This window comes from Bufo gargarizans, chromosome 3 (assembly GCF_014858855.1).
Source record: "Bufo gargarizans isolate SCDJY-AF-19 chromosome 3, ASM1485885v1, whole genome shotgun sequence".
Classification (NCBI taxonomy): domain Eukaryota; kingdom Metazoa; phylum Chordata; class Amphibia; order Anura; family Bufonidae; genus Bufo; species Bufo gargarizans.
Genome location: NC_058082.1, coordinates 237,700,946 through 237,773,034, shown reverse-complemented (window position 1 = coordinate 237,773,034; position 72,089 = coordinate 237,700,946). Strand labels below are relative to the sequence as shown.

General features: G+C 44.6%; 1 protein-coding gene across 1 annotated transcript; it reads left to right on the top strand.

Annotated features, from left to right (window-relative positions):
- The first annotated feature begins 50,886 nt into the window (after positions 1-50,886).
- On the top strand, positions 50,887-71,761 carry TASL (TLR adaptor interacting with endolysosomal SLC15A4). The gene is made up of 2 exons (XM_044287167.1): positions 50,887-50,991; positions 69,539-71,761. Exon 2 carries the CDS (start codon positions 69,541-69,543, stop codon positions 70,396-70,398), a length of 858 nt encoding a protein of 285 aa, XP_044143102.1. The 5' UTR covers positions 50,887-50,991; positions 69,539-69,540; the 3' UTR covers positions 70,399-71,761.
- Positions 71,762-72,089: the final 328 nt, after the last annotated feature.

The following is a 72,089-nucleotide window of genomic DNA, read 5'->3' as shown; positions in this document are numbered from 1 at the left end:
AAAGGGGTTAATTCACACAAAAAAAGTTAATAATTTTAAAAAATTAACCCTATAAGGACCCTGCCATATTTGACCTTAAGGACCGGCCCATTTTTTGCAAATCTGACGTGTCACTTTATGTGGTGATAACTTTAAAATGCTTTTACTTATCCAGGCAATTCTGAGATAGTTTTCTCGTCACATATTGCACTTCATGACAGTGGTAAAATTAAGTTAAAAAAAAATCATTTTTATTTATAAAAAATACCAAATTTACCCGAAATTTTTAAAAATTAGCTAAATTTCCAAATTTCAATTTCTCTACTTTTATAATAGTAAAACCTCAAAAAATAGTATTACTTTACATTCCCCATATGTCTACTTCATGTTTGGATCACTTTGTGAATGCCATTTTATTTTTGGGGGACTTTAGAAGCAAATCTTGACATTTTTTAGAAAATTTCCAAAACTCATTTTTTAAGGACCAGTTCAGGTCTGAAGTAACTTTGTGAGGCTTACATAGAAACCACAAAAAAATGACCCCATTTTAGAAATTACACCCCTTAAGGTATTCAAACTGATTTTACAAACTGTGTTAACCCTTTAGGTGTTCCACAAGAACTAATGGAAAATGGAGATAAAATTTCAGAATTTCACTTTTTGGCAGATTTTCCATTTTAATCAATTTTTCTGTGCGCTAACAAAGCAAGGGTTAACAGCCAAACAAAACTCAATATTTATTGCCCTGATTCTGTAGTTTACAGAAACACCCCATATGTGGTCGTAACCTGCTTTATGGGCACACGGCAGGGTGCAGAAGGAAAGGAACGCCGTCGCCATATGGTTTTTGGAAGGCAGACAGGTTTTTTGACACCATGTCCCATTTGAAGCCCCCCTGATGCACCCCTAGGGTAGAAACTCCAAAAGAAGTGACCCCATTTTAGAAACTACACCCTCAATGTATTCAAAACTGATTTTACAAACTTTGTTAACACTTTAGATGTTCCACAAGAATTCATGGAAAATGGAGATGAAATTTCAGAATTTCAGTTTTCAATTTCTCTACTTTTATAATAGATAGTAATACCTCCAAAAATAGTATTACTTTACATTCCCCATATGTCTACTTCATGTTTGAATCATTTTTTCCGCTAACAAAGCAAGGGTTAACAGCCAAACAAAACTCAATATTTATTGCCCTGATTCTGTAGTTTACAGAAACACCCCATCTGTGGTCGTAACCTGCTGTATGGGCACGCGGCAGGGCACAGAAGGAAAGAACTTCATATGGCTTTTGGAAGGCAGCTTTTGCTGGACTGGTTTTTTACACCATGTCCCATTTGAAGCCCCCCTGATGCACCCCTAGAGTAGAAACTCCAAAAAAGTTACCCCATTTTGGAAACTAAAGGATAAGGTGGCAGTTTTGTTGGTACTATATTGCACTTTTTGTGAGGCAAGGTAACAAAAAATAGCCGTTTTTGCATCGTTTTTTTTTGTCATTTACAACATTCACCTGACGGGGTAGATCATGTGGTATTTTTTATAGAGAAGGTTGTTACGGATGCGACAATACCAAATATGAAAACTTTTTTGTTTGTTTCAGTTTTACATAATAAAGCATTAAAAAAAAAAGATTTTTGTAGTGTCTCCACATTCTGAAAGCCGTATTTTTTTTTTATGTATGTTTTGGGCGAGTGTCTTATGTAGGGGCTCATTTTTTTCGGTGAAGGATGACGATTTGATTGGTACTATTTTAGGGTGCGTATGACTTTTTGATCGCTTGGTATTACACTTTTTGTGATTTAAGGTGACCAAAAATTTAAGATTACTCTTACCGGTAATCACTTTTCCATGAGCCCATGACAGCACCCTTGAGGAGACCGCCTCCATCCAGGACAGAAAACAGCAACTTTCTTGGAGAGCTCTTAAGGAGGGGCCCTGCCCCTATCCCACAAGTTAATTGGGAGAACTTTTCCTAGAATACATCTAACACAAACTCTTTTTTTTTCATAGGCTAAAAGGTAGGGCGGGTGCTGTCATGGGCTCATGGAAAAGTAATTACCGGTAAGTGTAATCTTAAATTTCCCTTACGCTCATGACAGCACCCTTGAGAGACGACTAGAATAGTAATAGCTTGGGGGGGGGGGGGCTACAGCCTGCAGGACTTTCCTGCCAAGAGATAACCAATCCTTAGTCTAAATCTAATCTGTAGTGATGAAAAAAAAGTACATGGAGACTTCCAGGTAGCAGCCCTACAAATTTGTTCTAGAGATGAATTAGCCCTCTCTGCCCAAGAGGTAGAAATTGATCTGGTTGAGTGAGCACTAAATCCCAAAGGAGGAGTTTCCACCGCTGAGGAATAGGCTAAGGTAATAGCACCCACTATCCATCTAGATAGTGTTATAGAAGAAGCTCTGAGACCTCTGTTTCTACCCCCAAATTGTACAAAAAGTCTAGAGGATTTTCTCCATTGACTAGTGACTTTCAAGTATTCAGACAGGCATCTTTTCACGTCTAGACAATGGAGCCTATTCTGTTTCTCATTCTTTGGGGACTGACACAAGGATGGAAGAACAATGTCCTGGGTTCTATGAAACAGGGAGACCACTTTAGGTAGAAAGGAATGATCTGGTTTAATGAGCACTCTATCCTCCAAGATGTTAGTATAAGGAGGAGAGGCTGAAAATGCGGAATTCTCCCCCACGCGCCTGGCAGAGGTAATTGCCACTAGAAACACGGTTTTAAAATAAGTTGGGGATTGACCCCCTTACCCCATCAGCAGTACCGGTCTGGCGTCATGACCCTCCTGGATGTCAGCGGGCTTACTACTCTCATTCTCCATTATAGCAGACAGGGATAGAGCGTCTTCTTTAAGAGATCCATCGATGCTTGTAGGCTGGCTGGGATCCTTCTGACCGCACGGTGAAGGGTTTTAAATACCCTAGGTCGGGTCCCTGTCCGTGCTCCCATGCTGCCTCAGTAGGAGAAGTCCCTCTCCCACTTCCGGAACGCCCACAGCGTGTGTTCCAAATACCGGAAGTTGTGCGGCGCAACTTCCAATTCACACACAGGTCACGTGGCACAAAACTCCCCCCCCCCCCCCCGCCCCTCTGTAAGTTGTCCAGGCAGGGAGGCAGGCAGAGAAAGGCCCCGGACTTCCTGAACACCGCCAGGAAGATCCAACATGTCAGCATCACCTCACTGTAATGCTGGGACTGCCCAGGAACACCGGCCCGATGATGTATCCAGGACCCCAGACTTTGCAGGTGGAGACTTACGCCGCACCAGATAACCCCTATTAAAAACGTTTTCAGGGGCTCCTGCAGCCTAAATCTGTCTCTCCACAAAATATTGTCCTATCCATAGGACAGGAAACAGGAACTGGTGGTATAGGGGCAGGGCCCCTCCTTAAGAGCTCTCCACGAAAGTTCCTGTCCTGGATGGAGGCGGTCTCTCAAGGGTGTTGTCATGGGCGTAAGGGAAATGGCTTTTTTGACACTTTTATTTTTTTTACGGTGTTCATCTGGGTTAGGTAATGTGATATTTTCATACAGCAGGTTCTTACGGATGCGGCGATACCTAATGTGTATACTTTTTTTTATTACTTAAGTTTTACACAATAACAGCATTTTTTAAACCAAAAAGTTATGTTTTAGTGTCTCCATAGTCTGAGAGACATATTTTTTTTCTAGGCGATTATCTTAGGTAGGATATAATTTTTGCAGGATGAGATGACCGTTTGATTGGTACTATTTTGGGGTGCATATGACTTTTTGATCACTTGCTATTACACTTAATGTGATGTAAGGTGACAAAAAATGGCTTTTCTGACACCTTTTTTATTTTTTACGGTGTTCACCTGAGGGGTTAGGTCATGTGATATTTTTATACAGCAGGTTCTTACGGACAAGGCGATACCTAATATACTTTTTTTTTTTTTACTTAAGATTTACACAATAACAGCATTTTTTAAACCAATATTTTAGTGTCTCTATATTCTGAGAGCCATAGTTTTTTATTTTTTGGGCTATTGTCTTAGGTAGGGGCTCATTTTTTGCAGGATGAGGTGACTGTTAGATTGGTAATATTTTGGGGGGCATACGCCTTTTTGATCGCTTGGTGTTGCACTTTTTTTTGGACGGTGTTCACCTAAAGGGGTTAGGTTATGTGATATTTTTATAGAGACAGTCTATATGGACACAGCAATAACTAATATGTCTATTTTTTACAAAAAAAATGTTACTTTATTTTGGGAAAAGGACGCATATATTTTTTTTTTACTTGAAACTATTTGTAATGAACCCCGTTAGTAGTAGCGTCTGGTTTGTCTGGTTTACCCGAACAGAGAAGCACGCAGTGAGTATAGCCCTCCGTTCAGTGCTGGTTCGGTAGATTAATAAAACAGATAAATAAACGGGAGGTGGAATGGATATACAAAATGGGAACGTTACAACCAAGAGGCCTTAATGCTGAATTTGATTTAAAACCTTGTCTTACCTGAAGCGATGAAGTGTTCTCAGTTGATCTAGAACCTGTGAGTGTGGTGTTGTATTGAGCTAGGACCTTCTAAGGTTGTGGAATTGAATTGGCTGGACAACATCATGTGATATGGGGGAGTTGCCGTTTTTATGAATGGAGGAGGGCGGGCTAAGGTTAATTTGACCTGTGACTGGCCAGGAGATATGTGATGTGGGGGAGTTGCCGTCTCTATGAATGGAGGAGGGTGGGTTAAGGATAATGTGGTCTGTGATTGGTTAGGAGACTTATTAGAGTAAAGAGGAAGTAGGATGATTGAAACTGATAGCAAAGGAGTAGTCATAGATCGCTACAGGAGGTTATATACCAATGTATGATAGATCTATTTGAAATGTCCCTGTTTTATGTATTTTCTATTTTATGTATTTTACAGTGTTTTATTGGACATGTATTTGTGTGATTTAATGTCTTGATTATTTAAATGTTTAATTGATTGGATCATGTGTGAGTGGGTAGGCGGGTGCAAACCAACCTGACCCGTTATAAGACCGCCCTGGAGTGGGTGGGATGAATACCCCTGACGAAGCTCGACTGAGCGAAACCCGGGTCGGGTGATTGATCCATTGTATACTGCCTGTATATACTTGTACATTGTGAGTATAATAAAACCATTTTCTACTCCAATCTGTATGACGGTACTTCACTATTGGATGCAATTTTGGTGTTCCATAGAAGCTTGGAAAGGAGAGGAGAGGCTTTGACTGGCCTGTTTGCTTCCCCATGTCCGTGATTATCTTGCTGGCTTCGATTGTGGATCTCCTGTGACTTCTGAGGCAGCGCTGTCCAACCAAAAGAAACGCTCCCCCTTTGTCTGCCTGGAGATAATTAGTCCAGACACTGTATAACTTAACCGCCTCCGGACCGCCTAATGAAGATCCGCGGTCCGGAGGCGGCAGCTGCAGGCAGAGTGACGCATATACGCGTAATCTCGCGAGACGAGAGATGACGCGCTCAGCCGGCCCGCACATGCGCATCGCGGGCCGGCATTTCTTCCAGGGGGTCGCGTCATCAGCTTGCCAGCCAATGATCGTGATAGTAAATATGATGTGTTATATGGCTTCCCTGCTCCTCTGCTGGTCCTTTTGGTCGGTTGGATCCAGCAGAGGAGCAGGCTTCACAGTGAGTAGCACCAACAGTACACTTTAGCCCCAGATCACCCCCTGCACCCCAATTAACCCTTTGATCGCCCCTGTCAATCACTAGTGAAAGGAAAAAAGTGATCAGTGTAAACTGTCACTTTTTTTTCCCACTGGTATTGACCGTTAGGTTTTAGGATAGTTTAGGCCCCTTGGTTAAGTAGTTTAGCGATCGGTTAGCGCCCAGCCCACCGCACCGCAGTCACTGATTCGCTGATTAGCGTATCGCTAATCAGCATTTGTACTTTTATAGTATCTGTAAGTGATCAAAACTGATCACAGTCAGATCTATAATAGTATTAGTGTCACCTTAGTTCGCCCTCCACCCAAAACGCAGTGTTTGCCCGATCAGGCCTGATCGGTCGGCCACACGTGCGTTCACCCACGCCCGCCCCTCCGCAGTGACAAAAATTTTTTTTTTTTTGATCACTGCACATTCACTTTACACGCGCTGCAACGATAAAAAAATCTGTTTTGATATTTTTTTATCAACCGCAGCGGCCTCCGGTACTTCGCTAGCCTCCCATTTGTAAGACAGGCTTACTTTTTTTCTTGGGTGGTCTCAGGGAATAACCCCTAAATTTAGTTGCCCAAATGTCAAACAGGGGGTATTCTTCTGAAGAGGCCTACAGGCTTCTGACCCAGTCGGATGAGGAATGGGAACCCTCATCTGACGAATCTAGCGGGTCAGAATATGAACCTGTAGAAAGCAGTGTCAGTCTGACTCAAAGTTCGGACGAGGAGGTTGAGGTCCCTGATAGCACCAGGCGTACCCGGCCCCGTGTCGCTAGACCACAGGTTGCGCAGGATCCGCTTTAAGGGCAGCAGAGTGGGGCTGGCGCTGTCGGATTACATGGTGAGGCATACACCAGCAGCGCAGCCCTCCCTGGACCTAGTACCAGCACTGCCGTACAACATGGTGAAGTGGCGAGCACCAGAAGGGCAGTTGAAGCTGGTACGGTGGCACGTGCAGTAGTTACCCCGTCGCAGCCACCGCACAGACAGGCCTGTAGACCCCTTAGAATCCCTGAGGTGCTGGCAAATCCTGATTGGCAGTCCCCAACTTCAGCCGCACCTGTAGTTCCCCCTTTCACCGCCCAGTCTGGAGTTCGGGTTGAGACAGCTCAGATCGGTTCGGCCCTGGGATTTTTTGAGCTGTTCTTGACTGCGGATCTCTTGGACATAGTCGTGGCAGAAACAAATCGGTATGCCACACAATTTATAACCGCCAACCCGGGAAGCTATTATGCCCAGCCTTTCCGGTGGAAACCAGTCCAAGTTTCTGAAATTAAAACTTTTCTGGGCCTTCTCCTCAACATGGGTCTAACCAAAAAGCATGAATTGCGGTCATATTGGTCCACGAACCCAATTCATCACATGCCCATGTTCTCTGCTGCCATGTCCAGGGCACAATTTGAGGCCATCCTGTGTTTCCTGCACTTTAGCGACAACACCACCTCCCGTCCCAGAGGCCACCCAGCTTTTGACCGGCTCCACAAAATTCGGCCCCTCATAGACCACTTCAACCTGAAATTTGCAGATTTGTATACCCCAGAGCAAAACATCTGCGTAGACGAGTCCCTAATACATTTTACCGGGCGCCTTGGCTTCAAACAATACATCCCAAGCAAGCGCGCCCGGTATGGGGTCAAATTGTATAAGCTCTGTGAAAGGGCCACAGGCTATACCCACAAATTTCGGATCTATGAGGGAAAAGATCAGACCCTGGAGCCGGTCGGTTGCCCTGACTACCTGGGGAGCAGTGGGAAGACAGTCTGGGACTTGGTGTCGCCCTTATTCTTCAAGGGGTACCATCTTTATGTGGACTTTTTCTACACAAGTGTGGCCCTCTTCAGGCATTTGTTTCTAGAACAGATTGGCTGCTGTGGCACCACGCGAACTAGTCGCGCAGGCTTCCCCCAACGGCTCGTTACCACCCGTCTTGCAAGGGGGGAGAGGGCTGCCTTGTGTAACGAAGAACTGCTTGTGGTGAAATGGAGAGACAAGCGTGACGTTTACATGCTCTCCTCCATTCACGCAGACACGACAATCCAAATTGAGCGAGCAACCCGCATCATTGAAAAGCTCCTCTCAGTCCACGACTATAACCTTCACATGGGAGGGGTGGACTTCAATGACCAGATGTTGGCTCCGTATTTAGTTTCCCGACGCACCAGACGCTGGTATAAGAAGGTGTCTGTATATTTGATTCAATTGGCTCTGTATAATAGTTTTGTTCTCTACAGTAAGGCTGGGAGAACTGGATCCTTCCTCAAATTTCAGGAAGAGATCATCGAGAACCTCCTGTACCCAGGAGGTTCCGTGGCCCCATCCACCAGTGTAGTTAGCCGTCTACACGAGCGACATTTCCCCAATGTCGTTGTCGGTACATCAACCCAACCGTCACCCCGAAAAAGATGTTGTGTCTGTAGCAGGAGTGGAATAAGGCGTGACACCCGCTATTTCTGTCCTGACTGCCCTGACCACTCTGCCCTATGCTTAGGGGAGTGTTTCCGGAAGTACCACACACAGGTACACCTAGCATAGGGATCACATCTCACCAGGACAGGCACACAGGGCTATCAGGGCCCATTCACACAGAGCTGCTGCAAACCTCTCCTTTCACCTGGGACAAAGTGCATAACGCACTTCGCCACATCTTTGGGCGATTTGCGCTTTGCACATTGTCCCATGGGGAAGGAGAGGTTTGTCCTATAAAGGTAAAAAATAAAATAAAATCACCAGTAAGCAAAAAGGTTAATGTTCAGTTCAAAAAGTTAAAATTTATATGTTCTATTCAAAAGTTAATAAAATTATTGCTTGGCGGCCTGTTTTTTTTCTTTTTTCTTTTGTTTTTTGTACCTTCCAGGTGGACCAACCGATCGACTAGCTGCAGCACTGATGTGCATTCTGACAGAAGCATTGCGCGAGATTTCTCCTCTGCAGTAAAAGATACGTTTGCCGAGGCATATGAGCTGAGGAGGAGGCGGTGTTCCTATGCTTTGGCAAACACTTTGTATATATAAATTTTTTTTAAAAAAATCCCGGCAATGATTTATTCATCCACATCGATTGATGTGAATGGAGAAATCTGGTTTGCCAGGGCATATGAGCTAAGTGGGTATGGATGTTGGGCGGAGCTCCTATGTCCTGGCAGATGCCTTTCCCCTCCTTTTTTTTTTTTTGTCAGAGATTTTTTCATCCACATTGATCGATGCGAATGAAGAAATCTGTGCCGTTCATTTTTTTCTTTCAGCCCAGAGGCTGAACGGAAAAAAAAAATCTCATTACCTGTATGCTCAATATAAGGAGAATAGCAGAAACTCCTAATGCTGGCCATACATGTAATGATTGCGGAGACCCTCAAATGCCAGGGCAGTACAAACACCCCACAAATGACCCCATTTTGGAAAGAAGACACTCCAAGGTATTCGCTGAGGGGCATATTGAGTCCATGAAAGATTGAAATTTTTGTCCCAAGTTAGCGGAAAGTGAGACTTTGTGAGAAAAAAATAAAATAAATAAATAATCTATTTCCGCTAACTTATGCCAAAAAAAAAAAATTTCTATGAACTCGCCAGGCCCCTCATTGAATACCTTGGGGTGTCTTCTTTCCAAAGTGGGGTCACATGTGGGGTATTTATACTGCCCTGGCTTTTTAGGGGCCCTAAAGCGTGAGAAGAAGTCTGGGATCCAAATGTCTAAAAATGCCCTCCTAAAAGGAATTTGGGCACCTTTGCGCATCTAGGCTGCAAAAAAGTTGGGGAATGTGTTTTGGGGTGTCATTTTACATATACCCATGCTGGGTGAGATAAATATCTTGGTCAAATGCCAACTTTGTATAAAAAAAATGGGAAAAGTTGTCTTTTGCCAAGATATTTCTCTCACCCAGCATGGGTATATGTAAAATGACACCCCAAAACACATTCCCCAACTTCTCCTGAGTACGGCGATACCAGATGTGTGACACTTTATTGCAGCCTAGGTGGGCAAAGGGGCACACATTCCAAAGAGCACCTTTCGGATTTCACCGGTCATTTTTTACAGATTTTGATTGCAAACTACTTCTCACGCATATGGGCCCCTAAAATGCCAGGGCAGTATAACTACCCCACAAGTGACCCCATTTTCGAAAGAAGACACCCCAAGGTATTTTGTGATGGGCAGAGTGAGTTCATGGAAGTTTTTATTTTTTGTCACAAGTTAGTGGAATATGAGACTTTGTAAGAAAAAAAAAAAAATCATAATTTTCCGCTAACTTGTGACAAAAAATAAAAAGTTCTATGAACTCACTATGCCCATCAGTGAATACCTTAGGGTGTCTACTTTACGAAATGGGGTCATTTGTGGGGGTTTTCTACTGTCTGAGCATTGTAGAACCTCAGGAAACATGACAGGTGCTCAGAAAGTCAGAGCTGCTTCAAAAAGCGGAAATTCACATTTTTGTACCATAGTTTGTAAACGCTATAACTTTTACCCAAACCATTTTTTTTGCCCAAACATTTTTTTTTTATCAAAGACATGTAGAACAATAAATTAAGCGAAAAATTTATATATGGATGTCGTTTTTTTTTTTTTGCAAAATTTTACAACTGAAAGTGAAAAATGTAATTTTTTTTGCAAAAAATCTTTAAATTTCGATTAATAACAAAAAAGTAAAAATGTCAGCAGCAATGAAATACCACCAAATGAAAGCTCTATTAGTGAGAAGAAAAGGAGGTAAAATTCATTTGGGTGGTAAGTTGCATGATCGAGCAATAAACAGTGAAAGTAGTGTAGTGCAGAAGTGTAAAAAGTGGCCTGGTCATTAAGGGGGTTTCAGCTAGGGAAGTTGAAGTGGTTAATTATCTCCAGACACTAAACCCACGAAAAGTACCCAATAGACAAATTACATGGTACAATTACAGGCCACACAATACACAATAACTTTTTTTTACTTTATTTTTTGTCCCACTCTGGGACTTCAACTTTTGGGGGTCTGATCCCTTTTACAATGCTTTACAATACTTCTGTATTGTAACGCATTGGCTGTAAGTGTATTACTGAATGTAATACACTTACAGCTTCCTGCCTGTGAGATCCAGGGGGCTGAATCTCACAGCCTGTCACGGAAGGCAGCTAAGATGCCTAAGGGTCTATTCACACGTCCGTTTTTTCTTTCCTGATCTGTTCCGTTTTTTGCTGAACAGATCTGGACCAGATCTGGACCCATTCATTTTCAATGGGTCCTGAAAAAAAACGGACAGCACAATGTCTGATTTTTTTTCAGGACCCATTGAAAATGAATGGGTCCAGATCTGGTCCAGATCTGTTCAGCAAAAAACGGAACAGATCAGGAAAGAAAAAACGGACGTGTGAATAGACCCTTAGGAAGGCATCGGGCTGCCTTCCCTGCTATTGGGTCCCAGTCACAGCAGTGCGGGGACCCGATGGCTGCTTCCTTCCTGCACGGACATCGCACGTGCCGCGGTCAGCGCTGATCGCGGCACATCAAGGGTTAATGCCGAAATCACGGATGCCGATGCATGCACCAGGGGTCCAGCTATCAGTGACTGCCGGACCCCTGCCGCTGATCAGGCGGGCGCATCTCCTGCATACGCCCTATCACCGCGCCGTACATGTACGGCACTGGTCCTTAAGCCGTGGACATTCTTAAGGGGTTAATAAAAAATGTTTTTAAAAGATATAGCAATAGTTACTAGTATTAGCAATAGTAATTAGACTGCGTACACACCCATACAAACATCCCACCTCTTTTTCGTTCATAAAAAATAAAATAAAAATATATATTTATTAGTTTTACCAATAGTATAGTGGAATTTGTATGTGTAAAATATACAAACATACACACATTTGTTTATTTAAAAAATCTAGGTATTTGTTTTAGCTATATTTTGTATAGCAGGTTTTTTTTTTCTACGTAAAATATAAAAACGCACACAAAAATTTAAATAAATAAACGAAAACCCTTAAAATGTCCAAATTTCCCCAAGATGAATACTTTAGGCGAATAGCATAAAGAAAAGTCACTTTGAAGGGGCTTGTAGCGTTTTAGCGCTGTACAAAATTTTTCTGGCAGTACGGTGCTATAGCAATAGAACAATAGGCCGCCAAAATGCGCTACAGTCTTTTGATGTCTTGCGGCGGGCCCAGCCAGTAGATAAATTACATAAATAGTGCTTATTTTCAGGGTACAAGCGTACAGGAATGGTTTTAGATTTTTTTTTGTCTTGAAACCTTTTGTAATAGAAAAACAAAATTATAAGAAAGGAAAAATGTTTTTTTTTCATAATTTTCACAGTTTTTCCTTAAATATATATATTTTTTATATTATATCCATCATCTAATGGCACAAAAGAAAGGTCAAAGGTGTCCTGAGAAAAATATCAAATACATGTAGGATGGCTCAGAAATTAATCAGTTATTTGCAGTTAGATAGATATAGCATTGCTACAACTGAAAAACTGCCCTGGTAAAGAAGGGGGATAAACACTCGGTATAGAAATGGTTAGGCATGCTTAACCCCTTCAGGACCCTGCCATTTTTCACCTTAAGAACCGGTCCATTTTTTGCAAATCTGACATGTCACTTTATGTGGTAATAACTTTAAAACGCCTTTACTTATCCAGGCCATTCTGAGATTTTCTCGTCACATATTGTACTTTATGACAGTGGTAAATTTGAGTCAAAATATTTCATTTTTAGTCATAAAAAAATACCCAATTAGCAATTTCTCTTTCTCTGCTTTTAAAACAGATAGTGATACCTCCTAAAATAGTTATTACTTTACATTTCTCATATGTCTGCTCCATGTTTGGATCATTTTCTTTTTTTGGGACGTTAGAAGGCTTAGGCCCCTTTCACACGAGCGAGTTTTCCGCGTGGGTGCAATGTGTGACGTAAACGTATAGCACCCGCACTGAATCCTGACCCATTCATTGCAATGGGTCTGTGTACATGAGCATTTTTTTCACGCAGTTCTGGCCCCATGGAAGTGAATGGGGCTTCATTGAAAAACGCATCGCATCCGCAAGCAAGTGCATTTTTCACAGATGGTTGCTAAGAGATGTTGTTTGTAAACCTTCAGTTTTTTATCACGCGCATCAAAACGCATTGCACCCGCGCAGAAAAAACTGAACGAAACTGACTGAACTTGCTTGCAAAATGGTGCGAGTTTCACTGAATGCATCTGGAGCCAATCTGTCACGCTCGTGTGAAAGGGGCCTTAGCATGACGGATTGGCTCCGGATGCATTCAGTGAAACTCGCATTATTTTGCAAGCAAGTTCAGGCCCCTTTCACACGAGCGAGTTTTCCACACGGGTGCAATGCGTGAGATGAACGTATTGCACCCGCACGGAATCCGGACCCATTCACTTCAGTGGGGCTGTGCAGATGAGCAGTGATTTTCACGCCTCACTTGTGTATTGTGTGAAAATTGCAGCATGTTGTTTATTGGGCTGTGTGAAAATCGCAAGCATCTGTCAGCAAGTGCGGATGCAGTGAGATTTTCACGCATGGTTGCTAGGAGATGATAGGGATCAGGGCCGGCCTTTGGGGTGTGCGGGCTGTGCGGCCGCACAGGGCGCCATAGCAACAGGGGCGCCGGGCGGCCGACAGCCCGCAATGTAATATGGGCAGGCGAGGCGGCACTTATGTTTTCTCCCCCCCCCCCCTCCTCCTATATTCAGCAGGGGGCGCCCGGCGCCCGTTGCGGTTTAAAAAAAAAAAAGTTACTTATATAAGTTGGGGGCGGCTGGCGGCGCCCCTCATTCTGCGCCGCCTGAGTGGCTGAGGCTGAGCGCTTGCCGCTCTAAAGAATCCTGCGCCTGTTAATGTAGCGTGGCCGAGCTCTGTTAGGTCCGCGGTACAGGAGCTTTTGTTTCCTGTACCCGGCCGGACTGACAGGAAGTGCTCACTTAGTGTGCACTTCCTTTCAGTCCGGCCGGGTACAGGAAACAAATGCTCCTGTACCGCGGACCTAACAGAGCTCGGCCACGCTACACTAGAGGTGGAGGTGGGAGTAGAAAGAGAGTGACAAGGGGGGAGGGGGGAGGAAAGAAAGAGAGTGACAAGGGGGGAGGAAAGAAAGAGAGTGACAAGGGGGGAGGGGGGAGGAAAGAAAGAGAGTGACATGGGGGGGGGAAAGAAAGAGAGTGACATGGGGGGGGGAAATAATGAGAGTGATGGGGGGGGAAATAATGAGAGTGATGGGGGGGGGGAAATAATAATGAGTGATGGGGGGGGGGAATAATGAGTGATGGGGGGGGGGGGAATAATGAGTGATGGGGGGGGGGGAATAATGAGTGATGGGGGGGGGGGAATAATGAGTGATGGGGGGGGGGATAATGAGTGATGGGGGGGGAATAATGAGTGATGGGGGGGGGGAATAATGAGTGATGGGGGGGGGGAATAATGAGTGATGGGGGGGGGGGATAATGAGTGATGGGGGGGGGGAATAATGAGTGATGGGGGGGGGAATAATGAGTGATGGGGGGGGAATAATGAGTGATGGGGGGGGGGAATAATGAGTGATGGGGGGGGGAATAATGAGTGATGGGGGGGGGGAATAATGAGTGATGGGGGGGGAATAATGAGTGATGGGGGGGGGAATAATGAGTGATGGGGGGGGGAATAATGAGTGATGGGGGGGGGAATAATGAGTGATGGGGGGGGGGAATAATGAGTGATGGGGGGGGAATAATGAGTGATGGGGGGGGGAATAATGAGTGATGGGGGGGGGGGAATAATGAGTGATGGGGGGGGGGAATAATGAGTGATGGGGGGGGGGATAATGAGTGATGGGGGGGGGAATAATGAGTGATGGGGGGGGGGATAATGAGTGATGGGGGGGGAATAATGAGTGATGGGGGGGGGAATAATGAGTGATGGGGGGGGGAATAATGAGTGATGGGGGGGGGAATAATGAGTGATGGGGGGGGGAATAATGAGTGATGGGGGGGGGGAATAATGAGTGATGGGGGGGGGAATAATGAGTGATGGGGGGGGAATAATGAGTGATGGGGGGGGGAATAATGAGTGATGGGGGGGGGAAATAATGAGTGATGGGGGGGGAATAATGAGTGATGGGGGGGGGGAAATAATGAGTGATGGGGGGGGAAATAATGAGTGATGGGGGGGGGAAATAATGAGAGTGATGGGGGGGGAATAATGAGAGTGATGGGGGGGGGAATAATGAGAGTGATGGGGGGGGAAATAATGAGAGTGATGGGGGGGGAATAATGAGCGTGACAAGGGAGGGCGGGTGGAATAATGAGAGTGACAAGGGAGAGGGGGGATAATGAGAGTGACAAGGGAAGGGGGGGGGGAAAGAGTGACAAGAGAGGGAGGGGGGGGGGGGGAAGAGAGTGACAATGGAGTCCCCAGAGCCAGACTGCAGCCAGAGTCCAGATCATCTAATTGTCCTGGCGGTAAGTAGACAATGCAATATGTTTATTATTTAATTGTTTAGTTATTAATACTACATTGGAAACGAATTTTCTCAGCTGGACACCGGCCGACACTGCGCATGCGCTGGGAGCCTCACCAGCGGTTAGGGTAGGGAAAAAGCACTGGCCCGTACGTAATTTTTCCCTTCCCTAACCGCTGGTGAGGCTCCCGATGCATGCGCAGTGTCGGCCGGTGTTCAGCTGAGAACATCCATCCGATCACTGCGCCTGCGCATTGGCCCATAGTTTTTCCCTACCCTAACCGCCGGCGAGGCTCCTGGCGCATGCGCACTCTGCTGTGAAATTTCCCTAACCTGTCGTTGTGCGCCTGCGCGGCACACCTCCTCACGTCATGTCCGGTGCGACCGGAAGTGACGAGGGTAGGGAAATCTCACGAACTAGGGAAGTATAACATTACACCGGCCTTTGGGGTGTGAGGGCTGGTAACTACTTGGTTGGATAGTCAGCCAGCCTATGCCATGATGCCAGCAACAAGCAGTGTTTTTTTTTTTTTTGGGGGGGGGGGGGGCGCCACAAGGTTATCTCGCACAGGGCGCCTGAACACCTAAGGCCGGCCCTGATAGGGATGAGCAACCCCGGACCCCATTAAAGTCTATTCACTGTATTATTTTCCCTTATAACATTGTTATAAGGGAATATAGTAGCATTATTAATACAGAATGTTTAGTAAAATATGCCTTGTGGGGTTAAAAAATTAAAAAAATTAACTCACCTCAACCACTTGATCATGCAGCCGGCATCGTCTTCTTTCTTCTTCCTGCAGGTCCTGAAAGAAGACGATGCCGACTGCGCGATCAAGTGGATGAAGTGAGTTATGCTTTATTATTTTTTAACCCTCAATTCACATTATACTAAGCATTCTGTATTAAAGAATGCTATTATTGTCCATTATAACCATGTTATAATGGAAAATAATATCTACAGAACACCAAACCCCAACTTCAGTGAAGAAGTCCGTGTACCACATTCAGTTTTTTCTCACGCACGTGCAAAACGCATTGCACTCGCGCGGAAATAACTGAACATCGGAACACAATCGCAGACAAAACTGACTGCAATTGCGTGCCTACTCGCGCGGGTTTCCCGCAATGTACCCTAAATGCATCCGGCCTTCATCCGCGATGCCCGTGTGAAGAAGGCCTCAGTCAGTTTTGTCTGCGATTGTGTTCAATTGTTCAGTTTTTTTCCGCGGGTGCAATGCGTTTTTCACGCGCGTGATAAAAAACAGAAGGTTTACAACATGTTTTAGCAACCATCAGTGAAAAACGCACTGTATCCGCACTTGCTTCCGGATGCAATGCATTTTCACGCAGACCCATTCACGCAGAATATAGAACATGCTGTGTTTTTCACGCAACGCAGACCTGCGTGAAAAAAAAATGCTCATGTACACAGACCCATTGAAATGAATGGGTTAGGATTAAGTGCTGGTGTTATGCGTTTACATCACGCATTGCACCCGTGCGGAAAACTCGCTTGTGTGAAAGAGGCCTTAGAAGTTTAGAAGCAAATCTTGAAATTTTTAAGAAAATTTCCAAAACCCAATTTTTAAGGACCAGTTCAGGTCTGAAGTCACTTTTTGGGGCTAACATAATAGAAACCACCTATAAATGGCCCCATTTTAGAAACTACACCCCTCAAGGTATTCAAAACTGATTTTACAAACTTTGTTAACCCTTTAGGTGTTCCACAAGAATTAAAGGAATATGTAGATGACATTTCAGAATTTCACTTTTTGGGCAGATTTTCCATTTTAATCCATATTTTCAGTAACAAAGCAAGGGTTAACAGCCAAACAAAACTCAATATCTATTACCCTGAGGGCGCGGCCATCCGCTCCACAAAAAAATAGAACATGTTAAATCTTTTTGCGGTGCGGAGGCACGGCCAGAAACACCACGAAAGCACTCCGTAGTGCTTCCGTGAGGTTCCGATCCATGCTTCCGTTCCGCACTGCATCTCTGGGTTTGCGGACCCATTCAAGTGAATGGGTCCACATCCGTGATGTGGGGTGCACATGGCCAGTGCCCCGTGTATTGCGGAACCGCTGTATGCATGAGCCATGATTCTGTAGTTTACAGAAACACCCCATATGCGGTTGTAAACTGATGTAAGGGCACACAGCAGGGCGCAGAAAGAAATGAACGCCATATGGTTTTTGAATGGCAGATTTCAATGGGATAATTTTAAGTTGTCATGTCATGTCACATTTGAAGACCCCATGATGCACCCCTAGAGTAGAAGCTCAAAAAAAGTGACCCCATTTTGGAAACTACGTGATAAGGTGGCAGTTTTGTTGGTACTATTTTAGGGTACATATGATTTTTGGTTGCCGGCGTCTCCTTCTCCCAATCTGTTAAGGCTGTAGCGCTGGCCAATCGTAGCGCTCAGCTCATAGCCTGAGAGTTTCTTTTTTCTCTCAGGCTATTAGCTGAGCGCTGCGATTGGCCAGCACTCCAGCCTGGGAGAAGGAGACGCCGGCAGGCTCCACCCAGTTGAGCCGAACATATGAAGATACCGGAGCATATACCGGGAGAACGCAGCGGCGCCCAGGGATAATAGTAAGTGCAGGGAGACCCCTGGGCGCCGCTCTCCAGGTCTGTATGTTTAGTTTATATTTTATATTCTAGTGAAAGGTCCTCTTTAAGTGACATGTACGGCGCGGGTCCTTCTGCTGGCAGCAGATAATGCTTTCTAATTGCGATCTGCCACCAATAAAACACTAGACAGTATGGGCGCAAGCGATGGCATAGCAATCGCTCCTCCCCATGCTGCGGAGGAGATCGCTGCATGTAATAGCTAGCAAGCGATTGCCAGGAGGGCTTTAGTCCTTTTATTTTAATCGTTGACTTGTTTGCTGCTGTATAATATGATTTTGTTTGTACATGAAGCCTCTGATTGTAAATTACTGCAGAATATGTCTGTGCTAAATAAATAAAGATTAATAATATTTATCAGGATGATGGTGCATGCTGCCGTGGAGCAAAGGTTGTTAAAGGGGTTGTGCTAGGGGATAACTAGCTGATCGGTGGGGGTTTGATTGCTGCGACCCCCCACCAATCCTAAGAATGGGAATCATGTTTCCCAATCTGAATGGAGGGCAGGTCTAGCATGTGCACTTTACATTCCATTTGTTCTCTATAGGACTGCTGGAGATTGCTGTACTTGATAATTTGCAGCAGTCCCATAGAGAATCAATGGCGTTGAAGCATACTTTTTCAACCTGCTGCTCCAATCAGATGGAGTAGAGTAATCATGGGAGTCCCAGCAGTTTGATCCCATACATCAGCTAGTTATATCCTATGCTGTGGATAGAGGATAGCTTTTAGTTTAAAAGTAAGCTTGGAGTGGTTGCTTCAGAAGGTGTCTGTGGCGAGTCTTCTTGGAGCTAATGGTGTGTTTTTCTTATTTTGACGCTGGGATTTCGGGGTTTGGAAAAATTCAAACGGGGTGATTTTCGGAATATCCGGGAGGGAGTCCAAATCTTGGATGAGATCCCAATTTTCAATTTCCAAGGGTGAAATCTCCAGATGGTCATAGACTTGATCCAGATCTGCATGTGACCTGATGGTGAAACGGCGGCCATTGTGAAAGAAAGAGGGGCCAAATGGAAAAGTCCAGTGGTAAGGCACATTGTGGGATCTGAGCCAATCTGTTAAGGGTTTATTCACTTTGCGCTTTTTCAGGGTCGCAGGTGCAAAATCTTGATAAATGTTGATCTTATTGTTCGCAAAAAGCACTTCGGTTGTGTCGCCTGCTTTAGACAGTATTGCCTCCTTTTCTTGAAAGTTGAGAAAATGACAGATAATGTATCTAGGGGGTTCTGACGGTTTGGGCCGAGGACGGAGGGCTTGGTGGGCTCTTTCTATAATGACAGGCAGGGGGCGACCCGGGCCTAAGAGGTCCTCACATAAATTCTTTATTACCTCTGGTATTTCGGAAGCTGGGACCGTCTCCGGAATTCCACGGAACCTTAAATTGTTTCTCCGTCCGCGGTTCTCCTGATCTTCCAGAGCCGTATGGATGGCATTCAACTAAGTTTGGCATTTTTGCAGGTTGGAGGATGTAGCGTGCTGGAAGTCGACGATGGCCGATTGAGTCGACTCCCAGGCCTCTACTCTGGTCCTTACATGCCGGATGTCCTGGCAGAGGGAGGAAAGTTCATTGAGAACCGGTTCCATGGCTTTTGTTAGAGCCATCTTTACGAATTTTCGGGATATCGGGAGGCTTTGTTTGCTTCCTGCCTCTTCTGCTTCACTGTCTCTCTCCCATGCTTACGATTCGTCTTCTCCAGCGTAGCTTGGAGCCACGGGCGCCATCTTTGATGCTTTAGCCATGCCTGCAGCCGTGGCTTTTTTGATAAATTTATCCATCTCCCCACTTCCGTGGGGTAACTTGTGTTGATGGGAGGAATCTCCGAGTTTGGTATTCCCGATTTTGACCATTTTGGCCAGGTTAGCTAGCGTTAGCTGAGGTAGAGATGAACTTGTGGATCGGAGCTCAGAGACACACAGCCATTCAGTTCAGGCGCTGGCTCCACCCCGATAGAGGACAGCTTTTAAATGTGGCACAACACCTATAAATTGGTTTCCTGGGATTTTAATATTGATGGCCTAACCTCAGGATAAGTCTGATCGTCAGGGGTCATACACCCTGCACCCCCAGTGATCATCTTTTTCTGAATAACTACAGCTTTGCTCCCGTTCACTTCAATAGGAGCAGTGCTGCAGTAACCAGATCTATCCACTACACAATGGACAGAACCCTATTATAGTTCTGGCATCAACTTCCAGCACCAGAACTACTCAAGCTGATCAGCAGGGCTTGGACCAATCCTGGAAAACCCCCTTAAAGCTTTTCTTTAAGGGCAATATCACTCATGACATGGCCAGCAAACAATCCAGATCAATCTGAAAATGTTTGGTGGAAAGAAAAAAAAATGTCTGTGACAAGACTTCATCCTGCGAAAATGTCCTGTCCGCTGCTCTTCACGAAAGTTAGAACCAGCTTGGTGTGGAATATTGCTGATCGTTATTGAAGTTAACGCAAAGAATTCAGGCCGTTATTAAAGAGAAGGAGCAACAAAGTCAGAATACCCCTTTATGTGACAAACATTGTTCACTTATCATATAGAGCAGGGATGCCCAACCTGTGGCGCTCAAGCTGTTTCAAAACTACACCTCCTGGCATGCCCTGATAGCTGTAGGCCAGTGATGGCTAACCTTGGCACTCCAGCTGTGGTAAAACTACAACTCCCAAGATGCCCCCTTGCTTGGCTGCTCTCAGAACTCTATAGAAATAAATGGAGCATGCTGGGAGTCGTAGTTTCACCACAGCTGGAGTGCCAAGGTTAGCCATCCCTGCTGTAGGCTGTCCAGGCATGCTGGGAGTTGGAGTTTTACAACAGCTGGAGGGCCCACAGATTGGGCATCCCTGATATAGAGCAATACATTTCATAGACATGCATGTCTAATATAGGTTAAAATATAGGTTAAAAGTGAAAATAGAAGCGAGACCCTTTTGAGAATATTTGTGTAGTCAGCGTTGAATAGTTTGTTCTGTTCAGGTTTGGCAAACTGTTTCCGAACACTATGTACTTTAGGATTTATGGGCTGTGACTCTAAGCATGCTTTTCATGATGGGAAGCATAAAATATTAATCTTGTGATGCACTGCAATATATTCTGTTTGGATACACACAGTAACTGCTTTCATGTGTTCTTTGTGATCTCTTAACTTGGAATAAAAGCAATACTGGCGTAGGAGAATTGTACTGGAGCACAGACTGCGGCTGCTCCATGTGTCTGAAAATCATGTTAATGGCCATGGCCCTTATTCACACGTCAGTGTTTTGGTCAGTGATTGTGAGCCAAAAGCAGGATTGGAGCCTCCACAGAGACAAGGTATAATGGAAAGATCTGACCTGTTCTGTGTTTAGAGCTGCACCTGGTTTTGGCTCAAAATCACTGATGGAAATCACTGACGTGTAAATGAGGCATAAAACTGGGGTATTCAGCAAAATTATGAGGTCAAGTAATCCATTTGAATACCCAGACCACTGCATGTATGGGGGATTGTATCATAATGGCTCAAACATAATATAAAAAAGCTACCAAAACTCTAGGTAGTGTTTGGCAATTGGCATCTCATTTAAGGTGCCCGTATTTCCCCTATACCTATGAACGAACACTCACACTCAGTTCGGTCAAGTGTGTGAGGGACATTTATCAAAACTGGCGTACCCATACACCAGCCTGCACTGGCATGAGACGCGCCTAATTAATTAAGACGTGCATTTCTGCTCTGTAGTGTGCCAGAAGTGGTGAGAAAAAGTAGTGGGACTTCTGCCATTTACTATAACTTTTGCCAAAAGTGACGAAAGTTATAGGTCCCGTATCACTCCAGTGCAGGAAGATGAAGACTGCCGTATGCGACATTTAATTGTATTTGCGACAATGCATGTGTGCTCAACTGATTTTGAATGTGCAACTTCTTTAAGGCCAACATGCAACATTTAACTGATAAAATTGTGACTTTTTGAATAAAAGTCGCATCTATCTGATCTGCTGTGCACTATTTTAACAACAAACACTACCACAGAAGCAAGCTTAGAGTTAGATTGAACTGTCAGGTAATATATTGTTGTTCTTTTTATTTATTTTTAAAGCACCATTTATTCGGTTATACAGTATCTCACATCCCTCACTTTGTAAATATTTTATTATATCTTTTCATGGGACAACACTAAAGATATAACACTTTGATTCAATGTAAAGCAGTCAGTGTACAGCTTGTATAACAGTGTAAATTTGGTGTGTCCTCAAAATAAGTCAACACAGCCATTAATGTCTAAACCGCTGGCTACAAAAGTGAGTACACCCCTAAGTGACAATGGACAAATTGTGCCCAGTCCAATTACTCATTTTCCCTCCATGGTGTCATGTGACTCGTAAGTGTTACAAGGTCTTAGGTGTGAATGGGGAACAAGTGTGTTAAATTTGGTCTTATCGCTCTCACACTCTGTTATGCTGGTCACCGGAAGTTCAACATGGCACCTCATGGCAAAGAACTCTCTGAGGATCTGAAAAAAAAGAATTGTTGCTCTACATAAAGGCCTAGGCTATAAGAAGATTGCCAACACCCTGAACCAAAGAAGTTTAATGCACGTGCTCAGTGTCATATCCATTGTGCTGCCAGCATTGCTGTAGAGGTTAAAGGGGTGGGGGGGTCAGCCTATCAGTGCTCACACCAAATGGGTCTGCATGGCTGTCATGCACAAGAAAGCCCACAACCAGTTTGCTGAAGACAAGCCTATGGACATGGATTAATGGAACCATGTCCTATGGTCTGATGAGACCAGGATAAACTTATTTGGTTCAGATGGTATCAAGCGTGTGTGGTGACAACCAGGTGAGGAGTACAAAGACAAGTGTGTCTTGCCTACAGTCAAGCATGGTGGTGGGAATGTCATGGTTTGGGGCTGTATGAGTGCTGCCGGCTGTGGGGTGATACAGTTCACTGAGGGAACCATGAATGCCAACATGTACTGTGACATACTGAAGCAGAGCATGAACTGCTCCCTTTGGAAACTGGGCCGCAGGGCAATATTCTAACATGATAACAACCCCAAAGACACCTCCAAGACGACCACTGCCTTGCTAAAGGTACTGAGGGTAAAGGTGCTGGACTGGCCAAGCATGTCTCCAGTCCTAAACCCTATTGAGCATCTGTGGGGCATCCTCAAATGGAAGGTGGAGGAGCGCAAGGTCTCTAACATCCACCAGCTCCGTGATGTCGTCATGGAAGAGTGTAAGAGGATTCCAGTGGCAACCTGTAAAGCTCTAGCGAACTCCATGCCCAAAGAAAGTGAAGGCAGTGCTGGAAAATAATGGTGGGCACACAAAATATTGACACTTTTGGCACAATTTAGCTATTTTCACTTACGGGTGTACTCACTTTTGTTGTCAGCGGTTTAGACATAAATGGCTGTGTGTTGAGATATTTTGAGGACACACCATATTTACACTATTATACAAGCTGTACACTGACTACTTTACATTGTATCAAAGTGTCATATCTTCAGTGTTGTCCCATGAAAAGCTAGAATACACTATTTACAAAGATGTGAGGGGTGTACTCACTTTTTTGAGATACTGTATATATTACAAAAACATATACAATGAGCATGAAAAAGACTGGTTGTAAACTGGTATAGAAGGAGACAGGACCCTTCCCGCAAGGGTCTACAGTCTACAAGGATGGGGAAAGAAGTCATCAGATAAGGGTACAAGCTACTCATAGTGGTAACAAGTTTACTGTAGGTTATATACTTGTCTGAAGAGTTAGGTTTTTAGGTTTCTTTTGAAGATTTCCATGGTATGTGAGAGTCTGATGCGTTGGGGTAGAGAGTTCCATTATGGGGGATGCATGGGAGTAATCTTAGAGGCCTTGTGAGGATCACAGATTCCATGTGGGAAAGTGCTGGGAAATCAGGTCACTGATAGTCGGGGACAGCGTTGTATCTCATAGTTAATGTTTTGTACTGATTCTCTGGGGCTTGTAAGAGTGGGAAGGCAGACTTATTTTGTTACTAACTTGGACACACAGAGAAAATAAGGGTGCGCTAAGCAGGTATATTATCTAGGTACAAAAAAGAGAGTGGTTAAAATACCAGTTTGGAATTATTCTCAGTAACCTGTCAGTAGACTTTCTAAACAAATGAACTTGAAAAACTGGCTCCTCTGCGAGACTGGTCTTGCTCCTGTAAGGGTAGGTTCACACAGAGCTTTTTAGAGGCAGATTTCCCTTCACTTTTTTAAGCCAAAGCCAGATTTGGATCCAGCAGAAAGTAGAAGTAGAAGTCCTTTTATTATATTTTTGATTCCTTTCAAATCTATTTCTGTCTTTGGCTGAATAACCTGCAGGAAAATCTGCTTCAACACCTCTTCCAAAAAACCATGTGAACCTATCCTAAGACCTCCTTATTATCTGCCCTGGCTAAGGCTACTTTCACACTTGCAGCAGAGTGATCCGGCAAGCAGTTCCGTCGCCGGAACTGCCTGCCGGATCCGGCAAAACGTATGGCATTTGCAAGACTGATCAGGATCCTGATCAGGCATTTTTAAGACTGATCAGTCAGAAAAATGCATTGAAATGCTGCATCCGTCTTTCCGGTGTCATCCGGCAAAACGGATCCGGCATTTATTTTTTTCTACTTTTTTGGACGCATCCGGCATTCTGGTATTTTAAATGCCGGATCCGGCATTCAGGCAAGTCTTCAGTTTTTTTGGCCGAAGATAAAACCGTAGCATGCTGCGTTTTTATCTTTTTCCTGATCAGTCAAAAAGACTGAACTGAAGACATCCTGAACGGATTACTCTCCATTCAGAATGCATGGGGATAAAACTGATCAGTTCTTTTCCAGTATAGAAGAAAAACGCTAGTGTGAAAGTACCCTAAGGGCTCTTTCACACCTGCGTTCTTTTCTTCCGGCATAGAGTTCCGTCGTCGGGGCTCTATGCCGGAAGAATCCTGATCAGTTTTATCCTAATGCATTCTGAATGGAGTGAAATCCGTTCAGGATGCATCAGGATGTCTTCAGTTCCGGAACGGAACGTTTTTTTGGCTGGAGAAAATACCGCAGCATGCTGCGCTTTTTGCTCCGGACAAAAATCCTGAAGACTTGCCGCAAGGTCGGATCCGGAATTAATGCCCATTGAAAGGCATTGATCCGGATCTGGCCTTAAGCTAAACGTCGTTTCGGCGCATTGCCGGATCCGACGTTTAGCTTTTTCTGAATGGTTACCATGGCTGCCGGGACGCTAAAGTCCTGGCAGCCATGGTAAAGTGTAGTGGGGAGCGGGGGAGCAGCATACTTACCGTCCGTGCGGCTCCCGGGGAGCTTCAGAGTGACGTCAGGGCGCCCCAGGCGCATGGATCACGTGATCGCATGGCACGTCATCCATGCGCATGGGGTGCTCGGACGTCATTCTGGAGCGCCCCGGGAGCCGCACGGACTGTAAGTATGCCAGCTGAACAACCTCTTTAAGGAAGGATAAGTACTTATTTTATGGTGGTAGTGGGAGAACCGTCATCCGGCAAATATCTGTGTGTTGAGAAGTGGCGATATCTGTGGCTTAAAGGGGTATTCCCATTTCACCACTTTCATTTCCTGCTGTCTACTTTTGCTCATCCTTGTTCCCCAGCTCTGCAGCTATGTGGGCGCTACTCTTCCTCATACAAGGGTTTCTGTTACCTGAAAAATGGGTATTAAGCTGGCGGACATTAGTGATGTGCAAATGTTAGCTGAACATAACTATATTAGTGCCATCTCACTGCCTGCCGCCGTTATTGAGAAAAACAAACTTTTATAATATGCTAATTTGCCTCTAGGAGCAGGGGCGGCGTTGCACCTGCTCCTAGAGGCTCCGTTTGCCTACCTCTTTTCATGCCCTTCTTCTCTTGACTGACAGGGCCAGGGCAGCGCTGCTCTCCTCCCGCCGGCCGTGTCTGCTGTCTAAATCTCGCACCGTTCAGTATTCGGCGCAGGCGGAAGGACGCTCGGCAGCTGCTGACTCCCTCACTGCGCCTGCGCCAAATACTGAACGGCGCGAGATTTAGACAGCAGACACGGCTGGCACGCCCTGGCCCTGTCAATCACGAGAAGAAGTGCATGAAAAGAGGTTGGCAAACGGAGCCTCTAGGAGCAGGTGCAACACCCCCCCCCCCAACCCCACTCCTAGAGGCAAATTAGCATATTATAAAAGTTTGTTTTTCTCAATAACGGCGGCAGGCAGTGAGATGGCACTAATATAGTTATGTTCAGCTAACATTTGCACATCACTAATGTCCGCCAGCTTAATACCCATTGTTCAGGTGACATGACAGGTGCTCCTACAGAAACTTGTAATAGCAGTGCTTTAGGAGATGCTGCTCCTTGTAACCCTTGATAATGTTATGAAAAGAAGGGCTTGTGTGTGTAGTTAGAAGAAGGGTGGAGAAGTGGCACTGCACATCACCAGTGTTAGGCTACTTTCACACTGGCGTTTTGGCTTTCCATTTCTGAGATCCGTTCACGGCTCCCACAAGCGGTCCAAATCGGATCAGTTTTGTCCTAATGCATTTTGAATGGATAAGGACCCGTTCAGCATGCATCAGTTTGCCTCCGATCAGTCACCATTCCGCTCTGGTGTCCGCCTGACGATGCAGAGGCAAACGGATCTGTCCTTACACACAATGTAAGTCAATGGGGACGGATCCGTTTTCACTGACACAATCTGGCATAATAGAAAACTGATCTGCCCCCCGTTGACTTTCAATGGTGTTCCAGACGGATACATTTTGGCTATGTTAGGCTACTTTCACACTAGCGTTCGAGCTGATCCGTTCTGAACGGATCCGCTCATATTAATGCAGACGGTGGCTCCGTTCAGAACGGATCCGTCTGCATTAAAACTTAGTGTGAAAGTAGCCTGAGCGGATCCGTTCAGACTTTACATTGAAAGTCAATGGGGGACGGATCCGCTTGAAGATTGAGCCATATGGTGTCATCTTCAAGCGGATCCGTCCCCATTGACTTCCATTATAAGTCTGGACGGATCTGCTTGCCTCCGCACGGCCAGGCGGACACCCGAACGCTGCTTGCAGCGCTCAAGTGTCCGCCTGCTGAGCGGAGGCTGAGCGCTGCCAGACTGATGCATTCTCAGTGGATCCGCCTCCACTGAGAATGCATTAGGGCCAGACGGCTGCGTTCAGGGCTGCTTGTGAGCCCCTTCAAATGGAGCTCACGAGCGGACACCTGAACGCAGGTGTGAAAGTAGCCTTAAAGATAATACAAACAGATCCGTTCTAAACGGATGCATGCAGTTGTATTATCTGAATGGATCCGTCTGTGGAGATCTATGACGGATCTGCACCAAACGTGAGTGTGAAAGTAGCCTTATCTGCAGCCCAGGCAGCGTCTGTTTCAGTGCTTATGGATGTGACCGCTCAGGAGACCTGAGCAGAAGGAATGCTTCAGACTGTTATCTCGGAGCTGCTCTCAGGTTTCCAGTACTGTGTGCTGAGCCGTCTTGTCTCTTCTCCCCAACCCCGTTCATACCAGACACAAGGGAGGATCCTGCAGTGCACTCTCACGTCCTACAGACCATGACTGTGGATTACAGCCTTGCTGTGCCTCGCTGCTCATATGCTGTGTCTCCTCTGCTGCTCACCTCCATAAGTGCTGACGCTCCAGTGAGAGAGTTGCAGAGGAGCACAGCATGAAGGTTGTGACAGCGGGTCCCTGCTCTGTGTAAATACTGCCCTACAGTATTTACCTGCACAGCAGAGGATCAATACAGAGCGGCTTCACAGTTTAGGGACTGAAAGCCGGCTGTTCACTTCTACGGCCTCTTGCACACAAACGTTTTTTCCGTTTACGTTCCGTTTTTTGCATTCCGTATACGGAACCATTCATTTCAATGGATCCGCAAAAAAACTGAAGGTACTCCGTATGCCTTCCGTTTTCGTATTTCCGTTTCCCTGTTCCATTCAAAGATAGAACATGTCCTATTATTGTCCGCATAACAGACAAGGATAGTACTGTTCTATCAGGGGCCAGCTGTTCCGTTCTGCAAAAAACGGAATGCACACGGACATCATCCGTATTTTTGGCAGACCACAAAATACTGACAAAGCCATAAGGTCGTGTGCAAGAGGCCTACAGCACAGTGGCTGGCCTGGGAGCTAGTGCGAATGAGAAAGCAATGCGCGGTCCCGTCGGCCTGGCCAGCCACATAGAAACAGAGGCATTTGCGCAAGCATGGCCACCACTGTAGCAGTAGCGCAGTGGTGGCCGTAACTAATGGAAACAGAAGATAAACATAGAAGGGGAAGGAGGAGGAATACCTAGCAAACAATTCAAAATAAATAAATGGTAACTGCAAAAGTTTATAATTTTACATTAGGAACTAGTTTAACTATGATCATCAAGATGGGAATACCCCTTTAACTGTGTGTCACTGTTTACTCTACATTGAGGATGCTGGCTGTAGGGCAAGGACAAAGGAAAGTTCCAGTGAATTTAATATTTTCACAATCACTTTGTCTTGTCTTATGGATTCGAGGTCAGTAAAACATTCATACACATTCCAAGCAGTTAGCTAAAGAGTTGCTATTACGTCACACACTGATATGCAGTCTCATATTGTGGGACTGCATGATTTATTATGTTATATACAGTATATTGGGCTTTTTATTAAAAAAAATTAAAATATTTTAATTAAACGTATATGGCATAACTTTCTGATCATGATGGCCTGAGACCACCTCTGGTCCTTATTATAAATGGGTCTGTAGCTCCCTCTACTTTGCTGTGCTTTACTTGTGGGGTGGTCACTTTGTTTTAGTGATTGCTAGAGCTGTCTTAATAGCCATCAGCATATCACAGCAGCCCCCTACCATAAGAGAATGTTGTGGCTTGTCAGTTCCCCACTGCCTACCTCTTTCATATGATCTGGCCTGATCATGCTTGTAAAGGGAACAATTTGGATCCTTCTACATTACGATGCATTCTATCTCTCAGTGTTGCACTGACAGGCAGCCTATTATGCCCTGCCTTAGAGAAAGCCTGATAGGCTCACATACATGGCAGACTTGTGAGCCTTTGTTCCTAAGCCCATGCCATCCCTGCACCATAATAGTATGGCATGGTGTGGGAAGTACCTGCTTGCCACACCATACTATAGTATTATGGCTTGGTGCCTGAAGTTGTTAAACATTTTTTTTTTCTGTGAAAATTCTGTGGAAAAACGTTAATGTATTCATCGCTAATGGTTGAATCAGGTCACCTACGACTAAAAAGAGCACTGTGGAAATATTCACACATTGCACTAATATCTTAACAATTCTGAAAATCTACCCATTTCCATGATATTGTGAATGATTGAGGTCCACTGGGTAAGAGCATCTACATGTGAGGATGTCACACAACTGCCAACTTGCCCAGGCCAGACTGTACCAGAATGTTCTTCCAAGAACAGAACACAAGATGCTAAAAGATGTCTCTCTGTGCCTTCAGATGTGCTAGTTTTTGTTGCAGAAAGGAACTCATAGAAATCCATGTTCTTGCCACCAAAATGACCCCATTTAGATAAATGAAACTGATTTTCTGCAACAAAAACTGCCATTAGGAAGGCGTCTTAAGTAGGACATAGGATGGATACCTATGTTTGGCCAACAGCAGGGAAAAACAATAAGGCAGCCACTGTATTCTAATCATGGGGATTTAGGCAATCCCTCAAAATTTACCTTGGTGGGAAAACATCTTTAAAGTTGTTCTCCGTAAATTATTTAAAATGGCCCCCAGCAACATGTCCTAGAATGTGAGCGGGACTGGTTGCCAACTCTTGCAGATGTCTTGGGGGTGAGGGGTCAGGATCTTACTACACACTGCTCTACAATAGATGGTCCCCTAACTCCCCTAAGCAGCTGTGCAAGTGGAGGCAACCAGTCCTGTTCACATTCTGAGACTGGTTGCTGGCAGCCATTTTTACCTATGAAACTGGCTGACCTATTTCACGTGCACTTGGCAGCTAAAGACATCTGTGTTGGTCCCATGTTCATATGTGCCCGCATTGCTGAGAAAAAATGATGGTTTAACATATGCAAATGCGCCTTTAGGAGCAACGGGGGTGTTGTCTTTCCACTTAGAGGCTCCGCTCTCACTGCAACTACTGCACCCTCTGCACTTTAATTGACAGGTCCAGGCAGTAAAAACATGATTACACCTGGACCTGTCAATCAAAGTTGAGAGGGGGCAACAGTTGCAGAGAAAGCTGAGCCTCTAGGTGTAATGGCAACACCTCTGTTGCTCCTAGAGGCTCATTTGCATAGATCAAAACCTGATTTTTCTCAGCAATGCTGGCACATATGAACATCAAAACTCAAACAAAAAAGATCCTATCTGGGGATGGGTAAAAATATTAATAATTACTATAAATTCGCCACCCTTGGCTAAATTACCCAACTTGCCCCAGTTAACAACAGATAAAATATTACTTTTATTGCGCCATCTAAAATTATATACAGTATTATGTATTATACTGCGAGTAGTGCAGCACGCCAGACCTGCAGGGTATTACGAAGTGAGGTCACGGTTATGGGCAATCAAGGGTTTCTCACTTTTTCTAGGAGAACCCTGGACAGGCACGCGGCAGTGAAGGAGAGGCTGACACAAAGTTCCTCTCGGGCACACTCTGTATGTAGGGACCAGGCCTGATGGCGGATGAGGTGCCCTGGATGTTGCAGGTGTTTTGAGTGCCTGGAGCAAGGTCCCTTTAAGGATCGTGACGCCAGTGCCTGTAACGGTGGCACACCGATTTCTAGTTGTAATAAGTGAGGTACATAGATAGTATGGTGAACAAAACTTTGCTTTACTGGAAAACAGTCTTTGTACAGTAAGATGGTAATACAGTCCCTTGCATCAAGTGCTTCACAAGCAGGCCTATTTCAATACTGGCAGGTATAATCTTGCAAGATACTCGGAGGGCAATAATAATATACACTCAGATCAGGCTGTACCTTCTCCTCAGAAATAGTGTACACTGTTCCTAGAACTCCTGTCTGGTTTTCTATTCCAAGGCCCGGACGCCTAAATGCTGGCTTTTATCCTTGGCAAATAATCTTCCTCCCGTATTTATCCTTGCACTATATTTGTAATCCTTCTGCCCTTCAGCTTACTTGCGTCTAGCTGGATACACTGGCTCTGCTTGGCTTGAGGGTACTGCAGGCTTCTCCCAGGAGTCACATCTCTTCTACTGGGGTTGATTCTTCTGAGCTGGACATAAACTCAGGAATACTTCAGGCAGGCTGTAATCCTCCACTAGCCTCCTGGTGGCAACTAGAAGCCTGGCCTATCTAGCTGCATGTCAGGAGGAGGCCCTCAGCATATCTCTGGCTGGTGCCTTCTCACTTCTGTCTCCACAGACTCCTGACTACAGACTAACTCCTCCCTGTCGGGGCCTGAACATTTATACTAGGGGCTCCCTATCTCCCTCTAGTGTCTAGGATGCTACACTACACCCCAATAGGCCTGCTATACATGTCACAGGGGAAACAACACATGTAAAAACACATAGAAAATACATTAAAATGCATAGTTAAATATAATGCCACTGTCCCTTAGGAGTAGGAGTAACACGTGACCCAATTGACCCTTGTGTAGTGCCCACTCCTACCTAGTGGGACACTACAGTAGGTGCTCAGATTAAAACTAGCTAGTGCTAGTACCGGTACATGTTATCCAAAGACACTGCGGAAGAGGATTATAAGGTGCGCACTACTTCTAATAGTCCTCCTATTCCTGCTCACTGTTGCCTCCGTAGTCAGTTATGTTCACTGACATTACGTGTAAACTCTGCTGCTAGCACTAAAATCAGAACAACAGATTTACAAGTAATGTCAGTGAACATAACTGATTACAGAGGCAACAGTGAGCAGGAATAGGAGGACTATTAGAAGTAGTGCGCACCTTATAATCCTCTTCCGCAGTGTCTTTGGATTAGGCTACATTCACACGACCGTATGTATTTTGCAGTCCTCAAATTGCAAATCCGCAAAACAAATGGATGATGTCTGTATGGCATCCGTTTTTTTTATTTGCGGATGCATTGTAACAATGCCTATCCTTGTCCGCAAAACAGACAAGAACAGGACATGTTCTATCTTTTTTTGCGGGGCTACAGAACGGACATATGGATGCGGATAGCACCCAGTGTGCTCTCTGCATTTTTTGAAGACCCACTGAAATGAATGGGTCTGCATTCTATCAGAAAAAAAAAAAAACTGACACAGAAACAAAATACGTTCGTGTGAATGTAGCCTAACATGTACTAGCGCTAGCTAGTTTAAATCTGAGCACCTACTCACAGTATAATACATAATATATCATTTTAGATGGAGCAAAACTAGTTATATTTTATCTGTTGTTATCTGGGGCAAGTTGGGTAATTTAGCCAAGGGTGGCAAATTTATAGTAACTACACATATGAACATGGGACCAACACAGATGCCTTCAGCTGCCAAGCGCACACGTAACAGGTCAGCCAGTTTCATAGGTACAAATTTGCTGTCAGATATCTTTTAACCACTCCTGGAAAACCACCTTAGGGCTCATGCACACAAACTTAGTTTCTTTCCGGACCGTATGCGGAACCATTCATTTCAATGGGTCAACAAAAAAAGGGAAGTTACTCCATGTGCATTCCGTTTCCGTATGTCCATTCTGCAAAAAAATAGAACATGTCTTATTATTGTCTGCATTACGGACAAGGATAGGACTGTTCTATCATCTGAATTCATCCGAATTTTTTGCAGATCTGTTTTTTGCAGACCAAAAGATACGGTTGTGTGCATGAGCCCTTAAGCAAATAGTGTCTTGCCATTTTTAGTAATGTACTTTATGCGCCAGACTTCCTGTTTTTTTGTCATTATTTATAGGGTTGTGGTTTCATTAATATCAGGCAGGCTGGATGGCAAAAGTATATTGCCTAGGTTTAACTGAAATGGGACTGATTTATGCAAATTACAGTCCAACAATTTCCTAGAACAACCAAAAAGACTACAAAATTTTCTGTGCAAAATGAAGTGTATGCCTCATGCCCCTTTTACACAAGCAATTTTTGTGCGCAGGTGCAATGCGTGACATGAATGCATATAACCCGCACTGAATCCTGATCCTGAATCCCTGTGTACATGAGCATTTTTTTTTTCACGCATTAGTTCTGTGTTGCATGAAAAACGCAGTATGTTCTGTATTCTGCATTTTTCACGCTGCCCTGGCCTCATAGATGTGAATGGGGCTGAGTGAAAATCGCAAGCAAGTGCGGATGCGGTGCGATTTTCACGCATGGTTGCTAGGTGACAGTCTATTCACTGTATTATTTTCCCTTATAACATGGTTATAAGGGAAAATAATAGCATTCTGAATACAGAATGCTTAGTAGGTGATCAATTGAGGGTTAAAAAAATAAATAAAAATTAATTAATTCTCCTCTTGATCGCGTAGTTCCCGGTCTCTTCTTTAATGATGAATTACCGGCTAGGACCTGTGGTGACGTCAGATTACATGCTCCAATCACATGGTCCATCACCACGCATCTGGACCTAATCCGGACACGCCCGTGTGAACCCAGCCTTAGGCTGAGTTCACACGGGCGAGATTTCCGCGCGGGTGCAATGCAGTAGGTGAACGCATTGCACCTGCACTGAATCCTGACCCATTCATTTCAATGGGGCTGTGCACATGAGCATTTTTTTTCATGCATCACTTCTGCAATGCTTTAAAATCGCAGCATGTTCTATATTCTGCGTTTTTCACGCAGCCCTGGCCCCATAGAAGTGAATGGGGCTGCGTTAATAACGCATTGCATCTGCAAGCAAGTGCGGGTGCGATGCGTTTTTCACTGATGGTTGCTAGGAGATGTTGTTTGTAAACCTTCAGTTTTTTATCACGCGCGTGAAAAAAGCATCAAAACGCATTGCATCCCGCGCGGAAAAAACTGAACAACTAAACGCAATTGCAGCCAAAACTGACTGAACTTGCTTGCAAAATGGTGCGAGTTTAACTGAACGCACCCTGAACGCATCCGGACCAAATCTGTCACGCTCGTGTGAACTCAGCCTTAGGCCCCTTTCACACGAGCGTGACGGATTAGGTCCGGATGCGTTGAGGGTGCGTTCAATGAAACTCGCACTATTTTGCAAGCAAGTTCAGTCAGTTTTGTCTGCGATTGCGTTCAGTTGTTCAGTTTTTTCCACGCGTTTTGATGCGTTTTTCACAAGCGTGATAAAAAACTGAAGGTTTACAAACAACATCTCTTAGCAACCATCAGTGAAAAACGCATCGCACCCGCACTTGCTTGCAGATGCAGTGCGTTTTTCACCCACCCCTATTCACTTCTATGGGGCCAGGGCTGCGTGAAAAACGCAGAATATAGAACATGCTGCGATTTTCACGCAACGCAGAACTGATGTGTGAAAAACAACGCTCATGTACACACCCCATTGAAATGAATGTATCAGGATTCAGTGCAGGTGCTATGCGTTCACGTCACGCATTGCACCCGCGCGGAAAAATCACTCATGTGAAAGGGACCTTACTGTGGATCAGCACACTGACTAGCCCCATTTTAATCAGAGTATTTACTCCTGGCTACCTGTGTGCAAACTGCCTCACTGTGGCTCAAGTTCTCATTGAAAACATTGGGAGGTGGAAAGGCTTATGCAGTGAATATGCAAGGAGAATCGGCAGCACTAGAGACCATCTGGTAATAGATCATTTGTGATCAAGCTGTGTAAGCACGCTCTGCTGCCGGCAAACAAAAAGTCTGTATGGGGACGAGCGATGGCATTAGTGATCACTCTTCCACATACTGTAAATGAAGTGGTCTCCTCCGCTTCCTTGCCAGCAATCGCCTGCTATATTGTCTTGTCTAAAGGGACCCTTAGGCCTAGTTCACTCTACAGTGTTTCGGTCAGTGATTTCCATCAGTGATTGTGAGCCAAAACCAGGAGTGGAGCCTACAGGTATAATGGATAGATTTGCATTTTGACCGGCTGCTGGTTTTAGTTCACAATCACTGATGAAAATCATTGCTCAAACACTGAAACGTGAACTAGGCCTAAGGCCACATCAGTGAATCACGGAAAGCACACATACCCTTTGACTTTAATGTGTGTTTTCAAACATGACTGTTATTTTTCTCATGCACATTATAGTCCATAGGTCCTTGAAACCCACAAACACAACACAGATGCCAGCATGGCAGTGTCTGATATACGGATGACACTTAGAGAACAAAAACCGGGCAGATGGACCAAACATGGATTCTTAACAGACATCTTCACGGATGTGTAAAAGAGGTCTTAGATTTAGGGTGCATTCACACGGCCGTATGAATTTTGCGGTCAGCAAAACGCGGATACATAAAAAATATGGAAGACGTCCATGTTGCATCTGTTTTTTGCTGACACATTGTAACAATGCCTATTCTTGTCCGCAAAACGGACAAGAATAAGCCATGCTCTATCTTTTTTGCAGTACTGCGGAACAGAAATACAGATGCAGACAACTCACAGTATGCTGTCTGCATTTTTTGCGGCCCCTTTGAAATGAATGGGTCTGCAACCAATCCTCCAAAAATATGGTTGTGTGAATGGGGTCAGTGGCGTTGCGAGGGGGGTGCGGGGGGTGCGGGCCGCACCGGGTGACACCAGTCTGATGGGGTGTCACCCGCGGCCGCCGGAGTTCTCCTTGACTGATCCGAGCCGTTTTGAAACGGCTCAGCTCAGTCACACAGAAAATGCAGAGACGCTGGCAGCAGGGAGGAGCCTGAGGGAGGGACGGGGAGGAGCGTAATATGAGCTTAGAGTGGAAGCTGGCTTCTGCCAGCCCCACCCCTCCCCGCCCACCAACCAATCACCGACCAGAGCTGAGGGGGCGGGGCAAGCACACCAGCAGCTCTCTGAATCGAGTCGTCTGAGTCACACAAGTGCAGGGAGTCTAAGAATAGAAAGGAATCGAATGAGTCACAAGTTAAAAGAATCTAAAGATCCGACTTAGTTTGTGACTCATTCGATTCTTTGAGTTAAAAGAGCTGTGAGTCAGGCTGTAGAACAGGTTACATCACACTGAGGCTGTCTGGCTGCTTTTGTTGAAGCAGTGATAAGATTAACCCTAAGTTCACACCTGAGTGTTTTACAGCGCGTTCCTACGCGCTGTAAAACGCTCAACAAGGAGAAACCAATGATTCCCTATGGGAATGGTTCTCACCTGGGCGTTTTACAGCACGTACGATCGCGCTGTAAAACGCCCGACGATCAAACAAGTTCTTGAGCTTTTTTGGGGCATTTTGTCGCGCGTTCCCGTACATAGAGATATTCGGGAACGCGCGACAATGTTTGTTCGCTTGTCTCTGTATGCGCGATTGTAAACGCCCGTACAATCGTGCATACAGAGCGCTCGTTTCAGAACGCTCAGGTCTGAACCCAGGGTTAGGGATAGGAGCAGAGAGATAAGGCTAGTTTCACACTAGCGTTCGGCTGTCCGCTCGTGAGCTCCGTTTGAAGGGGCTCACAAGCGGACCCGAACGCTTCCGTCCAGCCCTGATGTAGTCTGAATGGACGCGGATCCGCTCAGAATGCATCAGTCTGGCGGCGTTCAGCCTCCGCTCCGCTCAGCAGGCGGACACCTGAACGCTGCTTGCAGCGTTCGGGTGTCCGCCTGGCTGTGCAGAGGCGTGCGGATCCGTCCAGACTTACAATGTAAGTCAATGGGGACGGATCCGTTTGAAGATGCCACAATATGGCTCAATCTTCAAACGGATCCGTCCCCCATTGACTTTCAATGTAAAAGTCTGGACGGATCCGCTCAGGCTAATTTCACACTTAGCTTTTTTTTGCCAATATAATGCAGACGGATCCGTTCTGAACGGAGCCTCCTTCTGCATTATTATGATCGGATCCGTTCATAACGGATCCGATCAAACGCTAGTGTGAAAGTAGCCTAAGAGAAGTGACAGATGACACAGAGTTTAGATTCCAGGTTGAATTAACCCTTTAGGATCAAATTGGCTGTCAAAAGAGATGTCACCGTTCATGTGGGAGACGGAGTGTGTTATATCTTGATCTTACTCTATATTGAGCCTGTGAGCCATGTGCATGAGGATGAGGGATGGCTACTGCTCGTCCCCCTACAGAATCATTGTTTCTGGGCAGCAGATGACTGTGAAGACCACGGGATCTGTTGCTCAGAAGCCATGAGATTGTAAGGCTACTTTCACACTAGCGGCATGACGGATCCGACAGGCTGTTCACCCTGTCAGATCTGTCCTGCCGTTATTTCGCCGGACCACCGTTCCGTCCCCATTGACTATAATGGGGACGGGGGTGGAGCTCCGGCGCAGCACGGCAGTGCATGGCGAAAGGCTGCCGGACTAAAAGTCCTGCATGTCCAACTTTTTAGTCCGGCGGCCTCTCACCGCAAACTGCCGTGCTGGAGCTCCACCCCGTCCCCATTATAGTCAATGGGATCCGGGGACGGAGCGGTGGCAGGACGGATCCGACAGGGTGACAATCTCTCTTCAGGTTTATTAGAAAATCGTGCACAAATTGCACACTAGTTATTTTCCTGAGTGATGAGGGGACTATTTTATTATCAGCCAGTGACTGTGTTACTGTAATACTGTTATCAATTCAGCACATAGTTTTCCCTGTGCAGTCACATTTCACTTCACTTGGTTCATTGTACTACTGTCAGTGTCAGACTGTTGTCACTGTGGGTAACATTGCACATTGCACACCACAGTGACAGCTTCTGACTCCTGAGTCCTCCTGTCCAGCGTCAGCCTCAGCTTCCCTTCACTATCACTATAATCAATCACTCTTCCTGATCCTGACTCATTACTAATTAGAGAGCTGAAGAGCCGACTGCACGAGTCAGCAGCAAGTGAATCGAATGTATAGCATCTGCGCATGCGCACCGGCACCTAGAGTCTTCGGTTCACTTGCGAGTCAACTCAGCAGTCAGTGACTCAGCAAGTGAACCGAAGATCCAATTCATGAATCGGTTCATTTGAATGAGCTGATTCAAATGAACCGATTCACCTAAAAGATCCGAACTTCCCATCACTACTCCTTACTCAGTAGCAAGGATGTCGGTCCGGCCGTCACGTGGAGAAGGGGGTGTGACTACCTGGTGAGTAGCGCCGCCGCGGCTGCACTGCAGGAGCAGCCTGCAGGCCCAGGACTCGAGTCTGGAGCTAATGGATTGGGTGGTGAGTCACTCACACAGCCAGCCAGACCTGCCCCTGCCGCGCCTGAGGGAGGAGGAGGTGTGGTAGGTAGCGCAGAGAGCGCATATTGACTTTATATTTAGATTTAATTTAATACCCCATTATAGTATTTATTATATTTAGGGGGGGCAGGGGGTTGGGGCCTCCAGGTCCAGCCAGGGTAAAGCTTGAACAGAAGGTGGAAATGCACTTTAATGCTCCATGACTCATGGAGCATTAAAGTGCATTTCCTGGAAATGCCGCAAACTACATAATGGAGGGCAGTGTGGGGAAAAATTACTTAGTGGGGGGCAAAGTACATAATTGAGGGCAGTGTGGGGGGGCATATTACTTAAAGGGGTTTTGCACTTTGTTTAGCATCTGATCAGCGGGGGTGTCCGGGACCCCCGCCGATCAGCAGTTTGAGAAGGCAGCAGCGCCGCTGGCTCAGTGACGTCACGACTAGTATCAAATGGCCTGGGCGCGTCTAAGCTCCGTTCAAGTAAACAGAGCTTAGCCCCTCCCACGCTAGTTGATACTAGTCGTGACGTCACTGGGCCAGCGGTAAACAGTGAGAAGGCCGCGGCGCTGCTGGAGCGCCGCTGCCTTCTCAAACAGCTGATTGGCGGGGATCCCGCGTGTCGGACCCCTGCTGATCAGATGCTGATGATCTATCCAGAGGATAGATTATCAGTTAAAACAAAGTTCAGAACCCCTTTAATGTGGGGCAGTGTGGGGGGGGCATATTACTTAATGTGGGGCAGTGTGGGGGGCATATTTTTTATGTGGGGCAGTGTGGGTTACCGCTTGGGTCGGTCGGCAGGCTCAGTGAAGGGATGTCAGCGGCGCGGCGGCGGCAGGGCGGAGCTTGATGGACGTCCCCTACGTGACTCGTCCCAGGGGGGGTGACACCATTTTCTACCGCACCGGGTGACACCAGCCCTAGCAACGCCACTGAATGGGGTGCCACAGGTAGGATAGAACTGCTCTGCACAATCTTACTCATGTACTGGCAGATTACTATGTGATCTTTTAAAAGCTGGCAATCATTCTTTCCCCCTTTTTTTTTTTATTTATTTTTTATTCTTTTTCCTCTTTTCCATTCCTCCCACTGAATCCTGGATAGTCTGCTTTTGAATGTGGTACTTGGGTCCCCCTAGTGGTCAATGTTTTCAGTATGTATGGTAGTTGTCCTCCTATACCTCACTTTACATAAGTAGAGTCAACACTTTAAAGGGAATGTGTTATCAGAAAATTACCTATTGTTTAAAGGGAACCTGAAGTGAGTCAGGGACAGGACTCATCTCAGGTTAATTTGCATATGTATCAAATCGTTTTGTTTACACAATAAAAGCACACAGAGCTATGGGGCCTGGGTATTACGGATGTGCTAGCGGCCATCTAGCAGCCCATGTCCTCAGCTCTATACACAAAATCAGAGTGACAGGTTCCCTTTAAATCACGTTTTTTATGTTTAACATATTTTTAAAGAATTTTTGATAATGCTATTTTTAATTTTCCATGTCACTTTCCACATTCATATACAAATGGCTGGCTCACAGTAACATAGACTATGTATTCAAATCAAATTAAAAACATATAAAATACACCAAAAACTCATCACTAATTCACATTCTCAATCCCATGTATTTTTTCCCTAATTGCAGAGCTCACGCAAATAGGATTGTGAATAATTCTTTAATGCGGTATCAAAAATGTATATAAAAATGAGTATAAAAATATAAAGATATAAAGTCCACTATCGGTGCATATTTAATTACTCGTTCACAGTTATAATAGCCACGTTGTAGTCCACCTCAATGTTTTTTAAAACTTGGATAATGCCAACAGTAGTTTATATGTTAGTATGATTTCCGCTTCTCTTGCTTTCATTATGAGGGCAGTTTATGCTGATCAAAGTTCGGTGGCTACAATCCTGTGCTTTCCTTATATTAAGTGTACGTGTTGAACACCAATGCTGAGTTGAACAACCAGGCTATCAGGTTACATACCCTATATATATCACCTGGACACGTTATCTCTCAACAGATCCCGCTGTCCAATTCTCCTGTGTCTTTCAATAGTAGTCAAAAGTAGATTACAGCAATGTCAATTTTCGCTCTGTTTCCACAGTGGCGCTTGGTCTGGCAGTTCTCCTGTGTGCAGGCACAATTGCTTGCGCATGTGCAGTGAAGATGTAAGAACGCTGACTTGCGCTGCCTCTGTGAGTGAAGCGATATGAAGGTAACTATCACTAGTTCCAGTGAGGTGTTAATACAGCATGCACCATGTGGATGAATACCGCAGATTCTCCTTTCACCAGGTGCCTTTCAAAATTTGTAGTTTCTTCCTCAGTGGTTGTGATGTTATGTAACAATGGGACCAATCGCACTTATATAGAGCTCTATTATTTTCAAGAAAACCTGGATCGGACTGTGAGATTAAGTTTCCACGATACCATAATACACACTATGCGTTTTTCCCTAATAACATGATACTGCATTATACAATATCATTTTTAATAACACTGTATAAAATAAAAACAGGCAGCGATATACGAAACTAAAAACATGAAAAATATAAGAAAAATTTGAAAAAAATTAAGAAAAAAAAATGGAAAAAATAGGAAAAATAATGTAAAAATACAAAAAGACTATGTTCCAGATGAAAAGGGGGTTAATGAGAGGGCGCAGAACATGTCAAGGCGCTGGTGAACAGCCTGGCTTTGACATGCTGTGCATCCCTCTTATACTGTACACCCACCTGCAGAAACCCCCAAGTTTCTAGTTCTGCATTGAGACCATAAGGTAACAAGGATCCAAATTCAAAAATCTTCTTGGATTCATTTCTGACATCCTAGATATAAAATCACTCCCTCTCCAATCTTTTTTCACTGATTGTATAGCCAGCCATATATTTCAACCTGTTTGGATCTCTGACATGACATATCTTAAAAGGGTTTGAGAGTATGTGTTCCTCATATCCTTTTCACATGTTATTTATATGTTCTGCCACCCTGGTTTTTAATGGTCTTGATGAGCGACCTATATATTGTTTTGCACATGGGCATTCTAATAGATTACAGCCTCACTATTACAGGATAAGGTTTCTTTAATTTCCCATTTAAACCCATTAGTAGTTGAAAAAACTGTAGTTGTCTTCCTATCGAATTTAGTCAGTTTACAATTACGGCACAGTCCACATCTATAGAAGCCTTTTAATGTTTCCCATGGTGTTATTAGGGACCAAAGCAGGTAGTCATCCAAGCCGGGGTCAGATCAAAAGCGGGTAGTTGTCAAAGCCGGGGTCAGATCCAAAGCGGGTACGTCTGCTGATGTGGGGTCGAGAGCCAGAAGAAACATCAGCCAGGCTGGATCACACACAGGAACACACAAGGAGCTCAGATTGCCAGAGATGCACCTTGGAGAACAAATCCAAGGGAAATGAACCTGAAGCCTGAGCAGACTGATATAGTCAGGTGTTGCCTCATCATCACTGTGCGACACCCATGCAGCAGGCAAGTGATGATGCACTCAGAGGTTATAAGAGACTGCAGTCGGCACATGTCCAAAATGGCGCCACCATGAGGCAAGGTAAGACCTTGACAGACTATTAGCCTACCTGGAGGATTGACTGGATCCTTGTGTACCTTACAGATACAATAAAACACTGGTATTCTCTTTGGAGTACCCACAATAAAATCTAACTCAGATTTGTTAAGGATCCCTCTCTCCATACCTTTTTACATATACAGGTTAGTTTCTCACTAACACATGGTCAATACACATGTATTGACAATCAACAAGGTATAGAGACTGTCTCTAAAATAATAAGACAAAAAGATAATATGAAGGTAGAACAATTGCAATTTATTCTGGAATGCATTCATTTTGTGTTGTCCCATTATTTTATTTTAATACTATGTTTTATCTCCAGGTGACTGGGACTGCCATGGGTACCAAGTTTGCCCCAAGTTAGCCAATCTATTCATGGTGCATGGGAGCAGGGGGTAGTAACACCTAAACATGGGGTCAGGCCTGGTACTCTGGTGTCATTATATTGACGACCTTATCCTCGTCTGGGATAAATCAAAGCAAGACCTTATTGACTAGATTGAGGTCATTAATAGTAACCAATTAAACTTCAAGTTTACACCCACCATCAGTGCACATGCTGTAGAATTTTTGGACCTTAAAATTGAAATCAAGGATCAAGCCTTCATATGTAGTATGTTTCAAAAGTCAGTAGCTAAGAATAGTTTCATATTGAACACCAGTTGCCATCTTCCTATATGTCTACTGAATGTGCCTTTTAGTCAGTTCCGTCACCTTAAATGGAACTGTACAGAACTAGATCAGTTTGAAATGGAAGCACAATTAATGAAGGCCCAATTTCTAGACAAAAAATATCCAGTGGACATCATAGATGATTCTTTGACAAGAGTAAGAAGACTAGATAGGGCCACCTTTTTTCAAGAAAAAATATCAATGGGTGAGAAAGGAGAGGAAAGGAGAGGAAACATTGTAATTAATTTTACCATGATTTAACATAGAATACAAAAAAGCCATAATTCAAAAATATTGGTGCCTACCACAGGAGGATAAACTCCTGGAGGCCAATCTTCCAATGAAACCACCCATTTGTATATATGAGGACCCCGAACTTGGGCCTACTTATGGCACCTACGGTTAAGAAAATAAAAGAGAAGTCCCCAATAACACCATAGGAAACATTAAAAAGGCTTCTATAGATGTAGACTATGCCGTAATTGTAAACGGACTAAATTCTATAGGAAGACAACTACAGTTTTTTCAACTACTAATGGGTTTAAATGGGAAATCAAAGAAACCTTATCCTGTAATAGTGAGGCTGTAATCTATCTATTAGAATGCCCATGTGGAAAACAATATATATGTCGCTCATCAAGACCATTAAAAACCAGGGTGGCAGAACATATAAATAACATATGAAAAGGATAAGAGAAACACACACTCTCAAACCCTTTTAAGATATGTCATGCCAGCGATCAGCGAATACAATCAGCGAAAAAAGATTGGAGATGGAGTGATCTAGGATGTCAGAAATGAATCCAAGAAGATTTTTGAATTTGGATCCTTGTTGCCTTATGGTCTCAATGCAGAACTAGAAACTTTGGGGTTTCTGCAGGTGGGTGTATGAGAGGGATGCACAGCATGTCAAAGCCAGGCTTTTCACCAGCGCCTTGACATGTTCTGCGCCCTCTCATTAACCCCCTTTTCATCTGGAACACATAGTCTTTTTGTATTTTTATATTATTTTTTATATTATTTTTTCTTTTTTTTTCAAATTTTTCATGTTTTTAGTTTTGTATATCGCTGCCTGTTTTTATTTTTTACAGTGTTTTCAAAAATTATATTGTATAATGCAGTATCATGTTATTAGGGAAAAACGTATAATGTGTATTATGTATTATTGTTCTTGAAAATAATAGAGCTCTATATAAGTGCAATTGGTCCCATTGTTACATAACATCACAACCACTGAGGAAGAAACTACAGGTTTCAAAACACGTCTCGAGAATCTGCGGTATTGATCCACATGGTGCATGCTGTATTAACACCTCACTAGAACTAGTGATAGTTACCTTCATATCGCTTCACTCACAGAGGTAGCGCAGGTCAGCGTTCTTACATCTTCACTGCTACTTATATTGAGATTGAAAGACACAGGAGAATTGGACAGCAGTAACTGTTGAGAGATAACGTGTCCAGGTGATATATACAGGGTATGTAACCTAATAGCCTGGTTGTTCAACACTAATGATGAGCGGAAGGGGCTATATTCAAATTCGCGATATGGCACTGTTATGGGGGATCTGTGGATGGCACTGTTATGGGGGATCTGTGGATGGCACTGTTATGGGGGATCTCTGGATGGCACTGTTATGGGGCATCTCTGGATGGCACTGTTATGGGGGATCTCTGGATGGCACTGTTATGGGGGATCTCTGGATGGCACTGTGATGGGGGATCTCTGGATGGCACTGTGATGGGGGATCTCTGGATGGCACTGTTATGGGGGATCTCTGGATGGCACTGTGATGGGGGGATCTGTGGATGACACATATATAGCATCTTATGCTATTTGCCATCCACAGATCCCCCCTATAACAGTGTCCCTGCAGTGTGAATGACCCCCAATACAGGGGCTGGGGCCGGCATCTGGATTAGGAATGACAGCGGGGACTGCTGCAGTCCCTGTATTCAAATTCACCGTCCCCGCTCACTGTAGTATGATCTTATGATCTAACCTGCATTGTTAAGATATAATAATCCATCTGTATTACTTACATTACATCTTAACAATGCAGGTTAGATCATAAAATTATACTACAGTGAGCGGGGCCGGTGCATTAGAATACAGGGACTGCACCGCTCCCCGCTGTCATGGATTCGGATTTAGTACATGAGATCGGGATTTGAGTCCACGAATCCAACAAGATTCGAGGGATTCGACGGATTCGTCGTCCCACCTCTAGAAACTACTTTGAGAAAGCAGAGGAAGAAATTGTGTTAACTGTAAGTAATATTATATTACAGCCCTTTTTTTTTTTTTACATATTGCATGCATGGCAGAACAATTGTTATATGTAGATTGAGTCTTGCAAAATATTCGTACATACGAATATTAGCTATATGGATACAAATTTTTATTTTTAGTAATACAAACAACACAGTTTATTTGGTAAGAGTAGATATTAATGATTGGTGCACTGAGTATTCTTGTTACTTCGCAGCACTATGTCTGTAGCATGTATGGACAACAGATAAATATCTCTCACATGCACATAGCACATCCATTTTCCTGCCACTCAATATATACTACACACTATATACCATACACACACACACACAATATATATATATATATATATATATAGATTATATTTTATGTCTATGGGCCTTCTTTGTCTGACCACAAGTATCTGCTGGTTCATTTAGCGTTACCCAGTGTGCACCACAGGGAGGCGAACCAGCAGTACACCCAATACCGTACCGTCACTTAACTAGACAGGTACGTCTCTGCTTAGCTGGCCAATATCTGATTGCTCAGACCCCACCCACATATAATCGCAATACATTCTGTTTTTATTAATGGTAACATTAAATCTAATATTTCCTCTTCAAAGATGTAACTACTTTTTGCTGTTTTGTTGAGGATTTTTTTTTTTTGAAAACTTGCATTTAAAAAAATTGGGATTATATGCTTGCATCTTTTTCCTGCAGCGAATGTTGGTGCGGGGCTATGACCGGATCAATAAAAGAGAGTAGAAGCAGGCCATCATCAGGGCTCTTCGCTTTGAATTGTCTCAAAAATCCGGGATCTGGCACAAAAAGGACGCCATCCCGAAAAAATAGTACGATCTGAAGAGATTCCACTTTACTTGTGTCAAAGAGATGAGTAAAAGATTATGCCCAGGTACAATGCTTACATTACTTTTGTATCTCTCTCTACAACACTCTGTAATGTATATATTCAGTTATGCTGCTAATCCGTACAGATGTAGTAGGGTTAACACACAACCTCTTAACTCAAATTTCTTAACTCATCGCGTTATCTTAAAACAAATTTAAAAAATAGCTTAACGCATTTAATTGCATTTAGTTTATATAACACGTCTCCTAAAGCATGTGTCTTAACTCTACCACATCCGTATTTCATCCCTTTAAAAATGATTACTTAATAACTGGTGTGACACGAACAAAATCATCCGGTTACATCATACATCTCTACCTCGCTGTGAGTGTATATATATAGTTATACACACAATGCGCTACAGATGTATGATGTCACCAGATGATTTCATATGTTTCACACACACATAAATATATATATTATGAGACAGTGACAGGTCTCACGCAGGTTAGAGGCAAGGAAGGGGTGGATAGTTCGGTCCACACCCCTATGCCACCACAGGTGAGACCAGCTGGAAGTAATCAGGCTGGCACAAAGCACCTTCCGGGTGTCAGCAAGGGGGGAGTGCGTTGCCTGTGGACAGAGGCCTGGAGGCTCTGTGTGGTCCAAGCCAGGAGGGCTGAGAGACCACTAATCCCCATGTGTGCTGAGACACTGGACTGGAGGCAGTGGGCATACTGTGCTCTGTACAGCCAAGAGGCTGTGGGACATTGGCTGAGAAAGACGCACGTGTTCACAGGGTGTGAACAAGGACTTAGGTGAGTCAGGAAACTCTGTGTTAGTTAGAGCCTAGCCGGGCAAGTGTTTATTATTTTATGTGGATGTCACATGTGTTAGGTGAAGCTGCGACTTCATGATAACCTGTATTGGTTGGAGTGTGCACAATAAATGCACGGTTTGGACCTGAAACCTGGTGTCCTAAAGTCGTATCTGTGAGAATGACCCCCAAATAAGAGGCGATCCCTTCCAATATATATATATATATATATATATATATTCAAATCTAACCCTTCCCTCTACAATTCTGTATTAAGAATGCTATTATTTTTCCTTATAACCATGTTATGAGGGAAAATAATACAGTGAATACACTTTAATGGGGTCCGGAGTTGCTTTCATTCCGATTATCTCCTAGCAACCATACGTGAAAATCGCACTTGCTTGCGGATGCTTGCGATTTTCACGCTTCCCCATTCATTTCTATGGGGCTGTGTTGCGTGAAAAACGCAGAATATAGAATATTCAGCGATTTTCACACAACGCACAAGTGATGCGTGAAAATCACCACTAATCTGCACAGCCCCATTGAAGTGAATAGGTCCGGATTCAGTGCGGGTGCAATGTGTTAACCTCACGCATTGCACCCGCGTGGAAAACGGCTGCAATGCGTTAACCTCACGCATTGCACCCGCTTGGAAAACTCACCCGTGTGAAAGGGGCCTAAATGCTTCATGACATATTATTACATCACAGTAGCAAGGTTGTTCCTGCTCTGTGCTATAACAGTACATCCTGGCAACGGTGAGGGCTCAGGGACCTGGGCCTGCTTCATTGCTTGTGGGTGCCAGCTATATTATACAGCAGGCACTTGGCTCTCACTGCTGGGGTGGACGATATCTCCAATCTAGGCAGTTTAACCCCTCAGCTGCCACAGTCAATAGCAACTGCAGTATCTGAGTAGTTAAGACAAAGAGAGGGACCTCCATCTGTCCTCCGATCGGCAGCCTGTGGATGCAATCTGAAGGGCCCCAGGCCTTCTTCCGGCAGACTGTATTAGCATGCCAGAATGACTATGCACTGTAATACAGAAGAAAAATTCCCAATGACAAAACTGTAATTTTTGCTCACCACAAATTGAATAGAAAATGAACAAAAGGTCCCATGTATCTCAAAATGGTATCAATAAAATCTATAGTTCTTATAATCTTAAAATCTACAGCCCTTATACAGCTCCGTCAGCAAAAAAAAAAAAAAAAAATGTAAAAGTACTGGGTGTCAGAATATGGAGACACAAAGCAATGTATTTTTTTTATTTTTATTTATTTACATTTTTTGTGTCAATGGAAAAACAAAGAACCTGTATCCTCTCCTGAGACCTCGAATTTACTCATAAGTTCTAACAGGAATAGTAAAGGGGGGCCCTGCTTCAAAGCAGCCCGATGGCAGAGAGCCTCTAGCAGTCCACTTTTGTTTACATTTCTCACCTCCATTCAGCCAGCCAGGAACCCAGCTAAGGCTACTTTCACACTTGCGGCAGTGTGATCCGGCGGGCAGTTCCGTCGTCGGAACTGGCCGCCGGATCCGCCGATCTGCTGCTGACTGAAAGCATTTGTGAGACGGATCCGGATCCGTCTCACAAATGCATTGCAAGGACGGATCCGTCTCTCCGCTTGTCATGCGGACCGACGGATCCGTCTTGTACATTTTTCTCATTTTTACCGATCTGCGCATGCCGGAACGACGGATCCGGCATTCCGGTATTCTGAATGCCGGATCCGGCGCTAATACATTCCTATGGGAAAAAATGCCGGATCCGGCGTTCAGGCATGTCTTCAGTTTTTTTTCGCCGGAGAGAAAACCGTAGCATGCTACGGTTTTCTCTTTTGCCTGCTCAGTCAAAACGACTGAACTGAAGACATCCTGATGCAAACTGAACGGATTACTCTCCATTCAGAATGCATGGGGATATGCCTGATCAGTTCTTTTCCGGTATAGAGCCCCTGTGACGGAACTCTATGCCGGAAAAGAAAAACGCTAGTGTGAAAGTACCCTAATGGAATAGGAAAAACTTCCCTGCAGGGGATCTAGGCCATTCCCCGTAGAAGGGAGGGGGTGTACGGTCACAGATGTTCTCGGGACAGGTGGCAGGAGATCTGTGAGACGGCAACACATGGTTTGATCTGATAGGTTTTCCTTGTGGATCAATGGGCGTCTGTGTTGTTTCTGGTATGGCCACACCTCTTGCCTCAGGTTTTGCTAGAGGTGTGGGTGAGCGGTTTGCTGACATCAAGGTTGTGGATCGAGTGGCCCATGGTGGCGGTAAGGTTATGGTATGGGCAGGCGTATGTTATGGACAACGACCACAGGTGCATTTTATTGATGGCATTTGAAATGCACAGAGATATCTTGACGAGATCCTGAGGCCCATTGTTGTGCCACTCATCCACGACCATCACCATGATAATGCACGGCCCCATATTGCAAGGATCTGTACACAATTCCTGGAAGCTGAAAACATCCCAGTTCTTGCATGGCCAGCATACTCACCAGACACGTCACCCATTGAGCATGTTTGGGATGCTCTGGATCGGCGTATACGACAGTGTGTTCCAGTTCCTGCCAATATTGTGCAACTTCGCACAGCTATTGAAGAGGAGTGGACCAACATTCCACAGGCCACAATCAACAACCTGATGTACTCTATGTGACGTGTGACATAAAAACGTTTCCGTATTTCCGTTTGTCCGTTCTGTTGAAAGATAGAATATGTCCTATTATTGCCCGCAAATCACGTTCCGTGGCTCCATTCAAGTCAATGGGTCCGCAAAAAAAAAGAACACATACGGAAATGCATCCGTATGTCTTCCGTATCCGTTCCGTTTTTGCTGAACCATCTATAGAAAATGTTATGCCCAGCCCAATTTTTTCCATGTAATTACTGTATACTGTACATGGCATACGGAAAAACATACTAATGGAGATTACACAAAAAAAGAGAAAAAAAATATATAATAATACAACAATGAAAAGCAACTGACTTACTGTAGTCCCCTCCTAAAGTCTCTGAATCTAAAGTCACTTAATCTTAAATCACACACTTAATACAACCACACACTTGCAACCAAACACTCGCACTGCTCTCCTGGAATCCACAAACAAAAGTTAAAGAGGACCTTTCATCAGTTTTGACATAGGCTAATTATGGTATTACATTGTAGGGCGGCCCCCATTGATGACTTGGGTGTATTCTTTTTTCAAACCCTTCCCATTCGTCCGCTGTGGCCCCCCGATGATTTGGCGCACTGTATTATAATGAGCATTGAACTCGCAACGGGCAGGAGACGCAATCTTCTGCTGTGGGCGTCTCCTTCTACCTGGCTGTGAGCGCGATCCAATCAGAGCGGACCGCTCACAGCCAGGGAGAAGGAGCAAGATTCCGCTCTGATTGGATCGCGCTCACAGCCAGGTAGAAGGAGACGCCCACAGCAGAAGATTGCGTCTCCTGCCCGTTGCGAGTTCAATGCTCATTATAATACAGTGCGCCAAATCATCGGGGGGCCACAGCGGACGAATGGGGAGGGTTTGAAAAAAGAATACACCCAAGTCATCAATGGGGTCTGCCCTACACGGTAATACCATAATTAGCCTATATCAAAACTGATGAAAGGTCCTCTTTAAGTCAGATGCCAGATCCTTCCTCCAATTCTCCTTCCTTATGTTGCCAGACACTGCTACTATATTCTGGCGCGGTGCAGCGCCACAGTTTTTTCACATCCAATCAACCTGTAATATCAGGAATCAAGGAGCAAGAAAGTGAAACACCGCAGGCCCTTTGGGCTAAAAGATGGATTTATTCTACTCTACTAACAAGGCATATCAAATATAAAATTCCAGTTTTCCAGAGTCCGCCCGACCTAGGTTTCATCCCTCTTTCTTCAGGGGCATATACCGGTTAGTCGGTGTGTACTTCCTTTTATCCACAGCTCACCAATTAATTGGTACAATTAAAAAAGGACTTCATATAAGCATTACAATAGTGTTAAAAATATTCCCAACATTATCTTTTTCTTAAATGTATTTTTCAAAAATACAATTATTTAATATACACTAATTACAATGATAAAAATCATATATTTCCCCCAACTTCCCTATGTCAGCATTCAGACACACAGAATCTCATAGTAAGTGCATTTACTACGACTTCCCTATGTCATTATTCACACACACCCAATAACAAGTACCACAAGACAAACAAACATATGTATCACCTCTTTGTATAGATAACACAGGATCCACCATTCACAATTGGTGATTGTCAGAGCTTATCAACTCCCTCCTGACCCCCCCCCGCACACGTCATAGAGCATGCCTGAAAAACATGCATAATAGGTCATCAATATCTGATCGGCGGGGGTGTCATCGATTACCTATTGTCAGGATAGGTCATCAATATTCATGGCCTGCACTACCCCTTTAACAGCTCAGGCAAGATGGCAGCCACCATAATAATGTTCAAGAAATTAGATAAAAAAAAGACGTGTGTCACTATCTGGCAGAAAAAAAATAATGGAGATACATTCCCTTTAAAGCTGAATTCAAGTTTTATCAGTTTTAGTACCTTTATTATGTGTCCTTCTTTAGAAAATCCCCCAGCAAGTATCGTGTAGAAAAAAACAAGTCTTCTAAGATACTGAGATAAAAAAGAGGAAGTAGGGAATCTCATTTCATATACTTACAGCATTAGTATTGAGCCGGTGAAGAAAAAACTTCCGCTTCTCCAACAGACAGGCAGTTGTCTGAACATCTGATGTAACAGCAAGTTGTGCATTTTTACCGTTCGCTGCTGTTGGCATTATATTCAGGAATTCCTAAACTACAATATAAAGGTAAGAATCACTATTATGCATATATCCTGTTCTCTCTATTGTGATCTGCTATACTCTTCATGTTAACTTGTAAGTTTTTATTTCCAAGTGCTAGTGATGGGGAAAGGGGGAATAGTCAACATTTTAGATTTTCCAAAATTCATCATCTCTATCCAGAGTTAAGGCTCATGCACACGACCGTGTGCCGGCTGGGCCCGCGCAGCAGTCCGCAATGCACGGGCACTGGCCGCGGGGCTGCCGAACGTGCATCCCACTGTCCGCACCGCAAAAAAGTAGTGCTTCTGTGGGTTTCCGATCCGTGCGTCAGTTCCGCACCGCATCTCTTGGATTGCGGACCCATTCAATTGAATGGGTCCGCATCCGTGATGCGGGGTGCACACGGCCTGTGCCCAAGTATTGCGGACCCGCTGTTTGTACGCCACAACATGGCCACGGCCGTGTGCATGAGCCCTTATAGTCAGTTTATAAAATGCAATAACATTCACATATTTGCGTTATATTTTAGTAATTAAAGGGATATTTATATCTGGACACTTATGACATATTAATAGGATCTGGCAGTCCAAGGTACTGTGATGTGAGCCCATGGTATTTGTGGTAAGAACTTAGGGGGACATTTATCCCCCTAATTTTGGCAGGTGGAACCCAAGGAAAGTTAGTGTGCTGCATAAGACTATTTACTATTACTAACGGCTACCACTAGGTTTCTGACCATATGAGTAGGGTGTCTATTCACAGTTTTCCCTCTCGGTAATAACCAGAGAACCAAAAAGACAGCACAAAGCACTCAAATACTCCACAACGTGGCCACTGTCGTATATGGAGCGTGGGAGTGTCATGTACTGTAATCCCTCCACAATGCTATGAGATGCCCGTAAATAGAAGGGTGGCTTCATCCTGTATTCCCTTTCAAGCACCAAGGTCACCTTGATGACTAAACAGGTAGCTAAACATATTTTCCTTAAGGCGGCGCACAAGGCCTTAGGACAAAACAATCTAGGAGCAGGGGCCGGTTCTCTGCCATATCTCCACGAGGGCTACTCCCTCGAAACACACATTAGCAGCGGGGTTAGCCTTGACAGTGTTAGACCTGCTTGTGACTTACCACTTGGTCCCCCTTGTGTAGCAATAATACAATACAATGCCTAGGCTTTCTAAGCTTACACAAGGCAAAGTGGGACCATTAATGCTTTTGAGTCATCAGAGGCAGTCCATAGGAGCAATAAAGTAAGGTCGCTATCTATCTGGCTAACTACATAAAATCCGGAGTCTATTTGAATGTGCATAGGATCACATTGCGGTACCTGTAAAAGAGTACATACATTGGGTAAAATACTTAAACGTTGCAGAACCCGTAGAAACATTAGTGCAAATAAATAAGGCAATAGCATAGTGCAAGTAAGTTCCCATTAAAGTCTTTTTCTTCATTGCTGCCGGATCAAGTGCACCAAACTGGAACCATGTATTGCAAAAGTCTTTGGTAGTCCACAGGAAATAGCAATGTCGTTATTTGTAATCCACAGGGGTATAATAGGAGATAGCAACAAGGGAAACGAGAACCCGATAAGCAAAGGAGGTCCTAACTCAACCTGAGAAGGGGGGGAAAAGAAGGGGGGGAAAAGAAGGAATTTGTGCAAACAATACAAACTGGTGAGGGAGGAGGAGCTTGGAGGGGTGGACTTTCTTCATTTGCACTGGGCTGTTCCGTTTCTCGTTCTTGGGCTGGGCATTTCCCTGTTTTCCCGCTTATGAGGCACAAGAAGAACATACGCCATCACAGGCAAAGATGGCAGATTAACCCCTCAGATGCCGGCGCGCACTTTTCTGCGCTTGTCGCTCCACAATAAACATCGTAAAGGCATTTTTTGTGGGATGTCTGTCAAATCTGTAGGGCTTGTAGTATAAAGGCATATCCTGTTCGTGACGACAAAATTGCAACTGGCACCTCCCCCTAGAGGTATAGTGAGGCCTAAAATGTCCCTTTATGTGTGTCACGGTGCTCCTACCTGGATATGGCTGGACCAAAGGCTTTGGCTCCAAAGCAATGGATAGGGGGAATAATTGAGGGATTTGAAAGAAAGATTAAGTCCAGAACAGTTTACAGCCTTTATCTTGGTCCCAGCAGGCTTTAGCATTAAACTGGCAGGTTTCTTCAATAATTCTGCTTGCTTTCTCTCTCTGCTGTACTGATAAGCTGAATAGGTAACTTGGCTTCCTCTGTAAGCTGTGCTTTCTCTCTGTAGTCTGACTCTAGGTGATGCCAGAGAACTTTCCTCCTGGCTCCTGGGGCTTCACGCTCAACAAAATAGGAATGCACACTGTGGAGGACCCAGAATAAATACACAAGTTGACATGAGGTTAGACCAATAAAGACGGTAGCAAGGTGCAGAAGTAGTAATACTTAGCAACTTAGCTTAGCAACATCCCTAGCAACCAATAGGAAAGTTGCCTTCCCCTTACTATATAAGAACCTCCCCAGCAGCCATTTCCTGCAGTTTTATGGAGTTCTGAGAGAGACAGCAGTGTCTTTGCTGTGCTCTGTGCTTTACTGTTTAATTACATTAGTTAGTTAGCTTATATATAAAATAGTTAGTGGGAGATAATCAGTGTAGGTTATATCCTGACAGCTTGAAAAATGTAGCAACAGTGACCCACGCCTGTATTGCGTGCGCAATACGCGCATATTACATTGCCGATTTTCACAGTCAAGAAAATTATCGCGAATTCTCGAATTCATGATGAATATTCACCCAAATATTTGCGAAATATCGCAAATTCGAATAGTTCCCCTGCCACTCATCAATATTCACTACTACTTATCACAATCAACTACCTATTGTGTCACCCTCCACATAGATTGTAAGCTCTTGCGAGCAGGGCCCTGACTCCTAGTGTTTCAGTTGTATATTAGCCAGTTACGTTGTGATGTCTTTTGTTTTGTACATGAACTCTCTGAATTGTAAAGTGCTGTGGAATATGGGGGCGCTATAGAAATAAATATTATTATTATAGTAATATAGTATTTTTAGTACATCTCCTATATGCCAAACCTTCGGATTTAGGGGGTATGAAATGGAGACTCGCTGATTCTGCACAACATATTGTCATATGTTGGTTAGTACAATAAAGGAATTCAAGAGGGGCCTGGATGTATTTCTGGTGTGTAATAATATTACAGGCTATAGCTACTAGAGAGGGGTTGTTGATCCAGGGAGTTATTCTAATTGTCTGATTGGAGTCGGGAAGGAATTATTTATTCCCCTAAAGTGGGGAAAATTGGCTTCTACCTCACAGTTTTTTTGTTTTGTTTTTTACCTTCCTCTGGATCAACTTGCAGGATGACAGGCCGAACTGGATGGACAAATGTCTTTTTTCGGCCTTATGTACTATATGTGACTATGTTAACCAAGAACTACAGTGGTTTCATAGTGAAGCCACTGGCTAGAACTAACCCAACATTCTAATTTAATTTCATGTTTTTTTATTTTTTTTATTTTTTTCTATGCATACTGTAGATGTTTGTGAATCCCCCCCCCCCTTCCTTGCATTGCACAATCTGCAGCTTGTAAATCATTTCCTGTTTTATATGTCTATAGATAACTTTTTTCAGGTGCCACAGAAAAACACAGATTTCCCATTTTTGCAAAAATGAAACTCAGTCTTCTCCACATCTGTTAATTCAATAAGATAGAATTTTTCAACAACTTAAAAAAAGTCAATTAACTGTCTGCATATTTTTGCACATAGTCCCTGTCAGGACCCAGCCACCATTTTTTTTTCATCTTTCATTCCAGAACGAATAGCATCATGTTATTTTTGCAGCAACACAACAATTTTGTTTTTTGTACTCTATAGTTTATTAGATAACAAAGATGGTAACGGTGTCCTAACAGAGTAAAGAAATAACAAAAAAACAAAGGACCCTTAAAACATAATATTTTTATTAATATAAATCCTAAAAACTGGGACCTATAGATAAAGGTCACCATAGAGGGCAAAACTAAGCCCCTATAATATGGTAAGTGTAATACAATAGATGCCCAAAAAATATCGAACCTAAAGGGAGGGAAAACCTAGGGACAAAATGTCACAACGGACGTACCCTTAGTATCAAAGATAACACACCAACCAGCCTCTGGACGAGAGACAGGGGAAGGGTCACCTCCTAGCTTATCCCTGACCTCTTTCCCTGCACTGCTCAGCCCACAACAGACCTTGAAGGTAGGTGTACTAGTGTCCTCCAGCCTAGGCTAACAAAAACCCTGAATTCCCTAAGATGGTGAAGTGGGGAGAAAGGGAGCCGTCTGCTCGCACAGAACCTGGATGGACAAGAAGACAAAAACAACCGAACAAGCAATGACACTTATCTCTGAGAGCAGGAACAGACAGCCAACCTTCTCTCCAGACTTCCCAGACAGAATGAACAGTATAATCTGCTCAGGACACTGGGCAGTGTGCCATTTAACCTAAAGACCCCACCCAGTGCACCTGAGAGAGGCGGATCCAGCACGGCTCCAAAAGCAATCACTAAACTCGTGCTGCTATCCTGGCTGACCTCCGCACATGGTCAGAGTGGGGCATGACACAATAAAGAATGGTAAAGGTCTAGAGGTGTACTAGGGGGAGACTCTCCCTGCGGAGACCCTAGTGTATCCTCAGCCTGGGGACAACCCATAATGGTGAGATTTCTCCGTCCTTGTACCTACACCTGGAAAAACCCTGGGTATCCCTAAAAAGTGAGACCTTAAGTAAACATCACTCCAACGCGTTTCCCCCGAATGGGTTCCTCAGGGGGTTGATAAAGGTTAGATAGAAGGTCAAAAGTAAGATTTAAGTTAATGAAAAATGATAATAATGGTAGAGGGCCAGACAGGCACATGCACAAGGGAAACAAAGATCAAATACATCACGTCACATGTAGTCCTGATGGACGCCAGCATAGATGTCAAGTCCCTCTACAGTAGCATCCCTCATGATAAGGGACTCACAGCTGTGGCGGAGTGTCTACGCACAAGAGGGACATATTGTCGAGCACATAACCATTTTATCAGTATACTTCTCGCGTTCACCCTCACACATAATTTTTTTCTTTTTGACACGCAATTCTACCACCAGCTGAGGGGGACGGTAATAAGGAGCACTGTGCTCCCACATATGCTATCCTCTTCCTGTGCTGGTGGGAGGACACTATCGTGTTCCCAGGCTATGATGTGTGGTGGAATGAAAAAATAACATTCTGGACATGATACATAGATGATGTCTTTGTACTGTGGAAAGGTAGTAAGGAGGAATTCATCACCTTTGTAGAAATATGTGTATTAGGTACTGCGCGACATGTACCCCCTCTATTTTCCCTGCCTGTCGGCACTTTGAAGGTCCGCAGTGTGTACAGGGCCGGCGCCACCAGTAAGGCGAATTAGGCAGTCGCCTAGGGCGCCATTTAGCAGGGGGCGCCCGTTGAGGTAAAAAAAAAAAAAATTGATTATGTAGGTTCGGGCGGCCGGCTCAGTGCTGCGCAGCCTGCCTGCGCTGCTGACTGCTGAGTTTTTAATGTAGCGTGGCTGAGCTCTGTTCGGTCCGGCCCGGGGTACAGGAGCATTTGTTTCCTGTACCCGGCCGGACTGAAAGGAAGTGCACACTAAGTGAGCACTTCCTGTCAGCCGGGTACAGGAAACAAAAGCTCCTGTACCGCTGAGCGAACAGAGATCGGCCACGCTACATTAGAGGTGACATTGACAAGGGGGAGGAAATGAGAGTGGGGGGGAGTAGAATGAGAGTGACAAGGGGGTGGGGGGAGTAGAATGATAGTGACAAGGGGGGTGGGGGGAGTCGAATGATAGTGACAAGGGGGGTGGGGGGAGTAGAATGAGAGTGACAAGGGGGGTGGGGGGAGTAGAATGAGAGTGACAAGGGGGGTGGGGGGAGTAGAATGAGAGTGACAAGGGGGGTGGGGGGGAGTAGAATGAGAGTGACAAGAGGGGTGGGGGGAGTAGAATGAGAATGATAAGGGGGGGAGTAGAATGAGAATGATAAGGGGGGAAGTAGAATGAGAGTGACAAGGGGGGGAGTAGAATGAGAGTGACAAGGGGGGGGAGTAGAATGAGAGTGACAAGGGGGGGAGTAGAATGAGAGTGACAAGGGGGGGGGAGTAGAATGAGAGTGACAAGGGGGGGAGTAGAATGAGAGTGACAAGGGGGGGAGTAGAATGAGAGTGACAAGGGGGGGGGAGTAGAATGAGAGTGACAAGGGGGGGGAGTAGAATGAGAGTGACAAGGGGGGGAGTAGAATGAGAGTGACAAGGGGGGGTGGGGGGAGTAGAATGAGAGTGACAAGGGGGTGGGGGGAGTAGAATGAGAGTGACAAGGGGGTGGGGGGAGTAGAATGAGAGTGACAAGGGGGTGTGGGGGAGTAGAATGAGAGTGACAAGGGGGGTGGGGGAGTAGCCTGCCTGCGCTGCTGACTGCTGAGTTTTTAATGTAGCGTGGCTGAGCTCTGTTCGGTCCGGCCCGGGGTACAGGAGCATTTGTTTCTTGTACCCGGCCGGACTGAAAGGAAGTGCACACTAAGTGAGCACTTCCTGTCAGCCGGGTACAGGAAACAAAAGCTCCTGTACCGCGGAGCGAACAGAGCTCGGCCACGCTACATTAGAGGTGACATTGACAAGGGGGAGGAAATGAGAGTGGGGGGGGGAGTAGAATGAGAGTGACAAGGGGGGGGGAGTAGAATGAGACTAGTGACAAGGGGGGGGTAGAATGAGAGTGACAAGGGGGGGAGTAGAATGAGACTAGTGACAAGGGGGGGAGTAGAATGAGAGTGACAAGGGGGTGGGGGGAGTAGAATGATAGTGACAAGGGGGGTGGGGGGAGTCGAATGATAGTGACAAGGGGGGTGGGGGGAGTAGAATGAGAGTGACAAGGGGGGTGGGGGGAGTAGAATGAGAGTGACAAGGGGGGTGGGGGGAGTAGAATGAGAGTGACAAGGGGGGTGGGGGGAGTAGAATGAGAGTGACAAGAGGGGTGGGGGAGTAGTAGAATGAGAATGATAAGGGGGGGGAGTAGAATGAGAATGATAAGGGGGGAAGTAGAATGAGAGTGACAAGGGGGGGAGTAGAATGAGAGTGACAAGGGGGGGAGTAGAATGAGAGTGACAAGGGGGGGGAGTAGAATGAGAGTGACAAGGGGGGGGGAGTAGAATGAGAGTGACAAGGGGGGGAGTAGAATGAGAGTGACAAGGGGGGGTAGTAGAATGAGAGTGACAGGGGGGGGGTAGTAGAATGAGAGTGACAAGGGGGGGGGAGTAGAATGAGAGTGGACAAGGGGGGGAGTAGAATGAGAGTGACAAGGGGGGGTGGGGGAGTAGAATGAGAGTGACAAGGGGGTGGGGGAGTAGAATGAGAGTGACAAGGGGGTGGGGGGAGTAGAATGAGAGTGACAAGGGGGTGGGGAGGGAGTAGAATGAGAGTGACAAGGGGGGGTGGGGGAGTAGAATGAGAGTGACAAGGGGGGTGGGGAAGTAGATGAGAGTGACAAGGGGGTAGTAGAATGAGAGTACAAGGGGGGAGTAGAATGAGTGACAAGGGGGGAGTAGAATGAGAGTGACAAGGGGGGAGTAGAATGAGAGTGACAGGGGGGAGTAGAATGAGAGTGACAAGGGAGGGGGGGAGAGAAGAGAGTGACAAGGGAGGGGGGGAGAGACGAGAGTGACAAGGGAGGGGGGAGAGAAGAGAGTGACAAGGGAGGGGGGAGAAGAGAGTGACAAGGGAGGGGGGGAGAAGGGAGAAGAGAGTGACAAGGGAGGGGGGGAGAAGAGAGTGACAAGGGAGGGGGGAGAAGAGAGTGACAAGGGAGGGGGGAGAAGAGAGTGACAAGGGAGGGGGGGGGGAGAAGAGAGTGACAAGGGAGGGGGGGCGAAGAGAGTGACAAGGGAGGGGGGGGAGAAGAGAGTGACAAGGGAGGGGGAGGAGAAGAGAGTGACAAGGGAGGGGGTAGAATGAGAGTTACAAGGGAGGGGGGGTAGTAGAATGAGAGTGACAAGGGAGGGGGGGAGAAGAGAGTGACAAGGGGGGGGGGGAGAAGAGAGTGACAAGGGAGGGGGGGTAGAATGAGAGTGACAAGGGAGGGGGAGAAGAGAGTGACAAGGGAGGGGGGAGAAGAGAGTGACAAGGGAGGGGGGAGAAGAGAGTGACAAGGGAGGGGGAGAAGAGAGTGACAAGGGAGGGGGAGAAGAGAGTGACAAGGGAGGGGGGGAGAAGAGAGTGACAAGGGAATTCATTTTATCTAGACACTATAAGGATAAACATGGGGGAAACAACAGCGGCACCCCTTTTTGTGGAATAGAAATGGTCAAAAAAGATAAAAGGGGAGGAGATTTCATAAAAAAAAATGTCCAGAACAGAAAGCCGTTGGATATTTCATTTAAACACCCTGGTGCCCTCAGGACTAAACTCTGAGATAGAATTATTCACCTTTCAATAGTATAAAACTAGAATGCCAGGGGTGAAGGGGGATAAGGAAGGGAGGAGATGCAGACCTTTAAAAGGAGCACCAGGAGCCAGAAGAAGCATCCCTGACGAAGATTATCAAACTAATCGAAACGCGTTGGAGTAACTCTGGTCCTCCTAGTCCACCGTAGCTTCTGCCGTGACGTCACGCGGTGCTCCGTGCGAGCGCGAACAAGCGTTTTTTTCAAACAACGAGCTGCGCTACCGGCCGGGGCAAGCTCTGTATTTTACAAAAAAATACCAATAATTATTAGGGTCCAGCCCCCTACACCTTTCCTCATCCAGAACAGCACTTAAGAAAAAAGAAAAATCCAGAAAGACGCAGGAGAAACAGCCCTCGCAGATGAAAACCCAGGATAAGGTATTCTAAAATCTGTGAGTTTCTGTATTATTACACACTGCGGACCTTCAAAGTGCCGACAGGCAGGGAAAATAGAGGGGGTACATGTCGCGCAGTACCTAATACACATATTGCACACATCATTTACTTGATTCTCAACGGTGGCGATACCGCTGCAGTACCGCTGCGTCAGTCTATTTTAGTGCAAGCGCCAGTGTATGACTAGTGTTTTACTTTTGTAGAAATGTTCAATGTCAATAGTATTGGCTTGAGATTCATGTATGAATTACATACTGATTGTATCACTTTCCAAGACGTTAAGGTTTTTAAACAGGAAGAAAAACTAATCACCACAATTTTTAGGAAATCTACTGCTACCAATGCTATCCTGCTTCGGGACAGTCTCCATCCTCCTCCCCTCAAGAGAGGCATTCCTTGGGACCAAGACCTCAGGGTCCGCAGGAACTGCTCGAACTCTGAAGAATTTCATACTTAATCCAAGAAACTTTATAATCGCTTCACCGTGAGGGGCTATCCAAAAGCCACTCTGAGACAGGCATTTCAACATGCATCAGCAAGAGGCAGGAAGGATCTCCTTTATCCTTAAGAAACCGTATGAGGATGGAATATCACTCATTCGTCTTATTCCACCTTTGATGTAGCAAATGTGGAGGACAGAACCATCCTCAACCAATACAGGCCCATCTTATTGATGAACCATGATCTGACACATGCCATTTCCCCCCCACCCGAGTATTACCTATCGCAAGGGGAGGAGTCTTAGAGACCGCCTGGTACATAGCCATTACCTGGCACTGGCTGCAACTGGCACTTGGCTTGACCGTTCTCCGGTAGGGATGTTTCAATGTGGCACGTGCAAGGCATGCAATTTCATCTCTGTTTCTAAAACAATTACGTGCTCTGCAACGAACTAAACAGTCCTCATTTGTGACTTTATAAATTGTAAAAGCAAAGGGGTCATGTACATCTGCCAATGATCTTGCCCTATGGATTACATTGGTAAAACATTTAGGGAACTGAGAAGGAGGGTTTGCGAGCATCTAAATGATGTGCGTAAAAAGAACATCACGCCAATAGCAAATAATGTAAATGAGAAGCATGCTGGGGACTCTCGTGTCCTCAGGTTTTCGGCACTTGAGGTGATTCCTCTCTCCCCTAGGGGAGGTGATTGGGGCAGAAATATCCTCCAGAAAGAAACAGAGCGGATCTACAAGTTCAGATCCCAAGCACCACACGGTCTGAATGAAAGACTCACTTTTAGCTTTAGCATCCAACTTTGTACTAGTGACTTTCACAGCGCCACTTTTATCTCTCTCCTTACTCTCTGATTTATCTATATCAGAGACCCATTTGGTTAGGTAATGTTATTCAGTGCAAATAGCAATGTGGGTATCTGGTTTATTTTTATTAACAAAGTGACTGGGTATACTATTTGGGAATGCCCTCCTTATTACGGTATCCACCTACTGTTTTCCTGCTATATACATTAGGGTACACCTTTTGTAGGATCTACCTTTAGGGCACATGTGTTTTGTATGCCTTTTTTAGCCATCAAATACACTACTACATTGACGCACGCATCCTCAAGTCATCCTTCCTAGCACGTGGGTTTTTCTCCGTGCTGGGAATATGCACTGTACTACACCTATTGTGAAGCGTGCGTCTCACCTACCGGAAGAGGAGCGCGATACGTTAGAACCTGTGAGGCGCTTCCACCGGAAGTGTCGCATGCGTTCCACCTACCGGAAGTGGAGTGCAGCTTGCGTTCCACTTATCGGAAGTGTGGTTCACGGCTCAATCGGTGACATGCTGTGTCACTACTTATAGCCCATCACTTAACCCACCTGTGCCTGCATCATCCAGCACTAGCGAGACAGTAGGCGTCACAAGGGCAACCCATTGGTTTGGGTATTATTCCTCCTGATTGACTTTTTATCTTTTTTAGCTTGTTTTTTGTACATTGTATTTTTACACATACCATTTTGGGGTATTTATATATTAAAAGGTAGCTGTCATATTTTTATTTTATTTCCTAGTTTATTAGAGCTAGGCATGTATACCTGAGTTAGTCTGTCAATGATTGCCAAAAGATATGTAATTACCTTATAATAACAGCTTTCATTAATGTCCCATGTCCCATTCCACTGCTCCCTTAAAAGATAGTTGCTAGAGCTTGTCTGTCTCTGGCTAAAAAGACAGGAAGACGGAGGGGCGGTCCTTCACACTGCATGCCTGCATTAGGCTTCAGAGTGAGGAGGCGTGTCTCTCAGTAATCCAATCTGATTGGCTGGCAGAAAGCTGCTGGCTACATACAGCAAGTGTGTATGTGACTTGAGGGAAAGCAGTTTTGGCCTCAGAACTGACAAATGAGCCATCTTAAGAAGGTCCTCATATTGTAAATGTTTAAACAGCCGTAACTAAGGGAAAAACTCAAGGAAAACAGTGGTATGTGAAGAAACTAAAGATTGTTTTATGCATAATGCTGCTGCAGACGTAACATATGCACATTTTATTTTTTAATTAAAACATGACAGTTACCCTTTAATGCTCAATTTTTATCGTGTTAATTTTGCCAATTTTATTTAAAATTGTTCATCACCGAACAATACATACAATAAGTACATACAGTGCTGCTTATAATTATTCATACCCATGGCATATTTTGACTTAAAGTTACTTTTATTCAACCAGCAAGTAATTTTTTGACAGGAAGTGACATAGGTGTCTCCCAAAAGATAATAAGACGATGTACAAGAGGCATTATTGTGGGGGGAAAAAAACATTTCTCAGCTTTTATTTACATTTGAGCAGTGTCCAGTCCAAAATTATTTGCATTACAGCAATCAACCGCTTCCTATAATTGCAGACCAGCTTTTTGAATGTCTCCACAGGTATTTTTGCCCATTCATCTGTAGCAAGGAGCTCCAAATCTTTCAGGTTGGGTGGTCTTCTTGCCATCACCCTGATCTTTAGCTCCCTCCACAGATTCTCAATGGATTCAAGTCTGGACTCTGGCTGGGCCACTCCAAAACGTTAATGTTGTTGTCTGCTAACCATTTCTTCACCACTTTTGCTGTGTGTTTTAGGTCATTGTCATGCTGAAATGTCCACTGGTGCCCAAGGCCAAGTTTCTCTGCAGACTGCCTGATGTTGTCGTTGAGAATCCTCATGTATTTCTCTTTTTTCATGGTGCCGTTTACTGTGATTAGGTTCCCTGGTCCATTGGCTGAAAAACAAACCCAAAGCATTAGGTTTCCACCACCATGTTAGACAGTGGGGATGGTGTTCTTTGGGTTGAAGGCTTCTCCTTTTTTACTCCAAATGAAGGAAACATCATTGTGACCAAACAATTCAATTTTTGTTTCATCTGACCATAACACAGAAGACCAAAAGTCTTCTTCTTTGTCCAGATGAGCTTTTGCAAAGGCCAAGCAAGCTTTTGTGTGTCTTATCTGGAGAAGTGCTGTCCTCCTTTGTCTGCATTGTGCAGTGTTCGTTGGATTGTCTGCCTTGAGACATTGCCACCAGCAGAGCCCAGATTCACCAGGATGGCCTTGGTAGTGATCCTTGGATTCTTTTTCACCTCTCTAACTATCCTCCTGGCCAGCACAGGTGTCAGTTTTGGCTTCCGACCACGTCCTCTGAGTTTTTCCACAGTGCGGAACATCCTGTATTTTTTGCTCAAATGTAAATAAAAGCTGAGAAATGTTTTTTTTCCACAATAATGCCTCTTGTACATCGTCTTATTATCTTTTGGGAGACACCTATGTCATTTCCCGTAAAAAAATTGCTTGCTGGTTGAATAAAAGTAACGTTAAGTAAAAATTTGCCAGGGGTATGAATAATTATGAGCAGCACTGTATATTTATAGTGCAGTGATGGTGAACCTTTTACAGACCGAGCGCCCAAACTGCAACATAAACCCACTTATTTATCGCAAAGTGCCAACACAGCAATTTACCTTGAATACTACAGTCCAATATAGTATATCTTCCATGTACTGTATCATTTATCTACAATATCCTGCCTATATTCAGTGCACTGCCTGTGCTGTTCATGGTGCGCCCAGCGCTGATGAGTGACAGGAAAGTCTAAGGCATATTGGTACACCATAGACTTTTTCCAGGGTGTGGGTGCCCACAGAGAGGGCTCCGAGTGCCGCCTCTGGCACCCGTACCATAGGTTCGCCATCACTGTTATAGTGCATATTAGTTATGGGGGATTCCAAATATGTCTTATGACATATTAAATGAAATATAATTTAAGAATTTTTATTAGTGTAAGTGTGCCTTCACACATGGCAGATTTTGTTGCCAAATTTTCTTCTACTGAATATCAGTTTAATTTACCTGAATGGGGCTTGCGAAAATCTGTGGAGGACATTTATCATAATTGGTGCAAAGGAAAACTGGCTTAGTTGCCCATAGCAACCAATCAGATTGATCCTCTCATTTTCTAAAGAAGCTCTGAAAAATGAATTGTGGAATCTGATTGGTTGCTATGGGCAACTAAGTCAGTTTTCCTTTGCACCAATTTTGATAAAGCTCCCCCATGAGCTTGCTTCCAAAACAAACCCATGCAGATAAACATAACTCTCATAGTAATTCCATATAAAGGCACCCTACTATATTTTATATTGGACCCATAAAGGGACTTTGGCTTCAGTTTGACTTTTTTACTTACATACACAGGCAACTAGACACAGAGGTGGGGACCTATGTCATGCCCCCAACTGTCTCCATACTGACACCAGCGCCGGTTATCATGTAACATTCCCTGTGTAAAATTTGAATAACTTAGGGCTCATGCACACAAACTTATTTTCTGTCCGTATCCAGTCAACCTTTTTTTTGCTTATCGGATGTGGACCCATTCACTTCAATAGAGCTGCAAAAGATGCGGTAATATTACCACTTTACAAAGCGTTGGTGCGGCCTCATCTGGAATATGCAGTTCAGTTCTGGGCACCAGTACATAGAAAGGATGCACTGCAGCTGAAAAAAGTACAGAGGAGAGCAACTAAACTGATAAGAGGCATGGAGGGTCTTAGTTATGAAGAAAGATTAAAATAATTTAATGTATTTAGTCTTGAGAAGAGACGTCTAAGGGGGGACATGATTAACATATACAAATATATAAATGGGCCGTACAAAAAATACAGTGAAAAACTGTTCCATGTAAAATGCCCTCAAAAGACAAGGGGGCACTGCCTACGACTGGAGAAGAAAAACTCTCAGTCTCCAGAAGCGTCAAAGCTTTTTTACTGTAAGAACTGTGAAGCTGTGGAATAGACTTCCTCAGGACGTGGTCACAGCAGGAACAGTGGACGGTTTTAAAAAGGGTTTAGATGAGTTCTTAAAAGTAAATAATATTAATGCTTATGAAAACGTGTAGAAATCTGAGTCTCACTTCCTTCTGGGATTCGCATCCCCACCTATCCCTTGGTTGAACTTGATGGACTTATGTCTTTTTTCAACTGTATCAACTATGTAACTGTTCTATTATGGGTCAGACATTCTGTTGCGCAAAATGCGGAACATGCATGGCCGGTATCTGTGTTTTGCAGATCCGCAATTTACGGATCAGAAAAACGGCTATGGCCATGTGCATAAGCCCTTTAGGCTGAGTTGACATCATCGTTTAGCTTTCAATCTTCTGATCTGTCAGAAGAACAGGAAAAAAAGGATTATTTATTTTGAGCAACAGTTATGATCAGTTTGTGTCAGTTCCATCAGAGATTATTGTTGAACGGAGAAAAAGCATCCTGGTTGCAGTACTTTTTCTCCTGTCAAACATAACTAATCTCTGGCGGAACTGACACAAACTGATGCTACAGTAAACTGAGACATTGGTGGCATATTGCTAGGAAGAGCGTCCGTCCTTCATTCATTTCTATGGGACTTCTGAAAATAGTCGAGCACTAGCTCAGCTAAATCCGGTAATCCCATAGAAGTCACTAGAATGGTGGCTGTGGTTGCGCGGTGCGCTTTTCATTCATTTCTACAGGACTTCCTAAATTAGCCAAGTACGCACACTCGGTTATTTTTGGAACTCCCATAGAACTTAATGGACAGCCCACGGCATATGCGGGGTGTGCTCTCCTTCACTTCCAGGGGGCCGTTCTGGAGATAGGTGCGGGACTCAGAGGTGGGACCCATGCCTATCTGACTTTGATGGCATATCTGAGCAATATATCATCAAAAGTCCCAGGTGAGACAGCTGTTTTAAAGCATCCCTCCAAGCCTCCCCATTCTAAGGCCCCATGCACACGGCCGTTGTTCACGGCCGCGTGCGGGCCGTGGAACCGGGGCCTGGATCCCTCCTGAGAGCAGGAGCGCACGGCGTCACTGGTTGCTATGACGCCGTGCGCTCCCTGCTACCGCCGCAATACAGTAATACACTGGTATGACCTATACCAGTGTATTACTGTACTGTGCCGGCAGCAGGGAGCGCACGGCGTCATAGCAACCAGTGACGCCGTGCGCTCCTGCTCTCAGGAGGAATCCAGGCCGCGGTTCCACGGCCCACACACGGCCGTGAACAACGGCCGTGTGCATGGGGCCTAAGACTGATCCTCTTAGTATATGTGCAGCAGCTCCCCGATAATCTTTTTCTCAGTGGTTGTTTAGTAATCTGTACTTTATCATCACACTTGTGGCTTTTGTCTATACACAGCAGCCTGGACCAATAAACTGAATATATACAGTATTCCAACATGATAAGGACCCCAAACACACCTCCAAGATGATCACTGCCTTGCTAAAGAAACTGAGGGTAAAGGTGCTGGACCGGCCAAGCATGTGTCCAGACCTAAACCCTATTGCGCATCTGTGAGGCATCCTCTAATGGAAGGTGGAGGAGAGCAAGGTCTCTAACATCCACCAGCTCTGTAATCTCGTCATGGAGGATGGAAGAGGATTCCAGTGGCAACCTGTGAAGCTCTAGGGAACGCCATACACAAGAGAGTTAAGGCAGTGCTGGAAACTCGCCGGCACTGAACAATGGCTAAAGTTTTTTGTTAAATCAGGGCACTGTGCGCTCTGTGGGCGGGGATCCGGGGCTCGGGACCCTGGGCGGCCCGGGGGCGGGGTGCGACCCGAAATGCGGTTCTCTCTGTTGATATGCGGTTTGACTGTAGGCAGTGATACGATACATGTTGTATGGGTGCTATTAGGGGACAGGGCCGGTCTCTGGTGGTGTTTCTGTCCACATTCCTTTTAAAATGCCGGTGATTGCCGAGTGATACTCGACCTGAGTCCCCTTGCACCTGAGATACTGGTGTGATTGTATGCGAGGTACGGTTAAGCTGGGCATTAACTTTCAATCCTAACTATCTGGGGATGAGGCACCAAAATATGCATGTGGGTTTGTTTTCTTTCTCCACTGTGGTAGAAGACTGCTGGACCCCCTAGGTTGCCTCAAGAAATGTTTTCGATCAAAGATCGTTGTAAGCCCGCTATGCATGGTTAATGTGAGCACCAGGTGAATGGATCTAAGATTGTTAATCCTGTCCTTCTTCACCCATATTTGGGAGAGGAAGCGTGGGGTGTGCGCTCGTTCCCTGGTGGCCGCCCGGGCCGCGGGCCCCCGATCTCTGCCCTTTATAGACACTAACATGCTAAGTTAGATGCTGTATGTGTTTGCCCGATTGGGCTGCCGATGTCGGGGGAGCCCCGCTCTCCTCTTAGCAAGTGAGATCTCCATTTGACCTGTATTATCCCCATAAGTATGGGTAATTGAATGAAATTATTATTAACTATGTTTATAAATCAGAAACTTACGGACTTCAGGATCTTATAATAGCATAAATGTTATATGGATATGTATTTTTGTATTACAAATAAAATATTTAAATTTAAAAAAAAAAGAAGGATAACACATAATACTGGTGTCTTTATAATCATATATTGTGCCTGTGAATAAAGCAGTGATATGTATATAAAAAAAAAAAAAAAAAAAAGGCAGTGCTGGAAAATAATGGTGTCCACACAAAATATTGACACTTTGGGCACAAATTTGGCCATTTTTTTTTAACTTAGGGGTGTAGTCACTTTTGTAGCCAGCGGTTTAGACATAAATGGCTGTGTGTTGAGATATTTTGAGGGCACATCATATTTACACTGTTATACAAGCTGTACACTGGCTACTTTACATTGTATCAAAGTGTCAGATCTTCAGAACCATGAAAAGATATAATAAAATATTTACAAAAATGTGAGGGGTGGACTCCCTTTTTTGAGCTACTGGATAGATAGATAGAGTTCATTGGTTCAGGATGCTGTGTATAAACAAAAGCCACAAGTGTGATGATAAAGTACAGATTACTAAACAGCCAGTGAGAAAAAAAATTATCAGGGAGCTGCTGCACATATAATAAGAGGATCAGCCTTAGGGCTCATTCACATGGGGCACATGGGGCACCGGCCGTGTGCATTCCGCATCATGGATGCGGACTCATTCACTTTAATGGGTCCGCAAATCAAGAGATGCCGTGCGGAACGGAAGCACAGAACGGATCCCCACGGAAGCACTATGCAGTGCTTTCGTGGGGTTCCGTTCCGTGCCTCTGCACCGCAAAAAGATAGAACTTGCTCTATTTTTTTGCGGAACAGACGCATCGCGGACCCCATTCAAGTGCCCCACGGTCGGTGCCCGTGCATTGCGGACAGCAATTTGCGGTCCACAGCACGGAGCCCTTACGTTCGTGTGAACATGCCCTTAAAAAGGGGAGGCCTGGAGGGATGCTTTAAAAGAGCTGTTTCACCTGGGACTTTGATAGTATATTGCTAAGAACGATGCCATCAAAGTCAGATAGGCGCGGGTCCCACCTAAAGTCAGAGCAACTAGACTAGTATTTTTCCTGAAGATATTTTTCGCTAGTCATCTGAATGAGATTGAGAAAGCCATTCGGATGACTGACAAAAAATGCAACAAGAAAAATACAAGATCAGTTGGTCTGACTCATATACCATGAACTGGATGAAAGAGAGCTTTCACAGGCAACAGGCAAGGTCATATGCTTTGAATCGACACGGAGAAGGTAATAACCAGCAAGTATGCCCTTTTATTCTCCCCTTGGCTTAAAATAGTTGTCGCACGAAAAATATTCTAGTTTTCAAACCAGCACCTGGATTCGAACACTTTTAATAATTGCATGTAATTAAAAATTTAGCATAGCCACTGAGTTATTCAATAAAATGTATCTGTATAGCGCCACCTGCTGTTTTTTTTATTTCTTTGACCTGCCCACTGTGAAGGCCGCACATGCTCAGTTTCATCCTTCAACTGCCCCCTGAGCTGTGATAGGGAGACCATGGACACGCCCCCTTAACTGTGATAGGGAGTACATGGACACGCCCCCTTAGAAAAGACACTCCGCTTGGGCTGCCAGCAGAGCAATGAATGGGGAGATCTCTGGTTCCATGTAAGGTACAGGGCTGGTTCTAGTTTTCTTAGAAAAAGGTCATCATTTACTACATGATGTCCGATTTTTATTTTTTACATTAGTCATGGGATAACCCCTCTAATGTTGCTGCACAACCTGTGCTCAACAACCCGGTCACGGCTGTTATAAGAGTTTAAATATCTCGTAGTATCGCTCCTGTAAAATACAGATTGATATGTAGACAGAAAAGTATATAATGCTTGCAGTAAGTAACAATTTCTGTATGTTTTTTATTATATAGAGATGCTTTCAGAGGGATACTTGTGCAAAATCCAGGCTTCCTATGACAATGACTGCAGGTTGCATCACAACCAGAGGACTAAAGAACCAAAAGAAGTGGCTGGTGTATGCACTCTCAATTATTTATCTGCCCATGAGACCCGGAGCAAAAGGATTTTCAGGAAATTTGGTTCATTTGAAAAGCACAACACTCAACAAGAGGGTGACCACAAGGAAATGGTGGAAGGCTTGATATATGAATGTGAAAAATCACCTTTAGCAAGCATAAGTGGAAACTCAAGCTCAAGCAAAGATGCCTTTTTGGTCCCATCCTCTTGCAAACATATCTGCAGAGACTATAATGACTTGCATATAGCTGGAGACCAAGTGATGGCTATCAACTCAGTCATGAGGGATTTCACTTCTGATAGCAGCTTTGAATTTTGTGAGGGACCTTTCTTGCAATCGTATGAAATTCCTTCTAATATGGATTCTTTAGGTGTCCAAACAAATAATATCAGCAAAAAAGGCAGTAAACGGTATTCCTGGAAAGTATGCAGTGAAAAAGAGAAAAGCATCGTTAACCCTGAGCAACCAATGTCTAATTCAATTCTCAATGAGTATTTGGAAAGAAAGATTATTGAGCTCTATAAGCAGTACATGATGGATATAAGCTGCAGTGCATCCACAAACCACATCATGACCTCAGAAGTCATCATGAACAACATCCAGCAGATAAGCATGCAGTTGTCACGAGAACAAAACATGGAAAGACACAAGGCCAAAGACATGGTCATCAGTTTCTTGCTGAGGCTTGCAAGTGAAAAACAGTCTAATGTTATCAGCACTCCAGATCTTCAGATCTCATCTAACCTTGCTTAAGAAGACAAATACATATAGTAAGAAAAATGTAACATGTTCTCAGCCATTATATAAACCAGGACCCAATCGTTCAGTAGAAGGACCAACTGCAGTACACCAGCAGTGCTCATACTGTGCTGATCGGCTGAAGTTGCAAAGGTCCGACCCACTCATCAAACATTTATGGCCTACCTGAAGTATAGGCCAGCAATATAACAGTCCATAATAGCTGCTTTACAAGGGTTCGAGATACCATCATCAGATTGGTGGGGGTCCCACAGCCCCCCACCCCACCCAATCAGCTGGCTCCAGAAATAACCTGATGCGGCCTCTACACAGAGGACAGAGCTGCGCTGTCCCCTATGTTTATTTCCAGCACCACCGGTAGTTGATCCGTAGTGTGCTGGGCTTCAGACACCACTAATTTTATATTCCTCAATATCTAGAACCCAGACAACCCTTTTAAAAAGTTGCTTGATTTAGAATTAGCTTGAATCCTAGGTATATTATCACTATGTTTGGCTTAACACATTTGGCTCCATTTTTTTTTTTTAACTACAATGGCCAGATATAGAATGCTAAAGAACAGAAACCTTCAGAAGAATTCCACCTATAAAAGGAAAGGAAAGGTACCTACATATTAGTCTAAAGTCGATCAAAATGGACGATTTCAACCAAAAAGATTGTTAGTCTGTTGAAATTTAACAACGCATAAGCATTTTAACTGACAGACCATTATCGTCTGAAAAGAAGCTGTCTGTGTTTAATATTTTCATCTGATTTCGAAAGATGTTTCGTTCAATGAAATATCATTCTTGGATGAGAGCTATCTCTGAAAGAACAGACCTAGAAAGACCTTTTGTCCATCGCCCAGTTTCATTGAACATGTATGGGCAGTTTGATCAATTGTAACAGTCAATATGGACTAAAATGTGTATGGTTGTGTCTGCGAAACGAACATCCACCAGATGATTGTGTGTTAAAGTGATGTTCAACCATCAGGCAACTTTTATCTAGTGTGTATGGCCAGCTAAGGAGCAGAAATGTCTGACACAAATCTGCCGCGTGTCAACATACCTTTACAGAGAGATTTTTCAGTTTTGTTGCATTGGCATTTTTTTTTGAAATGTGTAAATAAATGTAATAAACATGTCCAAAGATGTCTGAAATATTAAAATATCAGGTTATTTATCCTGAAAGGTGAATGTCATAAAGGAAATCAATTAAAATCCCAATGCTAGAATTGCCATTTTTGGTCACTTTGCTTCCCCAAAAAATTAAATAAAAAATTATCAAAAAGTTTTATGTATCCAAAAATGTTACTACTAAAAACTACAGATCACAAAAAACAGGTCTGTTTTAAATGTCAGAATATGCTGACACAATACAATTTAATTTTATTTTTAAAAGCATTAAAACACAAGAACTATAAGGGTGGCTGCAGAGGGGGAGGATTACGTGTGTTTTTTCTGTACAGATTTTGTGTGACAAAAACACAGCGTAAGGGCTCATTCACACGAACGTGTGCTGCCTGTTTCCGTATTGCGGCCCGCATTTGCGGATCCGCAATACACGGGCACCGTTCCGTATGCATTCCGCATCACAGATGCGGACCCATTCCCTTCAATGGGTCCGCAAATCCGGAGATGCGGAACGGAAGCACGGACCGGAACACTACGGAGTGCTTTCTGGTGTTCCACTCTATGCCTCTG

Coding starts and splice junctions, on each gene's coding strand:
- TASL (XM_044287167.1), top strand. CDS start 69,541: ATGCTTTCAGAGGGATACTTGTGCAAAATCCAGGCTTCCTATGACAAT.